At 45.7% G+C, this 71,778-nt stretch overlaps 2 protein-coding genes across 2 annotated transcripts in view; both read right to left on the reverse strand.

Annotated features, from left to right (window-relative positions):
* Positions 1-1,681: 1,681 nt before the first annotated feature.
* LOC116837349 (bMERB domain-containing protein 1-like) lies at positions 1,682-53,851 on the reverse strand. The gene is made up of 7 exons (XM_032801684.2): positions 53,694-53,851; positions 35,277-35,394; positions 13,170-13,243; positions 9,545-9,659; positions 4,211-4,284; positions 3,255-3,413; positions 1,682-1,764 (listed from the first exon to the last, which is right to left on the reverse strand). Exons 1-6 carry the CDS (start codon positions 53,770-53,772, stop codon positions 3,295-3,297), a joined length of 579 nt encoding a protein of 192 aa, XP_032657575.1. The 5' UTR covers positions 53,773-53,851; the 3' UTR covers positions 1,682-1,764; positions 3,255-3,294.
* A 14,826-nt stretch (positions 53,852-68,677) lies between these two features.
* Positions 68,678-71,778, reverse strand: part of MFSD6L (major facilitator superfamily domain containing 6 like) — a 5,482-nt gene continuing 2,381 nt past the window's right edge. The window contains exon 4 of the mRNA XM_032801681.2: positions 68,678-70,983. Coding sequence (XP_032657572.1) covers positions 68,989-70,953 — 1,965 coding nt within the window. The 5' untranslated portion in view covers positions 70,954-70,983 and the 3' untranslated portion in view covers positions 68,678-68,988. The remainder of the gene's footprint in view (positions 70,984-71,778) is intronic.

Genomic DNA, 71,778 nt, shown 5'->3' on the forward strand with positions numbered 1-71,778 from the left:
GGTGCTATATCTGGACCAAATTCTCTTCTCAGTCACCCCACTGATTCCCATAGGGCTGTGCCAGTGTAGCAGAGGGCAGCAGCTGAGCCACTGTACTGAGGGTGTCAGTAGGAATTTCTTGCTGTGCCTTTCCCATCCCTCTCTCCACTCAGGCGCTTTCTATTTGTTTTTCACTCTGCTCTTTGCCCTGTTTTTCTCTCCTCCCTCTCTGTTCCGTGACCTTTTCTCCTCCTTGGATCACAGACCCAGTAACACTGGGGTTGAGACAGAACCCACAGTGCTCCACTGAGTTTGAAACCAGTTTGCACCACCTCCATTTGAACACAGCGGGGCTGTACTCAGGACGCAAGCTGTTGAGAACGTGGGTGGTGTGGCATAGTAGACAAAGCAGCGCACCGGGAGTCCGGACACCTGGTTTCTCTTCCCAGCTCTATTGCTGTGTCTCCTTGCCCAAGTCACTTCCTGCCTCAGCTTCCCCACCTCTAAAATGGGGTGAATGGTTCTGACCTCCTTTTAAAGCACTGAGAGCTGCTGAGGAAAAGCTCTGTACAAAAGCTAGGTATTATTATATTATCATTCAAACCCATATGGACATCCCTCCTGGACTTGGACTCTGACCTTTCTCAGAACATTACCCAAAACCAGGCCTACGGGTTTGGCATGGTGGGAACAATGTCCCAGATACCAAGATCTGAGTCCATGACTTACCTTTGTGTCTGTGGTTTTAATAAACTCACCCCACAGCAGCAGCTCCTGCCCTGTGGGGCTGGGCCTGGCTCTCTGCTCAGAGTGTTGTGACCAGGCTCATGGGTTGCAGCACTGCTCAGGTTTGGCCCGGCTGCCTCGCCATTCTCATGATGGAGGTATGGCCGGATCAAACCTGAGCAACTCTGAGACCACGTGCACCAAGTCTCAATGTCCAGCATGGGGAGCAAGGCCCAGCCCAATGGGACAGGAGCCACCACTGATTGAGGGATAAAGGTGGAGTGGGCTCACTCTCCATCCTAAGGTGACCAGAAGTCCCATTTTTATAGGGAAAGTCCCATTTCTGGGGATTTTTTCTTATATAGGCGCCTATTACCCCCCACCCCCTGTCCCATTTTTTCACAGTTACTATCTGGTCACCCTACTCCATCCCCAGCTCCACCTGGGACCCCTCCTCCTCATTTGTCATGGCAATTTTTATCAAAAATCACAAACCAGTTACTTTTACAAATTTACCCTGCCTGATTTGTGATTGATGATCAAAGATGCCGTGACAAACATGCAGCCCTACCCATAACCACAAAGCCTGTGACAATAAAACAGAGCGCAGTTATATTTAAAATCTGGGCGTTCCTAGAACATGTCCTTTGGAGGCAGCCCATAGAGCAAAAGAGCCAGGAAGGGGTATGAAGCTAGAGCATGCTTGACACCCAGCCGCAGCATCACAGCATTTCAGGTGGGTGGAGAGGGGCCCGATGGTCACTGAATGTAAACTTTCCAAGGTCTTTTTTGATCCTGTTCAGTTAAGAAAAACAAACAAACCCATGTCAGTTGCACCTGATCTGCTGCCGTAAAAGCCCCATCCATGCTGAGATCAAATAGAATTTGTTTTAATGTCATGAAGGCGACTCCCACTTAAGTGGCATCAAGAAAAAAAGCCAATGTCCAAGTTTGCACCTGCCCATTTGGAAATGTCCTTCCGTCTTTGTACTGCTGTGGGAAGCATGAGCAATGAAGGGAGGTTGAAGCTGTCAGGAGCTGCAGACTCTTCCTGAAGGCCTGCTGGGAAAGGAGCAGAGAGAGCAAATGGATGTGACACAGGAATCAAACCACCGCCTGCACAACCGGCTCTAGAGCTGTACGCATGTGCTTTCCCTGGCTCAATGACTGGTCATCATTCACAGTGGCAATTCGTAGTCATTCATAAGGACAGCGACTAGTCATTGGGCCAGGGAATGCATGTGAGAATGACGGAACAGCCTGGTGTCCAGGGATCGATGTGACATGGGAGTGGCTCAGACTAGCTATCCGAGTCCAAGCCCATCCAGCCCCCTGGGTCTGACTCGGGTGGCTAGCCCGAGGGCCCCGATCCTGATCAGAGCTTCTGGGCACTTCCTAAACACAAATTATCAAAGTTTGAAGGTATGGTGTTCGGACAGGGCTAGTCTCCTTGGTATATCAATCTCTTGACAGCATCCGTAGGAATTATGCATATACATACCCTGGGATAGAGCAGTGTTACAGAGCATTGCCTTTATTCTGTCCTTAAGAAACTCTGTTTGTTTGCAAAATAAGGGCTCTACTATCTTATGGTAGTGCACTGTTGTTGCCAATGCTAGGTAACTTCTGCAGATCTTAGTGGTTTATATGTAACCTGCTAATGGGAGCAAGCTGGGAGGGATGGGACTAGAGTGGTATTTGGGCTGGACAGAAAGATTTACTGGATAGAAAGTCTGGCTGATTTCTCAAGCTTTTAGCGTGTAGGTGAAAAAGACAGAGGGCCAGATACCTCTGTGCTGTAATGCCAACAACATCAGTTACACCAGGCACAAGATGAGTTTAGATCCTTGCTTTCATAGGTGCTGGATCTAGCACCTCCTGGCTTGAAGTAGTTTCTATTATCTCCAGTGTTTACAGTTTGGTTCAGTGGGTCTCAGTGCCCCCACTATACAAATTGTTCCAGCACCCAAGCTTTCTTTACATGCAAATAATTCTAGTGGCATCTAAGCAGTGGGGGGTGGGACTGTACTGAATAGGAATGGTCAGACCAGCACACGCCTTCCCTTGTTTAGCTGGTCAGGGACTTTTCCATCAGAAATGGCCAAGTCATCAACACCACAACTTTTTGTGAGACAGTTTTGATGAAGTTTTTCAATCTGAAAATTTGGGGGAGGGGGATTTGGAAATTGTTGAAACATTTCATTTCAAAACTGTAAAACTCTGGTTGGTGTTTAAAAATGCAAGTTAAAAAAATCTTTTCATTCTGAAATTTTAAGCTAATTATAGTTTTTTAAAAAATAGAAACGTTTTGATCGATCCAAATGGGGCTTTTCCCCCACACTTTTGGTTTGCAAAAAATTTAGAGATTTCGCTTTTTGGTTCCTGATTCAGGACAGGAATATTGTTGATCTCTCAAAATATTTCAGCAGGTAGGAAACCCATTTCCTGCCCTATGGTGCTCCCCAGAGAATGATGGTAAGGGCGGGACCATGAGGAAATCTTGCTTGCCTCGTGGTTAACTTCTCTGAGAGCAGGGAGGTCTACGTTACCCATGATCTTGTCCTGTGCAGAGGAGGCCTGGGAGAGAGTCTACATAATGGAACAGGTGAAACCGCAGCATTCCTTGAGCAGGGTGAGGCCTGTCTTGGTCATGTATGGTGTGGAGGTTTGCTGCCCTCTGGACATCATCTTCCTCTCTTTGACAGGGGCTGTTAAAAAGTTCTTGTTATCGTAATGGTCAACCACAAAAGAGCAGAAGGAGGGCTACTGTCAGTGTCACCTCTTAGGGCTTCCCTCACCAGATGGGACCTGGGTCCCAAGAGGTCAGGTCTGGGATGTACCTCCCAAATGACCAGAGCTGAGACATATGTCCCTAGGAGTCATGAGACATGTCCCATGTGATCTCAGGTGCGGCTGAGTGGGCCCAGACTGGACTTGCCTCCCAAACAGTTGTGGATGGAGCATGCCTTTATTATTGCCAAAGATGTGCACATCTCACTTGGTCAATGATCTGCCTCCTTTGTGGCTAAGGAAGGGCCCAAGAAGGTTGAGGTATGCTCCGAATGACCACGGATGGAACATGGGGGACGGGCTATGATAAGTGTTTTGAGTAGGGTGACCATGTTTAGATAACAAGGTGATAGGGGTCACATAAGTAGCTGGGTGGAATAGCAAACACAGTAAATATCTGAACGACAGAGGGGGCAGCCACCCCAACCAGCCCCCAAACCATCCTTGTGGAAAAGCCAGGCAAGAAGCAGAACCATGACATGTATATCAACCTGTCATCTTCCTGGAATATGACACTTAGCCATCAGAGACAGGCAATAGCCCCTCTGTTGAGTTGCCACTCCTCTCCCCCTCTTTCTTCTGGTGGCATATGGTCCCAGTGTGAAAATCACTGGTCTGTTTATAGCAATTAATTCTTGAGACTAGCCAGCTTTGTAAACAAGAGAAAGTGCCAAAGAGACGTCTGTGCGATAAATAATACGAATCAGGCACCTACTTGCTTTCTGGAGGCAGCTTTTGGAAAGCTTTGTTTGCAGGAATTCCGCCATTTCCTTGTCTTCTTCTTTTTCTCTATGACAGGTGGAAATTGGTTCTTGCTTAGTAAATGGGCCAGTGAACCACTCAGGTACACAGCAAAATAACCCTGCGGCAGCGAGTCCCAGACCCTGGATCAACTGACATGGGCTTGAGCAGTTTGTGCTACTGGGCTGGAAGCAGCAGTGTCACCGTTCCCTCTCAGGCTGGAGGCTGGCTTTGAGCCCCTCCCCTAGCTGGGCTTCAGAGCCTGGGCTCCTGCCTGCGCGGGGATGTCTACACTGCTATTTTTGAGTGCAAGCCCAAGTCAATTGACCTGGGCTCTGAGATTCACTGCCGGGGGTGTGTTTTTTTCCATGTAGACGTACCCACAGATGCTCATTTTGAGTAGGGTGACCATATTTCCCAAAGGGAAAATGGGACACCACGTGGGGCTAGCCCGCCCCCACCCCTGCCCCTGTGAGGGACTGGCCTGCGCCACTTTCCCAAGCCACTGCCTCCCCTCTCCGCACAGGGCTGGCTTGAGCCTCTAGCCCGAGCGCTGCCTGCCCTGGGTCACTGCCCAAGCCTGCCTGCCTCCTTCCTGAGCCCTGCCTCCCCCCTGCCATGTGCAGCTGGCATCACCGTTCATCCACCCACACCTTCCTCCACACCCCACTTTTTTGACAAAAGTGGGCATTTTGTCCCATTTGCACTTGCCAACTGATGAAGTTGACAAGTGCAAATGGGACAAATGTCCATTTTTGCCAAAGAAGTCGGGACGGGACTGTCCCAGCCAAAACAGGATGTACAGTCTCCCCAGTTCTGAGACAGAGAGGCATTGTCTGATTGGAGCACAGGACTGGGAGCCAGGAGATTTCGAGTTTTGATCCCATCTCACCAACTGATTTCCTTTGCAATCACAGGCAAGTCTTTTTTCTTCTCTGTGGAGCAGGTGTATGAGAGCAGGGGACGGATTACAATTACTATCTGTGACATTCAGTGGGGATTGGCACCTAAATCCCCTAGGTGCCTTTGAAAATCCCATGTTTTTGTGACAGCTGCCATCTTGGCCAGTGCACTGAGGATCGAACTAGGGACCTCCAGAGCGAAAAGCATCAGCTGCCATACAGCTTGAGCTAAAGCCTGTGTGGATCAGCTCAGAGGGGCACCAGTGACTCCCATGACCAGTGGATTTATACTTTGAAGATGGAGACTGTCCTCCCAGTTCTAAGAGCTATTGTTTTCCCAATGTATCATAAACCCTCTTCTGTTGACCCAGCATGAACCTAAGTGGTAAGTCATCTAGCCTCTGTTGTCTCCAGGTGACCCCCTTTTCGTGTGAGATACTGGTGTCAACACATTAGAATTAGCCACGTTACTTTCACATCTTCAGTTGGTTTCTTTTCTCACGAACAGTGTGTCCAACAGTGCAGGGTTCTCTGCCTGGCTGGCGTTTCAGGGTGGGACCTGGCCCAGCAGAACTGGAGCTTTAGGATTTGCCTGTCCATGTAGGGGTGGGGGTTAGTGGCTGGATCTCCACTTAGCTGTGATAGATCGGCAATGCTCCTAGCAGCGCACAGAGGAGGGAATTGGATGCTAAAGCTCAGAACTCTGCTCTGCACCTACATGAGTGTGAGGACATGGGCAGAAGTGATGACCTGCCAGGCCCAATTCACACTCAGACCTGAATATGCATCAAATTCTTTGTCTGCTAAACCTCAAAAGCAAGGTCCTTGTGTGGAGGGGGTGTCTCGTGCTTCCCTGGGTTGGCCTCTTGCAATCCTTCATTTAGGCGTAGTGCTTAGACACTTCCACATTCCCCAACCTCCAATGTTTCCTAGCTGAAGTCTCAGACATTCCCCCTCTGAAAACCAGTCTGCAGTGTGACCCCTCTGGACTCTTGGGGTGTCATTCTCCCTCTCCCACTTCTCAGCCATCCACCCACTCTGATAATAATCCAACAGCATCCCAGCCCTGGATCCCTTTCCACTTGGCAGGGAGCTCTTCAAAGCTGAGCCCAGTGTTCATATCTGTGTATAGTCCCGGTGGATAGAGCACTCGGTTGGGACTCAGGAGACCAGGTTCTGTTCCTGGCTGACAGGTTGTATGACCATAAAGAAGTCACTTCACCTCTCCTTGCTTCTATTTCCCTTCCCACTCTTTGTTTCATCTAGCTAGACTGATGGCTCTTTGGGGCGGGGCCTGTCTCTCCCAATGTTTGTATAGGTCCTAGCACCATGTGCCCCTGAGTTTGGTTAGGGCACCTCTGCTCTACTATTATACAAATACTAAACCAACCGCATGCATCCCACCTGCAGTAAAAGGAAACACCTTCCTCTCAGAGTCTACCCATCAGCTCACCTCTTGCTGCAGGTCACCAGTGAAATCTGACCAGGTCACAGGCCCATGCTACACGTTGTGATCTGGTCAGATTTCACAAGCCAGGGAGAACTGGACCTGGTGAGCTCTTGGCTGAGAGCACTCCACAGGCCTGCCAGATATGATGTCAGCACAGTACCAGGCATCCTGGCTTACCAGACCTATTGCATGGGAATGTGGATTTCCACTGGCCCTGTACACTCTGGGACACGGCAGCTTAGAGTTCTTTAACCGCTAACTGACAGGGAGGCTAGAAGGGTGTGTTGGGGGAAGGGACAGACAGGCTGCTCCTAAAATACAGCCTGTAAAAGGTTTATAGGGAACTGGCCAGCTCCACAAAGACTGGGGGAAAATCAGCCCAGCAATCGGGCTCCTACTGGAAGAGATCAGCCTGGGTTTTAGTTAAGTGCTCAGTGCAAACCTCCCCTTTTCACAGAATCCTGCCTGCAGTAACTGAAGCTGAAGAATGACAATGAGGGAAGGGGACCCAGCAAAACAAAAGAACTCCCCTTCTCCCCACAAATATTTCTCCAGGCAAAAGCCCCAGCCCCTGTGACGGCACCAACTGAGGCCATGTCAGATTACATTGTGATGGTTAGCTTGGAAAATGAATTTGGTGCCGAGATACAGTGCCCAACACTATACATGTGGCAGACAGATAGACAGAGATACACTGCCTCGCAGAAGCATGGAGCGGGGAAAGCAGAAGGCACAGAGGTCATTTTATGATCTAAATCCCCAGGGAGGGAGATGGGGGAGGGGCGGTGTCAGCTGAACATTTCTGGATCTTTCAAAATGTTTGCTTCGCGGGGTGCGGTGGGGCATGGGGTCATTTCCTAACTGGTTCCCCTGTCCCTGACTATCACTCTGCAGATACTGTACCCCAGAGCAAAGGAGGCAGACCCACCACCAGCAGCATAACTCCTGCGGGTGCCACCTCCAGCGCTGTCTGTCCCCAGGAGTTACCTGTAGAGCTTTGCTGCTTTGCACACACACCTGAGCAACAATCTGACCCTCTCTTCATTTCTCACGGCCAGCCAGGTTAACTGAGGCCAGCAGTAACAACAAGCGACCACAGCCCCACAAGCCCTGGAGAACAGATCCAGCAGGGGTGCAGGCACCAGCCTGAGGAGGCATGCACAGCAGGTGGCAGAATTAAGGAGAAATCTTAATTTGCCCAACAGGTGGCACAGCACGGCTCAGCAGAGTGCAAGCAAGGGGCTGCAATGTGCTGTTTAGATGGCATGATGAACAGGAATGCCCCAGGCCCCCAGCACAACACCCATGCGACGGCAGAGCTAAAGTGACTGGTGTCTGCAAGCAGAGACGTCTTCCAAAAAATGTATTGCGCTCTGCTTGACCAAAGGATTGCAGGGGTGCTGTGCTTGCAGGGGAGAACACTGGGGAAAGCCAGAGGCACATGCTGCTTGCGCTTTGAATAGGCCTGAACGGTTTCATTCTGCAGCGGCTGACTGGGCCTGACTGACCTTGCTTCCTGCCTGCTGCAGCATGACCCCTAGTGCAGACAGACCTGACTTAGAGTTACCCCACCTTTTGCACTTCAGGACGTCCTCTAGCACAGACTCGGCATGTCATCGAATCATAGAAGATTAGGGTTGGAAGAGACCTCAGGAGATCATCTAGTCCAACCCCCTGCTCAACTCCCATAGCTAGCAGCTGGCCCTTTGCTTAAAGCCACGTCCTTGTCAGCCTGTTTGCCAGAAGCTGGGAATGGGCGACAGGGGATGGAGCACTTGATGATGACCTGTTCTGTTCATTCCCGCTGAAGCACCTGACATTGACCACTGTCGGAACACAGGATACTGGCCTAGATGGACCTTTGGTCTCACCCAATATGGCCGTTCTTATGTTCCTTCCATCACCACCACTGCATGTTGCCTTTCCCCTGCTTCTGCCCCATTCTGCACCTCCAGGGCTGGCTTATGGCATAAGCACTGCAGACCATATACCTGTGGTCCCAGTTCCTAGTCATGTGATTACATCGGAATCTCAGCTTTCATTTTAATAAAGAGTCTGAAGAAAAGCTGAAAAATGTGACTCAAGTGTAATCGATGCAGCATTGTTTGCCTGAGTCTGCAGACAGCCTGAAACAATAGCTCTGAGAGGCATGAACTGCTCCATACCAACTCAATGGGGTATTGACTCCAGGACCCACTGGCCTGGGGATCCCCTGCCAACACCTTGCCAATAGAAGACTCAGCATATAGCAAGAGGAGAAGAGTGCGGTGGGGCTGGCCCATTCAAACAGATACACCCGGCTGCTGGAGTGAGTCCTGGGGAGCTGGTTTACTGCCCCCCCTGCTGCTCTGGGGAAAGATAAGGGTATGCCACTATCCCTACCTCTCTGGGAGTTGTCCCCTTGACAGCCAGTCCGGCCACGTCTAGACTGCGCGCCGTATCAGCGCGTTAAAATCCATTGCTTGGGGATTGATATATCTTATCTAATCTAGACGGGATATATCGATCCCTGAGCGCGCTTATATCGATTCCGGAACACCACCAACCCCAACAGAGTTCCGGAATCGACATGGCGAGCTGCGGACATCGATCCCGTGCGGTGAGGACGGGTAAGTAAATCGATTTTAGATATTCGACTTCAGCTACGTTATTTACGTAGCTGAAATTACGTATCTAAAATCGATTTTACCCCGTAGTGTAGACCAGCCCTCCATGTGGGGGGTGGAGCCACAGTGTGCGGAAGCAGGGCTGTGCATGTAGTCCCCTGGGGGGGGAAGTGTTACGGTGTGTCTAGTGTCCCAGTCTGCCTTGATCCAACCCTGCACAGCTCCCTAGCCGCTGAGCTGTTCTGTGCATTTCCTGCCCCCGGTGCAGATGCCGAGAGTTCGACATGCTGGATCTCTGCCAACTCCTGCAAGTTTCAGACACACACACTCAAGTTGGCTCATCCAGCTACCTCAGTCTTTCAAATTCCACATCGTCCACCAGGAAATCCCGGGTTTCAACCAGCTTGTGTATCTGCTGCACCAGTTCCTCTTCTCTCTGCTTCTCCTCATTGGACTTCTCTTTCTCTGTAACATGGAAAACACAAAGCAGATTGTTCTAATGCACTGAAATATAGAAACCTGACATTCTACCTGTGCTGCAGGCAGGGATGGTTTCTTAGGGTACGTCTGCCCTGCAATGAGAGGTGTGACTGCAACATATGATGTGGACACCCAAACCGGCTTTGCTCTAGCTAGCTTGACTAACAATAGCAGTGCAGCATCTCTTGTACAGCCTGGGCTGCCGCCTATGCTGCACAATTCCCACTGACTTTCAGTGAAAATCCATAGATTTAAAGATATTAAGGCCAGAATGATCCATTATAACAACTAGTCTGGTCTCCTGCTGCATAACACAGGACATCAAATCTCTCTCAGTGATCCCTAATTTTCAGTGGTGCTAAGGGATCTGGGTATGTCCATCTCCCAGGCAGTTTTCAAAGTCTTAGCTAAAATCCTCACTGAAATCCCAAAGGGTGGCCTGACCTTCAGCACCCTGGCTAACCACCTGCGTCCCTTTTCACTGTGCACAAAATCTGGGCAACCTTCAAGTCCCATGTATAGAAAACACTGGTAAATACACAGAAATGTGGAGATGATTTATGCAGCATTGAACATAAATTACTGAAAGACTGAGATTGGCTGTATGCAGCTATGTTTCTTAAGACCACCCCAGAGTTCAGGCAACCACTTCCAAACACAATCCAGTACCACATGGCTTTCCATTGGCAGTCCTCCTCCAGCTAAGCAAATACGAAGTGCAATCTGCGATGTGCAGCAAACCTGTAGACTGGATCCCAGTGGCGTCTAAACTGGGTATTCACTTGCAGTTTAAAGCCTTCTATATATCAACCTGAGACACCGCTGCTAGGGCCTGAATGAGAGAAATTGTCATCATTATTCTAAAGTGTTAGCAGCCTCTGTAGAGCACATAAGTTTCTCCTATATCTTGGGTGAAATTTACCCATCAGCACAGGCCTCTCTTACATCCTACTTCAGTTCAAAGGGTAAACCACAAACGTGTGTCCAGGAGGAAATATATGTTGGGTTTCCAGATGAACATGTCTCTACAGAGAAAGGGTTCTCCAGTGTGTAGCCTGGGTATTGGGAGGCCTCCATTCAACTCTCCACTGTGCCACAGACTTCTTGTATGAGCTTGAGCAAGTCACTTAGTCTCTGTGCCTTAGTTCCCCAGCTGTACAATGGAGTTAAAAGCACTGCCCTACTTCACAGGGACGTTGTGTGCATACATGATTCGAGTTTGTAAGATGCTCAGATAATCCAGTAATGGGGACTATATTAGTACTGTGGATAGAAGTCCAAACATGTTAGCTAATCTGAGTTAATTGACAGTCAATTAACCTGAGTTAAAAGCGCTAGTGAGGCATATTCACTTTTAAAAATATGCGTCTTGCTTGTAGTTCAAACTTTGCTGGCTTCAGATTCCAGCTTAACCTTGATATGCCTTTGTATGTCAAAGATATCCTGGCCATGTGAGCTTTCTAGCCTAGAGAGGTTTGGCTAAGCCCTGGGCAAGCACCGATACGTTTGGGGTTCTTATCTGAACCTAACCTCTACTGGATCTGTCTTTTGAAGCTCTACTGGGAGTCTCACAAGTTCGGTGTTTCTCATGAGATTTGCAGCAAGTCCTGAGCTGACTCGCTGGATCCAAATTTTGCAAATGGCTCCTACCTTCATAATGGGCAAACCCAATATCCTCCGGCCCCAGTCTGAACATCCCTCAGTTACAGCATCAGGTTCAAAATCTGAATCGGGACCTACATTTTGTGGATTGAGCCCACTTCTAACCTGAATCAATCTGCATGTTCCTGGTTTATAGCCAGACCTGGAGCAGCAGCGCTAGGACAGTAGAAAGACTCTGGCTTCAAGTCATCCTTGATCTTGAGATGCCCTCCAGGCAGAGAACAGAGTCTTGTAAATGAGCTGAGATGTTGTTCTAGGAGACGAATGTACAGACCTTTCCTGCTTCAGGGATTCAGCCATCAAGCACTGCACTCTCTAATGCTCCACTGCAGCTCCTGGGTCTTCTCAGATCTGCAGAGTGAGACTTGAGGCTGGAACAAACTTAAACCCAGACCCTACTGGTTGTGGCCCCAATACAGGGAAACACTTCAGCATGCATTAGGCCCATTCCCATCCAGGAAAGCATATGATGAAGTGGTTTCCTTAATTGGGGCCTGAATTAGGAACTCCTGGCAGGAGCCATTTCCTTAATGACAGTGACGTGACTGGCTCTGCGATGAAGTTATTCTCACTCATTATTATTTAAGCACTCACAGCACACTGCTACTGTTTGTAGCCTAGAAGATCTGGCTCCTGTCTGAAGAGGATTCAGTCTAAAGAGATGGGCAACACACTGGGAGATGCAGGGGAAGGTCCTGCCTTTGGGCCTAATTCCCATTTACTTCAATGGGCTTTGGAGATGCCCTTTAGAGAGTGGGTTGTGGCTTTGTCTTGCTTTGTTTCTCCCTCAGTGCTCTCTTTTCCTCTGTGGGAGGATGGTGCATCTGCCAGAGGTCAAAGTTTTGAGGAAGGATTTGAAAGGGGGAAATCTGGGCACCTGGGGGTTGGATAAGGAGTTCCAGATGGCAGGGCAGAAAGCTTGAAGACCAGAGTGAGAGAAGGGGTGAAGCGTGACTTAGCAGAGTGATGGGGACAGGGAAAAGACACTGTTTTAAGGTGCTGCATGATATAGGGAGCAAAGGGCAGAATTTTCTTTCTGAGGAAGTTTTGATTTTCTCTTTTTCTCTTCTCCAAAGGGCACCTGAATGTTGGGTATGTCCACACCGGGGCTCTTACCACACTGTCTGGACTGGATCTTCATGCATGTTAAGGCCCTGGTACTGCACTCTGCTAGTGTAAACAGGCCTTAGTGTAAATGAATATAAGGCCCTCTTCTTCCAGCAGATGCACTTATGCCAGTTACCCAGTGAGATGCTTTCTGAAATTGTCAAGCTATGAATATGGATCTGTTAGATGTAACCCTTATTTACAAGTAGACTAGGTAGATTCCCAGTACATACCTGCCACAAGATGGGGCTCTGATGGTTCTGTTATTTCCGCCTCTCTGAGCTTGGGCTGAACCAGAGGTTTTAGGTGTTGAACTATCTATCTCATAGAGCTGGAAGGGACCCTGAAAGGTCATTGAGTCCAGTCCTCTGCCTTCACTAGCAGGACCAAATGCTGATTTTGCCCCAGAGGAAGAGGCAAAGAGCCACAGAAAGAGATGATCTGGGGACAATTCCAACCTAGCCAGGAAAAGAAAGTCCCAGCAACATTGCAAGAAGGGCTGCTTTTGTGAAAGAGCCCCAGGCCAACTCTGCAGACTCAAGAGGTTCAGAGTTGAATCCAAATGTCTGGTTATTCATCTGACTTGATCGCCTGAACCTTTGGAGTCCTGCCTGTTACCTAGTAGGAGCACATCCAGGAATAAAGGGCCTGATCAAAAGCACTCCCATCGACTTCAAGGGCTTTGGAATCAAGCCGCAGAAGCTTTCCAAAGTATCTGGACCTCACCTGGGAGTGCGATGAGTTTCTGGAGCTCCTTTTTCAGCCGACTGATTTCTTTGCAAAGCTGAATGTCATCCATCCTGCAGAGACACAAACGAAACCACTTATGGCTGGTCTACACTACACAGGTCAACGTAAGGCAGCTTATGTCAACCTAATTATGTCAGTGCAGAGACGCTGGAACACTTTTTCACTGAAACAGCACTGGGATATTTCGTGCTGTCCAGCCCGAGGGCCAAATGATCTAATTGATTACTTATTGTTTCAATGATTTTTCTCACACACAGATGCATAGATTAGGCAGCCAGAAGGGACCATTGTGATCATCTAGTCTGACCTCCTGTATCACACAGGCCAGAGGACTTCCCTGAATTAATTCCAGTTTCAACTAGAGCAGATATTTTAGAAAAACATCCCATCTTGTTTTTAAAATGTCCCGTGGTGGAGAACTCATCACACCCCCTGGTGAGTTGTTCCAGTGGTTAGTTATGGTCACAGTTAAACACATACTCATTATTTCTAGTTTCAACTTCCAGACATTGACTCTTGTTATACCTCCGTCTGCTGGACTGAGAAGAGCCCTTTATTATCACACATTTGTGCCCCATGTAGGTCCTTATGGACTATGAGCAAGTCACCCCTTAACCTTCTCTTTGTTTAGCTGAACAGATTGAGCTCCCTGAGTCTATCCTTATAAGGCCTGCTTGTATTCGATTCACCTCTTTAGACTCTCCTGCAGAAAGGGCTAAGGCTCAGCATCTATCAACTGTGGAGGTGTCTTAACAGCCTTCAAGGCTATATTTGCTGCGACCTCTAGAATTGAAACTGCAGAACATAGGCACTAACTTTCCAATGTGCCAGGGGATGCTTCCCTCCCCCCACTTCACCCCTTCTCCCAATGCCTGCTCCCCGCTCCACCTCTTTCTCTGCCTCTTCCCGTACCCTCCCCCCAGCACACCACACCCTTGGTCCTCCCCGTCCCTCCCAAAGTCTCCTGCATGCCACAAAACAGCTGATTGCGACGGGTGGGAGGCGCAAGGAAGGGAGGTGAGGTGCTGATCAGCAGGGCTGCCGGTGGGCAGCAAACACTGGGAGAAAGTGGGAAGCTAATGGGGGGCTGCTGGTGGGTGCTCAACACCCACCATTTTTTTCCCCTGGGTGCTTCAGCCCTGGAGCACCCACAGAGTCAGCGCCTATGCTGCAGAAGAATGGCCTTTAGCCAACTGAGTCACTCTCTGTGTGTTGGGAAATGCACAGCCACCATGGGGGAAGGCCCCCTGAGAGAGTCCTCTCCTAAAGCACCTTTTCTGGGCCCTCTATAGAGCTGTGCTTCTGTTGTGTCTCCCACACATAAGAGAACCCCATATATTCTGTCACTAGAACTCTTATTTCAAATTAAGGAAAACAACAAAGAAAGAACAAACAAGGTTGTTATAAAATTGAAAGATAGAGACATCACAGCAACTCACTGTGTGACATTCTGAACCACAAACGCCAGCTGCCTCACAGCTGTCCCTGCAGCAGGTAGACTCCTCTGCTGTGCAAGGTGCAGTGCACAGAAGCCAGAAAGGTAACACATCTTTTCAGTTGCCTAGCTACACACAGTTCTCAGTTCTCAGGCTCTTCATTTAATAGCTATAAAACAAACTAAACAAAGCAATAACCGCTAATGAAGAATCGATAACCAAGCATTGGCTAGAAATAAAAAGTTTCAGCTGCTTCTTGAAGAACAGCAGTAGGTCAGATCCTAAGCCTCATGCTGGACTCAGGAAGTGGGGATCCCAGCATCCAGCAGGAGCCAAATGACTTTGTGGAGAAGGGGGCTGGAGGTCGCAGGGGAAAGCCAGTGCTCCTGTAGCTCTGCACTGTAAGTGTGTGCAGGATGGAAGTGGGGCTGCTCTGTAATAATTTATAAATGCTCTATGTGCTGTATGAGTGTCAAGATTGTTGTATGGGATGGTACCTGGATGAGTGTATTGTGTTAAATCAATAGGACTCTTGGGAAGCAAACAGGAAGGCAAAACAAAGACTTGAGATGAGCCGTCCCCTCCCAGCAAAGACTGAGGGGGGTGATGCGAAATGATGGGGAAGCAATTGGCCTGGAGAAGGCTGGCTCGAGCTCCCATGGAACTCATCAAGCTGGCTTTGGGCAGCAAGGCCTCAGCCCAGGCAACTGACAGTGGAAGGACTTCGGGCTGGATAAGAAGAGACTCATGCTATAGGGTCGGGGGAGCTATTCAGGGCACTAGACTGACCCACATAGATGGGGTGTCTGAAGAAGTCAGGCCTTGCTAGGCTTCTGGCCAGAGAATGGGAAGCCATTAGGTAAGACAGACATGCATGTAGATCTTTTGCTGTTTTAAAACCTGTCTTCTCTTATGTTATGCTTTGTTCCTACTGTTAAGAGTAAACAATATGGTGGTGTAAGCAGGCTGACCGGTCACCGGATTCACCACTGGTCACAGACTCCCTAAGAGAAGAACCACAGATGCAAAACCCAGCTGGATTTGCTGACTAAGAATGGCTGATCCACAGGGTCTCCTAGCACAGGGCCTGGTTTGAGACTGGGAGAATCGCATGGTTCCAGCCCAGAGAGGTAAAGTCCCAATGTCTGATACCTGTGGGGGTGCACTCAGAGACCAGTGAGAGGACAGAGATGCAGCTAGACTTGTAACCGTGACCCTGTGTGTTGTACTGGTTTGAAGGGCCAAAAGAGTTAAAGGTGTTTCTAAACTCTTTCACTGTCGAACAGTGATACGGAGGCTTTGGTTTTTCTCAGTTCTTTGGCAAACACCCAAAAGCATTCATTGTGAAATTGAAAAATTATGGATCAACCACAAGAAAGAACAAGAAATTAAAATGAGAATTTATATTAAAACTGATACTGAATGATTGTTTGTTTTGCACAATCAAAATCTGTCAAGTGTTTCTCCTCTTGGAGGCAAAATATCAGCGTCTTTTATTTTCAGAACCATCTTCATTTGTTGAAAAGGAAAGTGGGTTAATTTTAGATTCAGTCCTGACGGGTGAAAGGTATTTACTTCTCCTGTATCTAACAGAGACACTCACGCAGAAGGTGAAGGAGAGGTAGGATAGAAAATGTGGGGGAAAATACAGCTTTTGTTGATGTCTTTGGACCACTGGATGGCAGGTCAGGCACGAATGGATGCTTTGGCTGGCAGATCAACCGCAGCACCTGTTGCTTGGTCCCTGGCTCCCCTTCAGGTCAGGGATGTCATCCCATTGGGTATTTTTTCTCCTTAGCCAAGGCAGGATTATGGTCGTCTCATCTTGCTGTGCTGGTGCAATACGGCTGATTTCAGGATTGGATGGAAAGGCGAGAGAATGAGAGACAGGATAGGAGGAAGAAAGGAGCATGAAAAGCAGCCTAAAAGCAAGGCAACAGAACCGGCTCTTACATGACTCTGCAGTGCTGGCAATTAGGTATCCCCACTGATGGGCTAAGAACAGGATGTCATGATGATGTGTTGATTTTCAGAACTTGTGAACAAAAAACATCCCCTGTCAGAGAAAGAAAGCCTTTCAGTCCGCTCTGTTCCTTCTAGCCTGGGCTCAGAGAAGATGAGCGGAAATGCCAGCTGGGACGGGAGATAGGAGATGAAAATGTGGTTTTTTTTCAGGATCTTTTCAGGAAAACCAGAAAAGGGAAAAGTGGACAGCCCCTCAGTATTTTGTCCATCATGCCAATTTTGGTCCATTAACTTCTGGTTCCGCATCTTCTGCTTTTATCAAGCATGATTTCAACAGTTCTTGAACGATATTGGCAGGCCCTTTTCGTTTGCATTAATCCAGCTTCTCTGTTTGTCTCTTGCATTGTTCATAATATCCATTTATTAAAACCAGCCTGACCATATTTTCCATGGCTGATTTCCAAACAAGCAAAAAGTTTTAGACTATTGGGATATCTTATGAACTTGCACACATTTTTTACATTTAAGCTTACAATTGGGGTGAATTTTAAAGTCCAATAATCACAACAGTGTTCCTCCAGTGCTCCCAGCTTCTGCTTTCTCAAGACTACATCTCTTCATTGCCATATCCACAGCCCACAGAAATCAATGGGAGTCTTTTCATTTATTTCCATTGGCCCTTGTATCAGGCCCTATCTGTCCCAATGGTATTTCTAAGGCACCTTCTTTTCTTGGCATCTAAGCTCCATGGCATCTAAGACCATGAGTTGGAGACTTTCACTGTACATTTATCTGTATGGATTTTTCAAATCTGCAACTATAGATCTATGCTGGAAAATGTGAATCCTTCTTGCAGTGCTTTCAAATGACAGGGCAGTGACTCTTCTGATGGGCATGTGACTCGTGTTTCGGGGTCGGCACACAGGCCTGGGAGTCAGGTGTCTTGATTTTGTATCCTAGGTCTGTGACTGGCAGTTTGTTACCTTGGCCCAATCACTTAGCTTCTCTGTACCTCAGTTTCCACACCTGAGGCGTCAAAACCAAGCAGCATCTCATTTCCTCAATGATTTGCATGTAAAGTGCTGTCCCAAACAGTACAATGTGTTTTTCATTGTTATAATAACAAATTAAGGAATAGCAAGTTACGGTTCATTTGGAGCCCAGCTCCCCTGGGAATTTCCTTGGCCAAGCAGCAGTGATGCTGGCTGCATATATATTTGGCTGGGTTTCCATGCCGATAGGAAGATGTGCCTCCAAAGACTTTTCCCTTTAATTAAGAGCTAGTTGATGGACTTTGACAACTAGAGGGTTAGTTCTAATTCCGCACTGAACTCTTGCTGAATGACAGTGGAATTCCCCAGGGTTGGTTAGCTCCATATTCACAGACCATCAGGCCTGATTTTCCATCAAAGCAGCTGGCAGGTTTTTTCTTGCATAGCTCCATCTACCATATGATCAGTTCTTTCTCTGAGGCCAGTATCAGAGGCAGTGATTGCAGAGGAATGGGAGATCTGTGGAACAAGTGTCACAACACACATGCACACCAGGGACTGGATTGTGCATCTTGTTCCTAGGGTGCATCAAGGAGCAGGTCCCTTCCCCCACAGGCCACTGCATAGCTTGGTTCTTGTGCTCTTGATGCATGTGGCCCCGAGCAGTCCTGTGCTGATGAAGGGACTAGAAAGCCCACTACAGGCAGGGAGGGGTTGCTCAAACTTTGAGCAGAGAACAACTCCGTCGGCAGAAGAAATGCAGTCCTGTGTGCTGGGTGGCCCCAGGACCAGATATGGTTCTACTCTAACAGAAGCCGTCACTGTATATCCCCCCAGAGCTCCCAGCCTCGCCAGCCAGGCAGTTGCTCATAGCCACAATCTATCACTATGGCCAGATGGCCAGTTTGGTTAGCAGAAGAGGTGACTCAGACACAGGGCTGGCTCTAGGCACCAGCACTCCAAGCATGTGCTTGGGGTGGCACTTTTCAAGGGGCAGCACTCCGGCTCTATTTTTTTTTTGCTTGGGGTGCAAAAAGCCGGGAACTGGCCCTGAACAGAGGTGAACTGCAGCAATGGGGGGAGCAGGGAGGGCTGCAGGAAATAACCCTGGGGGACGGCAGGGGAACTGCTCCTCCCAGCTCGCATCCACTCCACTGCCGCATGTTCCCCCGAATGCGCTGCCGCTCCGCTTCTCCACCCTGCCTGGGTGGGAGGGGTAGGAGGGGACATGTGGCATGCCCGGGGGCGGGGCCAGGGCTTTGGGGAAGGGGTTGGAATGGGGCGGGGAAGGGGTGGAGTTGGGGCAGGGCTGGGGGGGGCACAGGAAAATATTTTTGCTTGGGGTGGCAAAAAGCTTGGAGCCGGCCCTGCTCAGACATTCACCTGGGAGGTGAATGGAGCTGAGCTGCCTCCGCACTGGGGTTGGGGGTTTTCGCTTGTTTGGAATATTTTAAAAAATTATATCCATGTCCCTGCACTACGTCCTCACTTCATGCAGGACAAGAAATGAACATATCCAGGTGTAATGGTGATGCTTCTCTTGGTGTACCCAGAACTGTAAGCCACTGTCTTACCCCTCTCAGCCTCCGCAAGGAAGAGCTTTGCTTAGTTATTAAGTACATAGTACACACACCAGCCTATTAGGTTAGCCGAGAACTCACTCTCCAGTTTATACATTTTGTAATAAAACAAGAATCGGTCTATTCGGAAAGAAGAGAGAGGTAAAGAATAATAGATACGGGTGAAAGAGAGAGAGATGGTTACAAGTCAAACAAAACACGTTTTCTAGTGACTAAAACAATTTCAGCAAGTTACAGTCTCTGTCTAAGCAGGTTTCTCATTTATAGTCCGTTTACAGATACTTTTGCCTCCCAGGCCAACAGGATCCACTTTTCATGAACTCAAAGGGGGCTGCTCCCCTTTGTACCATAGGTGATGGATGACTCAAATGTCTCTTTGCCCCCCTTAATATTACTCCAAAGTTCACTGTTTCTGTTTCAAGAGCCAGGAAGGCTTCCTGGGGGTGCAGACTCCATCCCCTGTTGAGGCTGTTAAGCATTCATCTCCCCCATTTTCTAGCTTGATGGCTGTGTTTACCTCATATGTCCTCTGAGCTCAGGCTGCTCAGATAAGTAAACAGCCATTCCTTTGTCTAGGTCAGGCTGGGCTTTATATGCTGCTTGCCAAACACCTTTTAAGAACATCTGTAACTCTTTGTACACAACCCCCCCATACATATGTCATGCAAGTGTGTTACAAGTGCATAGGATACTTTACATAAGAGCTTTTACATACAGATTATGAGAACAGTGAGTTGGGACCCTGAATATGTCAGGCCTGATGTGAGTTACGGTCTGGTGTGCCCTCTGCCAGTTGGCACTGAGGGGCTCCCGGGGACACAATGAACGACCTGGTATTGCTGACCTGGCCAGCGTTTGGAATAACTGCTAGTAATAGTATGATGTAGCTGGTGTTCTGCTGCTATTATTTCTACTGCGCTGTTGGTACGCCTGGCATTTCACTGTCACTTGAAGAGTAGACACAAGCCCAAACTAAAACTCATGATCTGAAGACACACAGCCTTTGGGCAACTTTTAGAGGTCAGACTAGATGATCACAATGGTCCCTTCTGGCCTAGCAGTCTCTGAATCCAGGTCTAAAGTTTGTACCTTGTGCCTATCTGTAAGAAAGCAGTCCTTGCAAGGTTCATGTCCCAAGAAGCATACAATTTAAGGGCCTTATCCTCAGAAGTGCTAAGCACCTGCAATTCCTGTTCATTTAACAAGACCACTATCACCTCAGAGACACTTGTCATCAGGGTCCATCTCTGCCTCAGAGACACCTGAGGCCTGGGCCCACCTCTACATCAAAGTCCCCTTGCACTGGGGCCCACCTCAGAGACCATCATGACTGGGGCCCACCTCTTCTGCAGCTACACCCAGGTCAGGGCCAGAGCCCACCTCATAAATACCTGAGTTGGGGACCCAACTTGACACAGAGGAACCTGAACCTGGGACTCGCCCCCTCCTCCACGGCTTTGCTCAAACTGGGCAGATGATGTGTGTTAGAAAACATGTTAACTAAAATATTTTAATTAGCAGGATGTTAACCAACACCTAGGATAGCCAATCCAGTCCAAGTAGTTGCCTTTGTCTGCACTACAAAGGTGAGTGATGTTAAACAGTGCTAATAAAAGGGTGTGAGCTGACACATTTACCAACACAGCTCGTTTTCCCAGTCTAGACAAAACTTGAGCATTGTACATTTTGCAATACCCTACTGATGCCGTAGAATGCTGTCATGGTTTGGACTCACTGGGATATGCTCAAGCCCATTAGATGTTTTGCAAGTCCTCCAGAAAAGCCTTTAATCTGTGAGAATGCTGTTGGCATTTCTAGGTATTCAGTCCCAGTGCTCTGACTGACAAGCAGCTGTATAGATTCCGCTACTTATTAGCTTGTGCTGCCTTCAACTGATATGTCTTGAGTTCACTTTAAAGTGTGGGTTGCTAAGCATCCATTCTGCAGTTCAAACAACCCTGTCGGCTGTGATTCACCATCCTTCACCCCTTTGGGAATAAATCGTGTTTGGACAGAACTGCCTGAAGCTGCAGCATTGTCAGCAGAGCGGAGAACACCAAAATATTAATTAGGGAAGGGAAAAGCAATAAATAGAAAGGAGAAGAGCATTAGTGGTGCTGCTACAGTGACAGGGAGCTGTATGGCTCTGCTGTACAAGCAAAATATACCAGCTGCAGGAAATATATATATTTCCTCTGGACTCCATCATCTTCTGCGGAGTCCAGCAGCTCGTTGATTTCTTTGGATGGCAACAAGCTCAAAGCAAATAATGCAGAGTGGGGAGTTAAAAGCTTGTTTTAAAGAGTATTCTCCAGCTGCTGTGCTGGCCATTGACTAGCTGCAGAGGTGCTAATTTCAGAATTGTGCATAGGTTGAGCAGGAAGCCAGCTCTCTAGCATCTCTCCATCTCATCCCACTCATTTACGTACTAGCTAACCATAGAATTCAGGTTGCATGAAAAAACCTTTGCATTGCCATTACTGCTTAATGATGACAGGTGCCTTCAAAGTACTATCAATAGATCAAAACGCACAAAACAGAATAGCTGCTAGGCTAGGGAAAAACAAAGAAACAAACCACTAGAGATGGGAGTGGGAAGGAGGACATTGCACAGAGCTACCTCAACATAGGAACTGCCAGAATGGATCAGATCTGGGGTCCATCTAGCCCAGCAGCCTGTCTCCAACACAGAACAGAACCAGATGCTTCAGAGGCAGGTGCAAAGTAGTAGGCAGATACAGGATAACCTGCCTCCAGGGAAAATTTATTCCGGCTCCCTTAGAAATTAGCTTGTGCCCTGAATCTGGTGTGTATATACCCCTTCTAAAATTCTTGTTTTTATTATTCCTTACTACCAAAACCCAGGATGTTCTCACTATTTATATACATTTCTGTGTTTGAATCTTGCTAAGCTAAGGCCTGGTCTGCACTAGGAAATTAGGTTGGTATAACTGCGTCACTCAGGGGTGTGAAAAATCCAAGCGACATAGTTAAGCCAACTCTAACCCCCAGTGTAGACAGCACTAGGTCAACAGGAGAATTCTCTCATCGGCCTAGCTTCTGCCTCTCAGGGAGGTGAAGTAGCTACGCTGACAGGAGAAGCCCTCCGGTTGGCATAAGTAGCATCTTCAGTGAAGTGCTACAGTGGCACCACAGCAGCATTTTAAGTGTAGACAAGCTCTATGTACGCTCATAACCTTATTTCTCTATCCCTCGCCCTCTTTTCCTGTATTTCCCCAGGCCTCATTGTCTGCTTTCCACTTCTTGTCACATTGTAACTTTTATTTAGGTTGCAAGCTGTGGTGCCAGCTGGCAAAAGGGGTCACTGTTCTTTACAAGCAACTTTTAGCTCAGAGCCAACAAACTCACTACAACTAATACACCATTTGTGTGGTATTTATCCACAAACGGTAGCATGTGAGGGCTCTGCTAAACGCTATTTTGTCATTGCAAAACAGGATGAAAAGCTGAAATTTCAAGTTTCCTTGGTACAGAAATTCTGAGGTATTTTGATTCAGAAATGTCAAAATGTGTCATTCCAACATTTTCAACATAAATGTAACATTTTGACATTGCAAGAATCAAGGTGTTTCATTTGGGTTTGTTGAAACAACCCAAAAGGTTTCATTTTCAGTCATGTAAAGATTAAACTCTATCTTCATATGGTGATGCATCATGGGAGTCACATGAGTCTGGAGACTTATGGGAGCTGTCAGGACTCCAATGCTTCCAGTTTCCCGGATGGGCCAGCCCCCAGTCAGACTACAAATCCCATAATGCACCCAGAGTCATGTGATACCAATGATTCACCACACACGTCTGTAAGAATGAAATCAGCACATAGCCCTATGGGAGATGTAGCCCTCCAGCGAGCCTGGCCCACAGGAGAGAATGGGGGCCAGAATTACAACTCCCATAAGACGATGTACCATAAACAGTAAAATGCAATTTAAAGTTTTGTTAAACTTGATTAGAAACTAAATGTTTCGGGTCCGTTCAAAAAATGAAATATTCTGATTTGGGTCAAACCAACCCAAAATGAAAAAATTAATTTGGATTTCATAATTTCAGCAAAATCAAAATTTTTCTGTAGAATATTTTGACTTTGCAGAAATTGGGTTCTCCACCAGAAAATCATTCTATCAGAAAAGTCCCACCAGCTCTAGTTACACAAGCACTGTAGTGCGGTCCTGCTGAACGTCCCACAGGAAATTCTGTGTCTGAGCCAGAAACAGAGCCTAGCTCTTCTAGGGCCCAGTCCAGTGCCTTAAACACAGCGAACAGCTGTTGGCTTCTTGCAGCCCTCTGACTCATTCACTGACCATCCTGTGCCATGAATGAATAAGGACTCCTGTAGAATAAATAGCAACCAGTCATGCAATGAAAGACCTTAGGTAGGATTCAAAAAAACCTTAAGTGACTCGAGAGCTGAAGTTCCATTAACTTGCCATGAGAGTTGTGCTTCTAAGTCACTTATGTACTTTTGAAAAGCCAACCTTATATCATAACACACAAGGACAAATAAGTCAAATGAACAGGTTGAACAGGCAACCTTCATTCTGGCACTCCCTAACTTTGGAGTGTTTGAGGTTACAATCTTAACATGCTTTAATGGAGTTTTTTTGTTTGTAATTTCCTATGTTTTTAAAAAAGAAAACTGAAAAAAAACCCAGAGGGTGGCATTGTCAAAAGCACTAGGGGATTTAGGTATCTGTCTTCCACTGAAAGCCAATGGGAGTTGGACACTTAATTTCCTTAGATGCTTTTGAATATCTCATCCTGAAATTCCATTTTGTGGAATTGTGCCAAACGCCCTGCATAGACCATCAGCTCAGCTAAAACCCCAAGCCTTTAGATCCACAGCAAAGCCCTCTATCACTTGAGATAAAGGATTTATTTGTGAAGCAATAGGTTGTTTCCTCCATGTGTACCAGTCACTAGAGGGAGACATGACACATGCTTTGCCAGTGGCTTACACAACTAATTGCTAGATAGCAGAGCAGTGTTGGAACTCAGGAATCCTGGGTGTTACTGTCCTATTCTTGCCTCCACAGGGCAGTGTCCAGTAGTTACCCATAGCAAGCCAATCACGTAGATTTGGCACATTGGTTCTGATAAGCAGTGTGGCTGAGAGGATGAGATTTGCCCTCTGAGGGCACTCAGATGAACTAATTAAAGCTGGGAAGTTAATGCACATAAATTCAGGTGCACAAACTCCTTCCGTCACCCATGTGACACTAAAGTAGCCTTAGTTTGCTGTAGCCATTCTAGTCCTCTGAGTCAGTGTGAAGCAATAAGAACAGCTGAGACCCCTTTTTGTTCAGAATATCACCACGTTCAGGCATCACTGGGCTTCACATTCTCTTACCAACCAATTTTTTAAGTCCTCCGCCACTTGGGGCTGCATGACTTTATGAATTACACCCATGTGCCAGCACAGGCTTTCAGCTCCTAGATCATTTTAACTTTTCTGAGCATCCCTGTGTACAAATGCCCATAAGATCTAAGGTCAATACCCAGCTCTGTCAGAAGTGACCTTGTCAAACCTCTCATCCCTTCGTAGAAGGGATGAATGATACCTGCAGGGCTGGGACAGGCACACCTTTATTAATACTAGTCAGCTGAGGAGCTGCGACTTGAAATCACAGTTTCCTATTGAATTCCAATACAGTGTTGGCTACTGCTGGTACATGATCCCATCTGGGGCTCTCGTGCCATGCCGACCATGTGTGAGGCTCTGTGGGGCTCAGATTCCTGCCCTTGATCTTCCACAAAACTTATAGGAAACCCTAAAGGACATCCGCACAAACCATGGCATATGTGGCTACTTGATGCACCAATGGAAAATTAAAAACTCTCCAGTGCTCCACTGTGGTCACTCAGAACAGACTGTGGAACATATAACGACTTATGCCTTATTCACAAATAGGAAGGAGCATTACACTCCGCTACTCCTAATGCAATTATCTGGCTTACCCACCTGAACGTAAAATTATAGTTGTTGCTCTAAATTTCCATCATCCAGAAGAAGAAGAAGAAGTGGGGGCAGGATCTGGGGCTGGAGCATGCTCAGTGGAGTCTTTTTAATTTTTAGAACCATGTATTTACAGTGGGAGGGAGCTATAGACATTTATCGTACCCCATAAATGAATCCTTCCAGCGCTTTAAACATCTCCCTTGCTCTTTTCTCAGTTCTTTTTTATTAGTTTATATATTTCTAGTGAAGAGGACCCAGATCCCCAAATGAATGGGCCAGGCACTGAAATACCTCTGAGGATCTGTTTGTTGCTGAAGATGGTTTACCTGGCGCAGTCTCAACAGAGTTAAACAGATTGATGCTATTTCCTCCTTCTTCCATGATTCTGTGTTTAGCACACATGGCCCAATTTCATACTGGCATTTTTATGATCTTTAAGCAGGTTTCCTATAGCCCACACGCTGTTCCCAGTTTCTGTGCCACACCGGTAGAGGTGACCTTGGATTCTTAACCTTACTGTAGCAAAATTAAGTCGAAGAGAGGATGACTATTGATGGAAATTCTCCCATGTTCTGCATCGCTGTATTTAGTCCTTTAGAATCAGGAAGGTAAGTGCTCAGCGAGATTATTTCTGTACGTAATGTGGCATTAAGGAGATTCAATTACTTTTCTCACAAAAGGAATGATTGTTGTTTTGTACCATTCGCTGACCCCTAAAGGAACATGAAGGCCGAAGAACTAATGCTACTCTGAGAGCACAATGAAGGGAAAAGCGCTTTTATGTTTTATATTCAATAAATAACGAAGGAATGGCTCAGTGCATAATGTATAATTGTAGGCACAGGTTCTGAGACTGTGCAGGAAGATCAGACCCCCAAAGCTCTTTTCAACACATCTATGAAAAATGTTCTACTGTCATTCTAGGTACCAGCAGATATCAACTTATTTTTTGATCGGTGATACATTCACCCTTTTAGTTCTGCAGGATGTAAATGGGCATGGCCAGGAAATGTTCTCCCATCCCAACCCTGACAAACATGACTGGAATTTAAGAAGTCCTTGTGCTGCGTGCTCCCTCTGCCCTAGCCGGTGCCAGGTCTTCAGAAAGCCCGGAGCCCTCCCGGCAGGCAGTGCAGCGATCGGGGCCATGTGGCGAGTACCCTGCTGAACCTCTGGCCAGCTCTCCCCTCACTCCCTTCCCCTCCCTCCGCTAGCCAGGGCACATCTGCAGCGCAAGGAGTCCCCCTGCACCCCAGCTTCGACTGCCCCGCAGGTTTTTTTTCCCCTGCTTTGCCGCTCCAGTTGCGCCGCAGGGTTTTTTTTTTTTGCTTTGCTGTTCTGGCCACCCCCCCTTTTTTTTTTTTTTTTGCTTGAGGTGGCAAAAAAAGCCAGAGCCAGCCCTGAGAATAGGCAAAGGTGAAGCTTCTCTCTTAAGGTATGTCTGTACTGCAATCACAAGGTGTGATTACGCCTTGAGCAGTCACACTCAAGATACCTTTAATGGAGCAGTAAACCTGCTGCAGCACTTGCTTCAGCACAGTCTAGTCCAGCCAGTAATTGCCCAGGGTTTCACTGGGTTTGTACAACTTGTGCTGAAGTGCGCGCTGCCACAGCTTCACTGGCCTGGGACCTGACCTCACTCTATTAAAGCTAGTGCGGGTACATCTACATGAGCTGTGATCACATCCTGTCATTGCGTATAGACATATTCTATGCAGAACGGAGGTCTATTCAAATGCATTGAAACAAATATTAGCAGGTTTTCATGATAACAAAGTCCACAAGAAGCAGTGATATCACTGCCTAACCCTGCTCTGTATGGAGTGCTCCAGTGTAACTGTCGATAGGGGAATTTCTGCAAAAATTTAGGTAAATCTCTAGGTCCTTTAAATGAAAAATTAAGACATCCATTGGTGCATTAGTACCATATATTCATTGCTGGAATCTTCTGTCATTTCAGAATTGTCCAGTTAAACAAAGAGCACTGTCACTGTTGGTATAGCTGAGCCAAAAGTCCTTGGGTAAAATTTTCAAAAGCACCTCGGTGGTTTAAGATCTCAAGTCGCATTTTCAAAAGTGATTTAGTCACTTAGGCCCAGATTTTTAAAGGTATTTAGGTGTTGCTCTGCTCAGCATTGCATGGCCTAAATGACTTGGACAGCTAAGTCCCATTTTCAAAAGTGAGTATACACTTAGGCCCAGATCCCAAGACATATTTAAGTGCCTAACTACCATTGAAATAGGCACTGTCCGGTTTGGCCAATGCACGTAAAAGAATAAATGGACAGAAATCAGATGTCAAGAATTATAACATTCAAAACCAGCCAGAGAACACTTCAATCTCCCTGGTAACTCGATTACAGACCTAAAAGTCGCAATATTACAACAAAAAAACTTCAAAAACAGACTCCAACGAGAGACTGTTGAATTGGAATTAATTTGCAAAATGTACACCATTAAATTAGGCTGGAATAAAGACTGGGAGTGGATGGGTCATTACACAAAGTAAAACTATTTCCCCATGTTTATTCCCACCCCTCGCCACTGTTCCTCTCAACTTCTTGTCAACTGCTGTAGATGGACCATTTTGATTACCACTACAAAAAGTTTTTTCTCTCCTGCTGGTAATAGCTCACCTTAACTGATTACTCTCCTTAGAGCGTGTCTATGGTAACACCCATTGTTTCATGTTCTCTGGGTATATATATATATACACATATATCTTCCTACTGTATTTTCCACAGCATGCATCCGATGAAGTGGGTTGTAGCCCACGAAAGCTTATGCTCAAATACATTTGTTAGTCTCTAAGGTGCCACAAGTACTTCTGTTCTTTTTGAGGTATTACTGTGGCTCTTTGGCAATGTACATAGGTAAATTCTGGCTCCTTCTCAGATGCAGGTTGACCACCTCAGCACTAGGCTTCTGGCTCTGGCCTGCTACAGCCTGACTCCAGGAGAGGGTTTCTGGCTGTGAATCCCAAGCAGAGGGAGGTGCCTCCCTTCAGCCCAGACATAGGCACCCAGCTACTTCTGAGGGGCAGGGCTTAGGCCACTCCTCTTTCCTTGGCTCTTCACTCCTGGATAATTTACCCCCCCACAAACCCCACTTGCCAGCTTCTGTGAACCCCATTCCTAGTGACTGTCTCCCCAGGCACTGTATGGGGACCTGGGGGCCTAACTCGGGGCTACAGATTCCACTGGGCAGCAGGGATCGTGCCCTGGAGCCCCACTTTCCATTGGTCCCTGCTGCTTTAGAGTGTAGCCAATGAAAGCTGCTGAGATGCCACACTCTGTCTCCCAGGTAATCTCTGATTTTAGCAGCAATTGTCTGTGCTGAAATTAACAACAGAAATAGAGACACCGGGAGAAAGGCCCATTCTCTGGCTGCTTTTTCCTTCCTTCCTCACTCACAGGCCAATTAGCATTGCAATAACCTGCTCCCACTCACCCTGGCTTTTGTGAAACAAGGGCTGTCAGCTCTGCTTTGGGTCACAGGCGTACGTGCAAAGGAAACCTCCTGGGCTGAGTAGAAGAAAAGTTTCATCGCCTCTTCGCTTAGGGTGGAGATGAGGGATGCTGCAACGGCAGCCTCATGCAACCAACTCCATGGGTGCTTTGGGGCTCAAGCACCCATGGGAAAAAAATAGAGTGTGCTCAGCACCCACCAGCCAGACTGGTTCCAGGCCCAGGGCTGGCGGCTGATCAGCTGTTTGGGGTGCAGAGAGGAGAGAGTGGCAGGTGGGTAGGGGGGTGCCTCGGGGGAGGAGCAGGGGTGAGAAGGGGTGGAGCATCCACCGGGGAAAAATGCATGTCAGGGCCTGTGACGCCTTCCCTCACTGCACTGCCAAAATCCATCTGCACACAGAATTAGGACTGCAACAGCATAAAGTCTTGGAGGTTGTACCAATACAAGCGTGGTCATGTCCTTCATTTGGCACATCCTGTTGATGGCGGGTGCCTGTCAGGCACCTTCAGCGCTTTGTTTAATGAGCTTGTCCACAGAGTATAGAACAAATTCCAAGTCAGGTGGCTTTCAGGCAGCCAAAGAAACAGCAGCTCCTCTGCTCCTGCCTGAAGCACTCAACTAGAGACTAGTGTAAGCTGCAAAGTGGCTGTAGGGTGCACTGTGTAACGTGATTCGTATTGCTGATAGATCGCACCATTAAACGGGGTCCTCATGAGCTGAGCGGCAGGTGTTTGCAATGAGGATTCTGAGTTTACCTCTTAGTCTAGTCAAATTGCAGGGCAGTTTTTAAACACAGAGGGAGGGATGTGATGTCCAGATCCCACATAAAGATGCTGATGCCACCAGTGGCACTTACACGCCCAGGTGCCCATTGGAACACCCCAGGGTGGGATCCGGGCTGTCATGTCAGCTCCAAGTCATGTAGGGTTAGTTCATTACTTGGGAATGTGTCTGAACGAGCCCTTGGTGCTCAGCTGGGACTGCCTGGCCATCTGCGGAAGTCCAGCTGCTGCTGCTGCTTTGGAATCCCCTAGTGGAACTGGTACAAGTGTGTGACACAGTGTGAACGCGGGACGCAGCATGGAGTTCTGAAGCTATCACATAAAAATAGGGGAATACAGCATTCAAACACGGGCTGCTGCATTATATACCTAAATGGGTGGTGTCTGCGCCCCTAGGACCCTGGCTCACACGGGCACATAAGCAAATAAAGTCACAATGAAACGACCTCCCTCCCATTCATAGCCATGTACCATTCATAGCTGTTACTTCAGCTATGAAAATAACATAACAAAATAACATAAGGTTATTTTCTACTGGATCTAGGGCCCAATGCTGCAATCTTCCACTAGCAGGATGAGCCAGTCTGTTAGCATTTGGATAGCGAGTAACTCTCAAACCAAATCAAATGAACTCAGACCTATCTATGCTTCTGAGATAGCAGAGAAGCCACACAGGAGATGCCACTGTTTCTTGGGGAGCTAGTTCAAGTTTTAAAACCCACTGAGGAAGGGAGTATGTTTACTGGTTAGAGCAGAGGCCTTGTATCTAGGACTCACTCAAGTTCATTTCTGACTGTCACAGACATGCAGGTGACCTGGGGCAAGTCACATCACCTCTCTGTGACTCAATGTCCCCATCTGTAAGATAGGGAGAATTATACCTATCCTACAGAAGAGTGTAGGACGGCATAACTAGATTGATCATTTGTAATGATGTCGTTTGTAGAGTGCTTTGAGATCCTTGGATGAAATGTGCCAAGAAAACAAAAGCAAAGCTAAACTACAGTGAAATAACCAGCTTTGACACGAGGCATCAAAACCTGAGTGGTTCAGACTGAGGGGCTGGTATCCTTCCGTGACTCCAAATTGTGCTTACTCAGTTCCTGTGCTTGGGGCAGAGATGGAGTTAAGGTGGGTGGGTTAAGGTGGCTTCAAACCACTTTTGTGTTCCCCATATCCTGGGGCCATGCTCAGCCTTTGATATAAGTTAGAACAGCCTAAAGGCTCCTCTAACATATAGTCTATTTTCCATGGTCCTCTATGAGTGGGGAATAAACGCAGGGCAGCACAAACCAACTACACCCCCTCCCTAACCCTGCTCATTGCCTCCCACTTCCCACCTCCAATACCCATTCTGTGTGAGCTGTGGGGAGCAGGGCCGACACAGAGCCAATATACCAGCTCTAGAGTAGCTGGGGAGGACTTTTTCTTAGGGAACGGTTTCTGACCTCTGTAAGGCCCCTGTACGCTGCTCAGATCAAGATGGAGCATTGCATGCTGGGACCTGCAGTTTGCATAGACTACGCTTCCCTATTAAAGATGTGGGCAGCTACCTCATGTGCTACAGAACTCTGTGCATTGCAGTTCGGCTGTCTCAGTCAGGACATGACTCAGGATTTTGTTCTAACAAAGGCTGTTGAGTCCAGCAGTGAAATCAGTCCCAGGGCAAATCCCTTTCCTTGGCTTCTGGCTGCAAAGGCTGCAGAAGCAGTCACTGTGTTGAGTCAGGGAGGAAAAGGCGATGGTGCAGGCGGGGATCAGGCACTGATGCTAATCAAGCCTTTCATGTGCAGTGTTTCCCCTTTGTTTTGATTTGATCAGAGAGGATTCCCCAAGGAGGCCCTGGGAAGGGGAAGCATAGGAGAGTTTTAGGAAGAGGCTTTACAGTGACGCTACAGGTCAGTGCAGAAACAGCTATGTCTGAGACATGCAGCTATTTGAGAGCAACATGTAGACAGACACAGATATCTGGGAGTGCCTCTTTCTTGCGGACAAGTAATGCTCTGCGCTAGATTCAGGTTCCTGTCCCAAGCCCCAGCTCATGCTCCCCAAATGACAACAGCCAGGGTCAGTGTGGACATGCCAACAGGGTGGGGGCATTTTGTCCCTCATCACTGGCCAATTCAGAATATCCTTCTGCATCGCACAGGGCCTCATGGAAAGCTCCTCCTCTGGGGAAGGACTTGAAGAAAGGGGAAATTATACTCTGAAGCACTGAAGGGACCAATGGAGAGGGAAGAAAGAGGAAATACCAAATATACTTACCTACCTTTTTACATGTCCCCATGACCCATTGCTGCTGTAAAGGACCAAGCACCCCAGTAAGGTGTTAAGGCCTGTTTGCATGAGAAAGTTAACTGAAATATCATGAACTGGCCTTTAAACTGATAGTGTTAAGCCAAAGGCTGTATGTGCACTCTTATGTTAGTGTAAGAATGGCTTATAGTGGTTTAATTAAACTTGTTGCAAATCAACTTAAACTGAATAGAATCCCCTCTTACAGCAAAATGGGTAGTTTGTGGGAAAAAAATTCAGTCTGAAAATGCAGTTTGTCAAAATCAAAACATTTTGCAAGAACATGTCAAATTTCACTGAAATTTTCAAAGGGAACAATTTTGACTTTCTTGTTTTGTTTCAGTCATGTCAACCATGTCATTCTGATAAAGTGAAAATGGTTTGTTTCAGCGTTTATTACAGTAAAACCTTTGTTTTAATAATACATTTCATACCCCACATAATCTATTCGATGTAATGTTTCAGTATAACATAAAAGTCTAAATTCAATTTTCTGACATTACTGAAATAAAACATTTCAGTGATACCAAATGGAAATCTTTGTTTTTTTTGTTTTTTATTCCATGGGAAATTTCAAGATTTTGGCTTTTTGTTCCAATTTGAAATTACATTTTTTAAATTTCAGAATTTCCCATGGAATGGAAATTCTGCCTTCTGACAAGCTCGAGAAATAAGTATGTCTCCTCAGCTTTTTGCACAGCTTTAACTATATTGGTTTAAATTCTCAACTCACGCTATAGAATGCAACATTCTTGTGTAGTTAAGATCCTGCCATGTGAGTCATGCTGCTGAAGCAAAGGGTAGGCTCATCCCTGCTGTTAGCCAAGTCAGAGCTCAACTTCCAGCTGTTCTATCTCCGATACAGGCAGTTTAAATTCCCCCTTTAGTGGTCGGACACCAAACGATTGCATGAGTCATAGTTACAAATAAAGTTGTGGGGAATCTCAGCAAATCTTCCCATGACCTTGGGCTAGGTAGTGGGTTCATTGTCATATCAGGTTCTGAAAAAAAAACTTCTCGTTGCTCTAGTCACAGCCTGCCAGGTTCAGTGGGATCATTGAGTATCAAGGCCTTGGGGCCCTCAGCAGAACCAGCCTTAGCATTTTGAGAGGCTGGCCTGAAAAATTGTGCTGTTTACCATCCTGCACCTCCCCAATCAAAACTGATTCCTGGCCACCTTGATCACATTGCTCTGCACAGGCCTGGAGTCAAGGTTCTGGGCCTGGTTACCCCACATTTAGCTGACTCCATTTACATATGAACCATGTGTGTGAATATGTCACTCCCCACACCAGCCTCCTGCTGCAGAGATAGAGCCCAGCTGCTTGTTCCTTTCAGTCTTAGTGACTGGTCCACATTGCTTTGTGTCAATGACACACTGAAGGGTCATCACAAGGGGAAGGGCTACAAACTTATGTAAGCAGAGTCTGAATGAGCTCTCCCCTGACATCTAGTGGTGAGCTGTGGAAAAGGACTTCAGGAGGTGCTCTCGTTTGCGTGGACACACCCACCCTGCCTAGGGATCAGCATAATAGGACTACCTGCCCAAATGACAACTTGTGGCTGGTGTTGGATCCCCAGTCTCCTTGTTATTGGGGAAGGAGTAATAAAAGGTTGTTATCCTTGTTGTGTGAACCGAGGGTAGCAGAACTGTACCTGGCATAGCCTGATGGAGGGACTCACCCTCAACTTAATGGCAGTCGCTAGGCAGGGGACATGGGTTCTAAAGCCCAATAAATTGGCGGGGGGGGGGGGGATAGTTATACTTGTTGGAGTGGGTCCTGTTTAGGGTCTTCAACATCATCTGACCCTTTCTCTTTCCACAGTAAACTAAAAAAGTTAATTTAAGATCAGTTGAGAGCCTTGTTACATGCTGCATAGCTGAAATCACTGACACTTAGGTCTAAATTTTAGATCTACTTCAGGACACTGCCTCTATTTCAAGAAACTGCCCAGTGTGCACCAGCAATGAGGCTGTCCCATGAACAGCTGAAATCACTGACAGCTGTGTTAAGTGGGGGGGCCCTGAAGAGTGAGTGGCCAGCTGGGCAGCTGGTGAAGAGGCACAGTCTGCAGGGCAGTTGGTGGAAAGAAGTGGCAAGCAGGATGGCTGGCAGAGAGGGCCAGAGCAAAGCCCCACAGAGATGCATGGCAATTGGCTGTGCCCGAGCAGCAGAACGTGTAAGGTGCCTCCTTACCCCCCATTCCACCCAGGGTGGAAGGTGAACTCTATGGATGAACTTCTGAGCTCTGGGGCTGCACTGGCCAAGGACAGCAACTGTGAGTGGGGTGCAGAGAGGGGACGGGCAAGTTAAAGGAATTTTTGGGTTGCTGGACTTAAGAACTTGAGGTAAAAAGGACATTGCCCAGCTTACTTGGGGGTAGGTCTTTTGCTCAAGGTTTATGTTTATGAACCCTAGTGGCAGTGTTTTCCTAAATTAATGCAGAGTTACTTCCCTCCTTTTAATAAAAGTTTTTGCTACACTCAGACTCTGAGCTTGTGAAAGGGGAAGTATTGCCTCTCAGAGGCACCCAGGGGGTGGTATGTAATTGTCCCATGTCACTGAGTGGCAGCTTGAGTCAGTTTTGTGTTGTATTGTTGAAAAGGAACCCATAGATACTGAACCCAGCCCTTGTTGCTGCTGGCTCCACCTGGCAGAAGGGTTACACTTAAAAACGAAAGATGAAACTCCCTTTTACATTCCTTGCTCCTGCAAATCATGGGGACCCAATGAATAGCTCTAGCCACCAATACTGTGATGTATGAGTTGTGACAGAAACTAAAGCACCCAAAACACAAAATGTCTAGTCTCATGGGGATCCTAGAGTTTGTGGCCGGATGCCAAAATTCACCCCTAAATTGCCAGTTTGGATGGCCTATGGTGGATGCACTCCCTCAGTCAAGGGGCTGATATGACCTCAGCCTTCTCCTCTGGCTGCTTTCCCCCAACCCACCACCATCACTTCACCAGGGATGTGGTGTTTTCTCCACGAGTTGACATCTTTAAAGCAAGGTTGGGTTTCTCTTTCTAAAAGATGTGCTCCACCTCAACATGAAGTGGTGGCCCTGATGCCTGGATTACTAGGTAAAATTCTACAGTCTGAGTCACGCAGGAGGTCGGACTAATTTACCATAATGGCCTCTTCTGGCTTAAATCTATGAAAACCTTAGTCAGATCTGGATTGAGCTCCAGACACCTTGCTTTCACTCCTGCCCCAGTGTGCACCAGGCACTGACTATGGCACTGAACCAGTCACACGAGACACAGGTGGGAGAATTTCTCAGTGATATTTTTCACCAACTCCGCTGGATGTTTTTCACAATGCAGGAATCTTGTCAATTTTGACAAAATGGCTGGTTTTGTAACAAAACCTGTTCAGATGGGATTGCTCACAAATGATGAATGTCAAGCCAGATTCGCTCCCAGACAGGCTCCTTTTCAAGTGGGGAAAAATCCCCTGAGCTGTGACTCATTCTGCAGTTCCCTGGGGATGCTTTTCACTCTAATGGCTGATGCACCATCCAGGGGCCAGAAGAATTCACAGGAAAATCCAAAGGAGGAGACAGGAAGCTGGCAACCTACTCACATGTATCTCAGTTCTGACTCTCTTCTCACCAGGACCTCTCTGATTCTCTCGATCTTAAAGAGCTCCCCTTCTATGTCACCCATGGTTGTAGTCGAATCAGCCATGGAAACAATTTCTTCTGCAAATGAAACATGAAATGAATTGGGTTAGAAAGCAGGAGACAAGAAATAAAAGTGACTTGTTGATCTAGGGGTTTGATTCTTGCTTTGGACGCACAAGGGTTTCTTGTTCAAATCTCAGAAAAGCCCTTGCAAAGACACGGAGAAAGTTAAGGGGCCACTTGATCACAGTCTGTAAGTACCTGCATGGGGAAGAAATATTTGAAAATGGGCTCTTCAATTTAGCAGACAAAGGTAAAATCAGATCCAGTGGCTGAAAGCTGAAGTGAGACAAATTCAAACTGGAAATGAGGTGCATTTTTTTTACAGTGAGGGTAATTAACCTTTGGAATAACTTACTGAGGGCCGTGGCAGAGTCTCCATCACTTGCAAGTTTTAAATCCAGATTGGCTGTGTTGCTAAAAGGTCTGCTCTAGTTCAAACAGGAATTAATTTGGGGAAGTTCTCTGGCCTGTGCTACACAGGAGGTCAGACTAGATGATCACAATGGTCCCTTCTGGCTGTATCGTCTGTGAACCTATGGATCTATGAAAACAACTCATGGAGAGACTGGGTCAGATGCTGATCCCAGGACACCCAAGTACAAGCTCGATTCTGCAAAGTGCAGCATACTCTTGCCCAAGCCAGCAAAGCACACGTACGCACATGCTGAGTTCAAGCTCAATTGGCCTGATTCTCATTGACGCTAAGGGCCTTTTGCAACGTTCTGTGATGTCAATAGACTATATTGCCATGAGAAGCCCCCTTTACCCTGGCAGAGTGTTGCAAAGAAGACCAACCCTGGCTTTGCACCAGTTTTTAAAAGGTGAAGTGACATTCAGTTAACTTGACCCCAGTGCAGTGGAAGGCACAGAGGTAAACAGCCCAGCCAGTCCTGGCCTCATGCAAAGCAGTGTGGGATAGCAGTTGGAGGATTGCCAACCGAGCATGAACAAGCAGTGGATGCAAACAAACATGAGTCTGCACTAACTCAGCACACAATGAATTTTCTACACTTTTAAAGTGAACTAAAGAAGGCCAGTTAGTGCACAATAAACCCCCTGTGTAGACAAGCTCTTAGTATAACTGAGAATCTGGCCCATTTCTTTAGGTGGAGCTCTTCGTGGCTTCAGGTTCGTTGCTGGATTGAGGCAAGAGAGTTCTGCAGCTTGCAAGCTGGAGTCCTAAATCTGGTGCTACTTCAGTGGTGCCACTCTAGATCGTGATCAGCTTCAGGATCAATGTGGAAAGCTGGATTTCTCCTTTATTTTTATTTCCTGGACTTTGCCTGATGTGCCCCTCATCAGAAAGGTTCTGCTCAGCACCTGCATTACCATCAAGGCTGGCTCAGGTAGTTATTCTCTCCTCCTTACTAGCATGCAATATGCATGAAGGGCCCACTGTGACAGAATGCTTCTGAAGCAGGCAAGCCAGAGAGGCAAGCATTAAGTAAGCTCTGTCATTTCCCCTTCTTTCATTAGATTTGCTAATTAGTCTTTCAAAGCCAATGAGTCACCAGACTTTACTCTGACAATAAATTTAAAAGTTTATTAGAAAATATTTAAATAACGATGATACAAAGAGTTACGTGTCAGTCATTAGTCATCAGGGACAACATACAGAGTATGGGGGGACGCTGGTATTTGGTTATGGTTGAGCATATAATACATAGTCTGTAATGTCCCCAGTGCGGGGTGTACGGTGGGTGGGGTCAGGAAATGGTAGGGGAGCAGTGAGGGTACATCGCTCATATACTGGGTTGCACATAGCCAGGATTAGAGTAAGCGGGCCGGGTAATGGGGACAGGGTGACCCTCACGTGGTGGAATCCAGCTCAGTGGGTTCAGGACTTAGGGGATATAGTTTAGTAGGGGGCTTGTAGGGGTTTCCCCCTCACCCCCGTGGGTGTGTGGAGCCACAACGGCTCACTCCTGGTATTGGCGGTGGCCGGTGATGTGTTCAGTGTAAATGTCCCTAGACCACCGGATAGTGTCCGAGACCATCAAGCGTCTCATGAGTCACGCATAGCGACAGCCCACCCCACAGACCCTAAGACAATAAATACTAGAAACACCAGAGACCTTGTCCTCCATAAAGCAGCAAGAGAATAAATGAGACAAAAACTGCTGGAGGGGAAAATGAATCTGCATCTCTGAGTCTTCTGATAATTCTAAGGTGCTTGTGTTTTGCCTGCTGGAGATGAGGCAGGCACATAGACCATGTTTTTTGCCATGAAACATGGTACGAGCAGGGGCACACCCCACCTTCAGTTATCCTTACATCACTGTTAGGGCATGAGGCACGTCTGAGCAACTGTATACGCAACATAAAGTGAGGGACAACATGAAGAGTTGCCTGGCACTTACTGTTCCAAGGACTAACCCTACGAGCCAAGGTAGAAAACATCTGAACATTGCAAGACCCTCCCTCCAGTTTAAAGGACTACATCAATTGTCCATTGTTTGTTATGTACATGTCGTTAATCAAGTTCTATTCAACACGCTGTTTTTACATGGGAACATAGGGACTGTCAGATTGGATCAGAACCACAGTCCAGTGAATCCAGTGACTGACAGTGGCCAGCACCAGATGCCTCAGTGATGTGCCCTGCCCAAGAGCCTAGTTCCAACCTCTCCCCACATCCCAGCACCGCTTCCTTCTGGACTTTGCTACCGTTGTGAGCTAGGCCTGAACTCCACATTTTGGGCCCATCTTTAGTGGCAAGTGGTCTCCTAAGGCCAGAGTGGGGATATGGTGAAGAGTCACCACAGGTTTCACTGTTGCAGCATTGCTCAGCTCCAGAGCACAGATCTGAGCCCTGGCTGGGTCTCCTCATTTCCAGCTGTCAAGCACCTTGAGACCCCTCTAAGAAAACCAAAAACCCTTTCTGTCTATTTGTCTCCAAAGTGCTCAGCCCCCGGGTGGAGACCTGAAAGGCTTTTACCTGCCAGGATCTGACCAGAATCAGTTGGTGCCATTGCTAACCCTCAGCCCCCAGTGCAGGGTGCTGCTTCCTCCCTCACAGAGAGGAATCCACACTGATAAAGCTTTCCCCCACCCTACCACCATTTTGTGCTCTGGCTGGAGAGGGGCCTGGGCCTGCCAATAGGGATGCTTACATAACTCAGCCTCCCACTGTGTTCTTCCAGTCAGGCTCCTAACAGTGCCCCGCTGAGGGTGCAGCTAGCTGGAATCTGCCATTCCAGGACGGGAGGGCCATCGGGTGCCTGGTGGGGACTCCCTCCCAGCCATCTTGCAGGCCCCGACCTGTTGGACAATTTATATTCTGCATAAATAAAAAATCTCTGTTTCTCCCTGGGGACCTCACTGAACAGGGGATGCAGAAATGGTGTGGCTATGGGCCAACACCACTGCTAGCTTCTCAAGCCAAAGAGGAGATGTGCCCTGCTCTCCCTGCTCAGGCTGAATGCAGTGGCCTAGGGGAAGAGACACTCCCTGTCACCAGCCTGGCTAGCTGGGCTTGGCGAAGCACTGGGGGGAAGGGCGCATCCTAGTATCCCCTTTCTGAGGGTGAGGGGGCAGCAGGAGGACCAGCATAGCAGTGGTTCCCCTGCCCTGCTCTCACTGAGCCCAGTACACTGGTGCAAGAGGAGACAACAAGGGACAGAGCTATGTGTAGTGGTCAGAACATAGGAGTGGAGAGTGAGGGAAGATGGGAGCAGAGCGACTGCCTGCTGACTCCCTCAGTGCTTGGGAGGGAGCCTGTTGCGGATCCTTATTAAGGGCACAAGAGTAGCCTCTGCCTGGGCAAGTACATCTGCACCCCTTCCCCCACAGATTTAGGCTATTGAGTGGAGCTGGGGAAAAAATTTTGGACTGAGGTTTATTTTTTCACCGAAAAATGCAGATTTGGGTCACCCGAAACATTTTGCAAATTCATGTCAAATTTGCCGTTTGTTTCAGGTGTGTGTGGGAAGGGTGGGGGGTTAAAATGTTTCAAGTTTTTGACTCAAAGGGACTTTTGGTTTCAAGTTTCACTTTGATTTTTTTTTTAAATCCCCAAATTGTTTTGTTTGACCCAACAGAATTTATTTTTGAATTTTTGGTTCAGCTACCAAACAGAAATATTGGTTATTTCCATAGCTCTGCTTAGGCAGACCATGTGATGAGGTGTGGGGGAGAGCATGGGAGGGTTGGAAGGACCACAGTGGACAGGTAGGGGTCCACAGGAGCAGCTCTGTGCTGTAGGAGAATGCAAAGTGCAGAGGGAAGGAAGCACAGGTTCCCCCTTGTGCCTGCAACCTATGGTCTTGCTGTGGTTTTAAGCAGTAAAGCTTTATACTTGCTGTATGAAGTACTCCTGGGGGAATTCTGCACCACTTCACACATCCAGAATGCATGTCCCCTGCAGAATTTTTTTTTCTCTGCAGAAAATACATTCTGCCAGAGAGGTGCTGCAGTTACACTTTTTTCCCACTAGAGGCTGCTGTGGTGCCAGAACAGAGGGAACCTGGGTGGGAGCAGTAAGCTGCAGATAGGGAGGAGGAGAGCTATGTACCCCACAGCGCCCTGTCCATGGGGCAAGTGAAGAGGAACAGGATATTGGCGGGGGGGACAACATGGTGCACACAGGGCTTCTGGGGGGAACACAGACTGTGGTTCAGAAGGGTTAGTGGGGTGGGGACAGACTGGAGCAGGGGCTGAATGGGAGTGGGGGTGCAGGGAAACATGGGGATGGGGAGAGGAGGTGTTGCTGAGTGGGGCTGCAGGGACATATGGGATGCGAGATGAAGGTGGCTGAGTGGGTGTGCAGGGCCACATGGAGACAGGGGCAGATGTGCCTGACTGAATGGGAGAAGCTAGAGGATCAGCCAGTGTCTGCATGGGGAAGGCTCCCCACTCCTCAACAATCCCTCCTCCTCTCAAAAACAAACAAAAAAACTGTTCCATACTTCTCCCATCCACACCCAACAACCCCCCAGGTTCACTTCCAGCCTGCTTCCCAGCAATTACTTCCCTCTCCCTCAGCTCCTCTGTTACCCCTGACTTCCCCAATTCTTTGCACTGCTTCTGTATTGCAGTTTAAATTAATTATTTCTCAAAGTTCTGTATTAATTCCTAATAAGGAATCTATTAATCAAAAACATTTTCTGAATCTTTTTTGGGGGGAGGGGGTCTGTATTGTTACAGACAGACTCGCCAATGGGCATTTTGAAACAAAATACCAAAATAATTGAAACTGGCTTGATTATATTGTGTTATTTTGACAAATAAACTACAGAATTTTAAAATACTGTGCGCAGAATTTTTAACCTTTTGATGCAGAATTCCCCCAGGAGTAACAAAGAAAGCTGGAGTGGATCTGCCCTAGCAATATTCCTGCAGAACAGGTTAGTAACTTTCATTATCTAACATTTATCAACTAAATCCTGGTGCTGTGCATGAGATTGCACCCGGGGGGTGAGGGGGTGTCCATTAAAGCTGGCTTGCACTCTCTCCCCATCTGTTTATTTTGCTACAAAGTGGCAAAAAAACAACCAATCATCCCACCAGAGCCAACCCCCTTTGATGAAGTTTTGATTCACTGTGTTCGAGAACCATAATTCAGAGACCAGAATCTCGGCAGTGCACAGTGCACAAGATAAAATATATCAAGGGTTCAGGCAGGGTCAGAACAGCAAAGCTACAGTGTCTTGACTTTGTAAGTGAGAATGAGTGTAGTTGCCCTCTGGTGTCTGAGGCAGACATACTAAAGCATCTGTTTCTATAGGCAGCTCAAGGAGCACTGGCATGGGAAAGGCTTGATTTGTCAGAGCTTCAGGACACTGGTTCTAGTCTCACATCCTCAGGTATGTGAGCTCTGTGGTGATAGGTCTGTTGCCTGCAACACTGGGTACATATCCACTGCAATGAAAGACCCATGGCACAGCTGCGTCTGGCCTCGGTCAGCTGACTAGGGTTTGGGCTGCAGGGCTAAAAGTTGCAGTGTAGATGTTGAAGTCCAGGCTCTGAGACCCTGTGAAGTGGGGTGGTCTCAAAGAGTCCAAACAGTGACACTGCAATTTTTAGCCTGAGTCAGCTGAGCTGGGCTCTGAAACTCAGTGCTGTGGGGTTTTATTGCAGTGAAGATAGACCCACTGAGATCAGCCGGTCCCCTGGTTCTTCAAAGTTTTCTCACAGCCCTAATATATCAGCTGCCTCATTATAATTCACCTTTATCAGAAAATCTAAATGAGACTGACGAGCGGCTAGCAAACAGCTGTCTACTCCTAGGACGAAAGGGCACCAACACGATGCTAGCTCTCCCTTGGGGACCTCTGAAATGAATCCTTATTTGAATTTCTGGAGTGACTAGCAGCCCCAGTCAGAGCGCCATTGTGCTAGGTGCTGTACAAACATAACAGAAAGACCATCCCTTCCCTGAAAAGCTTATAATCTGATACTTCATACGGTTCATCCAAGGATCTCAAAACACTTTATAAACATTCATTGAGCCTCACGGCGCTTCTCTGGGATATGTGCATTTTATTATTCCCATTTCCCGGCGGGTGAAGTGCCTTCCTCAGCCATTCGGTGACAGAACTAGGATCAGAATCCAGCAATCCTGGCTTCCACTTGTCTGCTGTACTCACTAGACACCACCTCCTCCCTGCCACTTTACCTGGAAAACATCTCATCCATTTGGGCTGTGAAACAGAGCCTCAATCTCTTACCATGGCAGACACTTCCAATCCATTTTTTTATGCGGCGTCAAAGTTTTCTGTTCCAGTCCCAGTTCCTATAACCTTCCACTTCAAAGCTCTCTTTAGTTATCAGATGTACATCACTTTTGCTCACTATCAATGATACACAGTGACAAATTTATGGCAGGTTCAATAATCCATCTTTCCGACAATGTACAAACAGTGGGAGAAGTGCCAGGAGCTCATGAGTGATAGCAAGGCCAGACTATATAAGAAATGTTTAAAAAGCATCAAGTGGCAGGGACAAATTCTGCTTTCCAATCATCCACGGGCACATCCCAACTCTGATACCCTGCTCGCCCTACTCTCTCTGGGAACTCTGTCCATGCAAAGAGAGCAGAAAATGAAGCTACAATCCACAGGCCAGATCAGAGGGTAGAATTTTGCTCTAGAAATAATTTTACAGGGCATCTGCACTAACTGCCGGTGAGGCTTAAAGATGGATTATTGAGCACACAATTAGCATTAGCAAAACACTGAGAGATCCTCAGGCGGAAAGTGCTTAGTATTATCATCTATGTGACCTCAGCAGCTCTGCTATTGGGAGGGATGCACCTGCCTTTTTTTTTAATTTCAAACCCATTGAACAGGAGCTGAATGGATAAAATGTCGTGAAGAATGGATCATCGAGTTTCCTCCTTGTCTCACGTCCCACAATCACCTGCCAGCAGTTGAGGATTTTCTCAGTCCTCCTTGTGTATTCACAATTATTCCGTGACTAACCTAGAAGGATAATTCTTGGGGTGTGGACCAGCAGCTGGCAGGGCTGGATATCTGCAACGTGATCAACCTGGGTCGGTCTGAGTGGACACATGGCTCACAAGCTGTTGTCCCTGTTCCCTGGGACCATTCCAAATCCCAGTCACATTAATGGGAGTCTTTCTACTGGCTTCAGTGGTCTTTGGATAAGGTCTTAATGGAGAATGACCCTTATTCTTCAGCTCTGAGATGTGTGTGCAGAGGGCAACAGTGCTGCTGCATTGAGAATGAGTGTCTAGACATGGGCCTTGCCAGAACCAAAACCCGCTCAACCCCATGGAAGGCTTTCCATTGACTCCAACGGGTTCTGGGTCACGACCTGGGTCTGGAGTGTTATGATGAGGGTGGGCTAAAACCTGGAGACCGGCATTGTATGGGCTGCAAATGCTGCCTTGTGATTTCCTGGCCTTTTACCGCCTGGGTGGCTGTGGGGAAGTACACGAGAGCAGCCTCAGGTGTAAGTTAACAAAGGGTTTGGTGTGGGTGTCTGCAGCACAGTCTGCAGAGGTTTCGCCTCTATTCTCACTCCTGATTCATACATACGAAGTGCCACAGGAGAGCCCCACGCAGTGTGGAAAGGAGCTGGTTTGTGAGACAGCATGGGCTAAAGTCCACCTGTACCAACAGGAGACCTCATCTCTAGTTCCCCTGTTCCTCCTTAGTCACCTGCAGACTCTGGTCTGTCACACAACTGACTGCTAACATCACCTTCCTACGAGTTGATTGCTCAGTCCTGGGATTGCTGCACAAACAGGTTTATTTCTCTGGTTCCTCTACTGTGTTTTGGCTTTGCTAATAGTGTAAAATGAGCTACAGCCATAACAGTCTTTCCCTGCACTGTGTTTCAGGGGTGCTGGCCCTAGGCATGCCTCTCAAAGGCACATTACCACAGCAATGGATTTCAGAGCCCGGGATGTGGGTGGTCATCCCTAGTGGTTAGTGCAGGAGCCAGGCCCAGTGGTTAGCACACAAGTCAGGAATAGGAGCCCAGGGTCAGAGTCAGGTTACCTGGAGTGAGTCAAGGCAGGAGCAGGGTTGGGGCCAAGGCAGGCAATATCACAGACATGAGCAAACACTCTGAGCATTCACCAAACCACTGCTGGTGCTGCTGAGTTTAAGAGCCGGTCTGCTGACTCTTCCCACCAATCAGGCTGTGTAGCCATGCAGGCAGCCTTCTACAAGCTAGCTGTGCTCATTAGGTTGCTCAGAGGCTGGCTCTGCTGCTGGTCATGATTCCTGCCAATGGGCAGACCCATCAGCCCTAGGTATCTGGGCAAAGAGGAGATTATCTGTAATCCCGCTACATTTCACCAGCAACTGGGCACAGGATTCCCCATCACTTCCTGTCTCAACGTGCAGCTCAGCGCTGTTAGTGTATAATGACTGCTACATTCCCCCTTAGAGATAGTGTCCCAATGTACTACAAGGAATTGGCTAGTGTGTCTGTGAGCCATTTTCCTCTACTGGGTGGAATCAGAAATGCTCCGCTGTGTGAGACGGGCCCTCTACCACCAGTTCCGAAGGGAGATCTTCCTTTAGCTCTGTTGCTAGGGGCCCTCTGCCCATGGTGTTAGGATTACTGACCACCTCAAAGTGATAAGTGACTACCGATTTGTTACAATGCAGTACACATGCACACCCAGTCACCTTGGGGTCTTGTTTTTTGCAGTACATGTGCTATCCAAATGTAATTACTCTTATTATGATGCTCCGGCCGAGCCCACAGCTAATTTGCTCCACTTTCACCAAATGTGTTTCACTGCACTGCCAGATAATGGGGCGAGTAATGAAAATAATAGTATGAACGGCTTATCCACTTTGACTGTCATTCACTCGTATTATAGATTTTAAATGCAACCCTGAAATCCTGCATTTATTTAAGCGTCACTTCTGGCACCAGACTAAAAGGACAAGGCTGATGGTTTTACAGCTGTTCTAATAAGTAACAACTTGGACTTAATGCAGGTTTCATTAGCTGAGGACACAAGTGTCATGGCCAGAAAATGGAGCTACTTCTAGACCGTAAAGTTTCAAGCTCCAAAGTCCATAAAGTCCATGGAAGCTAGGCTCCAAAGTCACTTGGGTGCTTTTGAAAATATTACCTATGGTCTGTTGATCTGAGCAGAGCACTGGAAGGCATAAATTCCTGGAAAAATTCCCTGCTCTAATGAAAACTCCCTCTGTAACTTTGGGAAAGTCCCACTGATTTCAATGGGAGACAGATGCCTAAATAGCTTTGAGGACCTGGCCCTTAGCCACCAGTTTTCCAAACTGGCCTCTGCTTTGGTTGAAAAGTTACAGTTGTCTGGCTGTTGTGGTAATGGATGGGTGGGTGAGGTGTTCCATGTAGTTGTACGGGTTTTTCCTGATTGTTGTGGTTTAGTTGGGCATTATTTGTCTTTAGCAACCTCCACTGCATTTAAGAATGTACACAGTGCCCTATGGGTCTGAAAGTAGCAGAAATTTCACATCCAGCAACATAGCCTGGCTGGCAGGTGCATGATTTTCTTAGTACATTTCATTTTGTTCCTATATGGTGCTTTGTTCGCCCTCTGATTCTCTGTTATTTACTGTACCTGGAAAATACAGAGGTGACATTCACTAGCAATGACATATGGAGGAACGGAGCTGCTTCATGAACCTCAGAACCTTCTGATCTCATCTGAAAACACTTTGCTTTAAAAATTGCTCCAGTCAGCCCCCAACCTGTCGCTCCTGACTCCTGTGAGTGTTAGATAAGGACTAAGGGATTATAAGTCCCCGTTGAGTTGTGCCAGTGCTCTTTGGACAATAAGGGGCACAGAAAAAATAATTGTGCAGCAAGGTTGAATGTCTGTTACACGGAATTGCAAGCGAAGAATTTCCTTTTGGCTCCGAATGATGGGAAGGCCCATCCTAGGGGAGTAGAGAGTAGAGCTGTGGATGAGAGGACACAGACCCCCGTTATTTCACAAAAGTCTCCTTGTGCTGTTTAATTCTGATTCAGTCAGGAGAAGCCAGTGAATAAGCACGGAGGTTTAAAATAGCGGAGTTAGTCCTGGCCGTAGTCTAGGCCAGGACACTGGACTGGAGGGACCCCGGTCTGATCCCGCTGGGCAGTTCCTGTGTTCCATTTCTGATGGCCCCATCAGCGGGCCTGTGATCACACCATTCTGCTCAGACAGCCAGGCATCCCAAGGCACTTTGCACATGACAACGCTAGACAGCAAGATCAATAACATATTACTGGAGCAAAATGACCTCTCAACAGGCCCCATTTCAACCATGCAACCCAAAGAAGAGAACAAGTGTTGATTTAAACCCAGAGACAATCTGATCATCACACACTGTCTGGGGAAGAGAGCATCACTAATGAGGAGTGTAATAGCTACAGACTTTCACTGCATAAAGCTTTGATGGAAACATTTAGACAGCCGCCAGCCAGCTGGGTATGACTCACAACAGCGCTGGGAGCAGGTCTGTATTTCTCGTAAGCTACATCATAGAATCATAGGACTGGAAGGGACCTTGAGAGGTCATCTAGTCCAGTCCCCTGCACTCATGGCAGGACTAAGTATTATCTAGCCCATCCCTGGCAGGAGTCTGTCTAATGTGCTCTTAAAAATCTCAAATAATGGAGATTCTGCAACCTCCCTAGGCAATTTATTCCAATGTTTAACCTCCCTGACAGGAAGTTTTTCCTAATGTCCAACCTAAACCTCCCTTGCTGCAATTTAAGCCCATTACTTCTTGTCTCCCTAATGCTTGTAACAACCTTTTATGTACTTGAAAACTGTTACCATGTCCCCTCTCAGTCTTCTCTCCTCCATACTAAACAAACTCAGTTTTTTCAATCTTCTCTCATAGGTCGTGTTTTCTAGACCTTTAATCATTTTTTATGCTCTTCTCTGGACTTTCTCAGTTTGTCCACATCGTTCTGAAATATTATGCCAGAACTGACCATACTCCAACTAGCCTATATCACATGGTAGAGAGAAAAATACTTCTGTCCTGTTAATACATGCCAGATCATTGCTTTTTGTCACCAGCGTTTACATGTTAATCATATTTAGCTTCCGATCCCTGTAACCCCCGATCCACTTTCCGCATACTCCTTCCTAGGCAGCATTTCCTTGTGTATGTGTTAACTGATTGTGGAGACTTTGCATTTGTCCTTATTGAATTTCATCTTTTCTGAGACCTTTCTCCAACTTTGACAAGATCCTTTTGAATTTAATCCTATCCCTCCAAAGCACTTGACAACCCCTTTCCTAACGATACTAAGTTAATGTTTCTTCACCTGTTAAGCGGTTAACAAGGGGAACCAACACACTGACCAGGGACCAATCAGAGAACCGGATTTTTTAAAGCTCAGAGAGGAAGGTTTGGGTGTGTTCCCTTGTCTGCTCTCTCCTGTTCTCCGGTCTGTCTCTCAACATGAGGTTTCTTCTATCTTCAGCTTCTATTCTTCTGTTTCCCAGTTGTAAGTTACAGTATAAGACTAGCTTTATTGGGTTTGTGTTGTATTTACATATGTGTAGTCTGGAATTGTTAATTGGATTCTTTTATTATAAGGCTGTTATCATGTTCTTTCTTAAGTATTGACCGTGTATTGTCAACCTGATACAATGAAGCATTTGTATGTTCTTTTCTGCCTCTTTTTCATAAGCTTTCTTTTACAAACTGTTTTAGTTTCTGGTTAGGCTAAGAACGAAGAAGGAGGAATCTCTTTGTTGTTAGCTTGACTAGGTATGAATCTGCTGCTCTTGAGGTGGGGAGAGATCTTAATCTCTCTGGGGTTGTGTTTCAAGGAATTGAGCGGGAAATCTGGGGAAGTAAGAGGGGGAAGGGAAGTGGGTTATTTCCCTTTGTTGTAGACTCAAGGCATCTGAGTCTTGGGGGTTCCCCAGGGAAGGTTTTGGGGAGACCAGAGTGAGCCAAACACTGGAAATTTTGGCTGGTGGCAGCGATATCAGATCTAAGCTGATAATTAAGCTTAGAGGGTTCGTGCTAGCTTCTCAGGTTATGAACGCTAAGGTTCAAATCTGAGTAGGAAGCTACGACACCCCTTCCCAGCTTGGTATGGTCCACAAAATTTATAAGTGTACTCTTTATGCCAGGGGTAGGCAACCTATGGCATGTGTGCCAAAGGCAGCACGCAAACTGATTTTCAGTGGCACTCACACTGCCCAGGTCCTGCCACCAGTCAAGGGGCTCTGCATTTTAATTTAATTTTAAATGAAGCTTCTTAAACATTTAAAAAACCTTATTTACTTTACATATAACAATAGTTTAGTTATGTATTATAGACTTACAGAAAGAGACCTTGTAAAAATGTTAAAATGCATTACTGGCACGTGAAACCTTAAATTAGAGTGAATAAATGAAGACTCGGCACACCACTTCTGAAAGGCTGCTGACCCCTGCTCTATGCCACTATCTAAATCACTGATGAAGATATTGAACAGAACCAGACCCAGAACTGATCCCTGTGGGACCCCACTTGATATGCCCATCCAGCTTGACTATGAACCAATGATAACTACTCTCTGAGAATAGTTTTCCCACCAGTTATGAACCCACCTTATGGTAGGCTGTGTTTCTCTAGTTTGTTTATGAGAAGATCATGTGAGACATTGTTAATAGCCTTACTAAAGTCAAGATATACCGCATCTACTGCTTCCTGCCATCCACAAGCCTTGTTACCCTGCCAAAGAAAACTACTGGTTTGGCTCGACACGATTTGTTCTTGATAAATCCATGCTGACAGTTACTGCTACTGGGGTCATGATAAAAGACGTCTGATTGATTGGCAATCCCAGGGACTGAGGTTCTCTTTACACTGTGAGCTGCCAAGAGTTGCTGAGTGCTTTCAATTCCCATTGCAATCAGTAGGAGCGGAGACCTGGCAGAATCAGCCCTTTATCCACATCCACAGGGAACATAAGCAGCATACATTCCCCTTCCCCTATAGTGTTGTGCCACAGCCTTACCACAGAGGAACCATGGGTAGGAATGGGGAGGGGTGGGGAGAGGGTGTCAGGCAGCCACTGAGAGGTCACTGCATGCATCCCTAGCTGGATGGCCTTGTGGTTTTGGCAGTGGATTTGGATACAGGTGACTCCAGTTCAGCCACAATTTCCCTGTCTGACCTTGGGCAGGTCATTGCCTTGTTCTGTGCTTCAGTTTCCCCAATTGTAATATGGGGATAATGATGCTTCTTTTTGTCTATTTCATCTGTAAGCTCTTCATGGCAGGGTCCATTGCTCCCTATGTGTTTGTACAGCACCTAGCACAGCTGACTCTGATCTCTGTTGGGGCTTCTAAGAACTGCTGTAATATAAATAATCATAAGGGAGAAGGGGTGATGTACCTCAGTCACAATCCTACCACTTAACCATGAGAAGAGAATGAGAAACCCATAGGACCCAAGTGTGCTCAGCGCATCACAGATTTGGCCTCATAGAGACCTCCTGGCATGAGGAGGCCCATCACTAAGGAGCACAGGTGGAACAACCCAGTTGTCCAGTCATCTACCAGTGACAGCTGTTTGATTTCTGTGGTTCTATGGAATCACTTCACCCTCTGCTACCATGCCACAACTCCTGGGGTGCAACCCATCTCCCACCTTGGATCTGTCACACTGCTCCTATTGAAACCCCAGGGAGAGACCATGGAGGCTGAAGGCAGCAACCAGGGAATCATTGTTCACAACCAAATGCTTGCAGCAAAGGCCAGTGGATGCTTAAGGATCAAAAATGATCAGGGGCAAAGTTTTACCTCTCATCCTTTGGTAGCACAGTGCCCCCTAGCACCTTGCAGGGACATTACCTCCAGGTCTGATTCAGCACTCTGAGTTTTCCTTAGAGGCCTCCTACCTAACAACAGATCTACAGCCCAAGCTGGACACTCCCACACATTGATGCAGGAACTCCTCACACCTCTACTTAAAACAGCCCTGGTGACATGTGGCTAAACCTACACCACTGTCCCAGGAGGTCACACATTCTATCGAGGGTGGAATCAATTGCAAAAGCTGAGCCAAATTCTCCAGAAGTCTTAAGAGCTGCCAAATGTTATCATTTTTGTTGCTCGGCCAAAAATCTCTTTGCCAGAGCCAGTGGTTTGTCAGGGAGGGTGAGCGTGTGTATGCTGGGGGGCTGGTGCCATGGCACTGAGCCAACAGGAGCCCTCAGAGCAGTCTGAAATGCTGGCACAGTCTAAGCAGACATTACTGCTACCCCAAAGCTACTGTGATTACATATGACTGGAAATATGGAACCCCAAAGGGCTAATGTGATTCTTGGATGCATAAATGGAAATCTCAAATAGAAGTAGAGAGGATATTACCTCTGTATTGTGCACTGGTGTGATCGCTGCTGGAGTGTTGCGTCCAGGTCTGGTGCCCACAATTCAAGAGGGATGTTGATAAATTGAAGAGGTTCAAGAAGAGCCACGAGAATGAATAAAGGATTAGAAAATATGACATAGTGATAGACTTAGCTTAACAAAGAGAAGGTTAAGGGATGACTTGATCACATAAGAATATAAGAATGGCCATACTGGGTCAGACCAATGGGTGGCATTTGGGGGGCTGAAAGTGGTCGGGGTTGGGGTTTATTAGGAAGAAGAAAGGTAAGTGTTTGAGTTTGGTGCAGAAAGGGGTCATATTTGGAGTTTAAGTGTTGAGGGAGTAACAGTGTTGGGAGAATTCAGGGGAGAAGGGGGTCAGTTTGGGGAATTTGAGGGAAGTAAAAGAGGTCAGTGTTGGGTTTTGGGGGTAGAATGGAGGTCATGTTTGGTGTTTGGAGTAGAATGGGGTCAGTGTTTGGGGCTTATTGGGTAGACGGGAAGTCAGATATGAGGTTCATTGGATAGAAGGAGCTCAGCAATGGAGTGTGTATATAGAAGGAGGGTCAATGTTGGGGTGTATTGGATCAAAGGGAGGGTCAGTGTTGAGCAGAAGGGGGGTCAGTGTTGGGGTGTGAGGTGTAAGGGGGTCAGTGTTGAAGGCAATGGAGTGTGGCTATAGAAGGAGGGTCAATGTTGGGGTGTATTGGATCAAAGGGGGGGTCAGTGTTGAGTTGAAGGGGGGTCAGTGTTGGGGTGTGGGGTGTAAAGGGGTCAGTGTTGAAGGTTGGGGTGTAAGGGAAAGTCAGTGTTGGGTGGAAGGGGGTTAGTGTTGAGCTTTGGGGGTGTATGGGAAGGTCAGTGTTGAGGTGTGGGGTGGAAGGGGGTCAGTGTGGAAGGCTGAGGTGTAAGGAATGGTCAGTGTTGGGTGGAAAAGAGTCAGTGTTGGGGTATGGGGTGGAAATGGGGTCAGTATTGAGGTTTGGGGGGAAAGAAAGGTCAGTGTTGGGGTTTGAGGGTGGAAGGGAATATCTGTATGTGAGTGTTAGTCTCACAGTGCAAAGACTTTGTTGAAGAGGAAGGTTTTGCAGCGTTTTCTGAAGTCAGCCAACCTCTGGATTCATATGATCTCCGTAGCACAGCTGGATCCTATGGTCTCTGCGACAGAGTGCTAGCTGTAGAACCCTGGTCACTTGTGTAACAGAGAAGATATACTGGCTTAATTAGGAGAAATTAACCTATTATGGCGGAGATTGTTGACCCTTGGGTTCAATGGCTGGGCTAAGGAAGTAATTAGTTCAATAAGGGAAGATATGTAATTGGCAGAAGGTGGAAGTGGGGAGCTCAGAGAATGGCTGGATGGAAGGCTCCAGAGAAAGGAGGAGAGTGTGAGCCAGGTGTGATGTCAGGATTGTGAGAGGGAAAGTTAAGATGAAACTGGAGTCAGTCAGGAATTTTGCAGAGATACATTTTTTGTTGGAAAATGTCGATTCATCAAACCAAAACTTTTCAAGGAACGTACTTCATGTAGGAAGGGAAAATCAAATGCACAACTACAAAATGGGGAATAACTGCTAAGTGGTAGAACTGTTGAAAAGGGTCTGGGGGGTCATAGTGAATCACACACTGAATATGAGTCAATGTGATGCCGTTGCAAAAGAGGTTCATGTCATTCTGGGATGTATTAACGGGAGTGTTGTGTGTAAGACATGGGAGGTAATTGTCCCATTCTACTGAGCACTAGTAAGGCCTCAGCTGGAGTACTGTGTCCCAGTTCCAGCTGCCATGCTTTAGGAAAGATGTGGACAAACTGGAGAGTGTGCAGAGGAGAGCAACAATGATAAAATATTTAGAAAACGTGACCTATAGAAAAGGTTAAAAGAACTCGGTATGTTTGGTCATGAGAAGGGAAGAGCTCATAACAGCCTTCAGATATGTTAAGGGCTGTTATAAAGAGGCCAGTGATCAGTTGTTCTCCACATCTACTGAAGGTAGGACAAGAAGTAATGGGCTTAATATGCAGTATACAGACTTAGGTTAGATATTAGGAAAAACTTTCTAACTCTATGGGTAGTTAAGCTCTGAAACAGGCTCCCAAGGGAGGTTGTGGAATCCCCATCATTGGAGGTTTTTAAGAACAGGTTGGACAAACACCTGTCAGGATGGTCTGGGTTTACTTGGTCCTGCCGCAGTGCAAGGGGCCAGCCTTGATGACCTCTTGAGGTCCCTTTCAGCCCTACAGTTCTGTGATCATCCCCATTTCACAGGGGGAGAAACAGATACAGAGTGGGTAAATGAGGTTCCTGAGAAAACAGCAAATGAGCAGCTGCAACTGGAAGAAAACCTTGGACTCCTGCCCCCTTCCCTTGGTTCACTGCTCTAACCACTAGCCCACACTCCCCACACTGTTATGTAGCAGCCGATAAAAGAGCTGCTGCTGTGTATCCAAAGCCCAGCTACCTCTCCGAGGATGTAGATTTCTGTGGTGGCATTGATCATATGGTTGCGTATTTGAATAAATAGACATCATCTACTTGGCATAAATATTCTGGATAAATGGATAACCATCAATCTCCCCAGCACAGCTGTTGCCAGAACCACCAGTCCTGAGATGCTCACTTGGGGAACTGTAAAGCAGAAGCTAATAATATTTAGCAGCATCGTGAACGTGTAAATCCCTGAATCTTGCCCTCATCTTCATTATTCACCATGATGTTCTCAAGAATCAAATTAACAATGAGCCATTGGAGCCAGGAGGGGATCATTTTTCAAAGGCAATCACAGCTCTGGGGGGCTCTGGGGACTGATGTGTTATCTTTTAATACTTTCTCCACCCAGAGAGACAAGCTAGGATATTTCTCATTTATTCTAACCTCGTCATCCACCCCTTCCCTCAGTTGCGTCCCCACAGGCGCTGAAGTTTTGCCACCTCTGTGCTCTCGCAGCACAAACTCCGGCCTGGAAGAGCTGGTGTGAGCTGATTTTGTGAATGAACAGAGAACTCTTGGTTCCCAGCCAGGTTTTCCTACTCATGAGCACGATCACCTGCTTCCTCCAGTGCCTGCCACTATTACAGCCCTGTGGCTGAGCAGAAAAGGACTGCTTTGAAAATGTCTATTGCCTTCACCCTGCCAATGAGCTATGCAGGTACCCCAAGACCCTCCCCCCATGCCACCAACAACCCCCTAGCCCTAGGGAGGGAGGATGGGAAAGTCCCTGACTTACCCTTGTGAAACTTTCAAGGTGATGAGAAAACCTGTCAGAGGCACCCAACATTTTTAAACACCCATCCCCCTCTGATTGCAATGTACCTCCTTCACAGTCACTAGCAGGGGTGGGCGTAGAGAAGGGAGCTAGGAGACCAGTCCAGCTGAGGTCCAGCTCAGACAGGGTGTTATCCATCAGCAGACTCTGCAGGCATTGAGTGCGGATTTGAGTCCATTGCCTGAAGAGGTAGCTGAGCTCTCTCATCGGGCAGGGATCTCAGAGGATGCCTGGCTGCTCCACATGCATGCAAAGCACTCTCACCTTTGGCTGAATCTGCAGCTGTCCACTTGGTTGACTCCAGTGATCCATACCTGGTAGGCGTCCTGCTCTCCTTTTCCATCCTAACACCTTTCTTATTTGTAATAAAACCCTAAGAAAAGGTGGTGCTTTTTAAAAAAGCAAATCCTCCTGAGCCCAGAATTCCTCAGGCAGATGCACTTCTAAGGAGCCAGTTCCAGAGGGAAGCCAGAGCCCACCCTTTGAAAAGAAATGTATTAAAAGAGAGAAAGAAGAGAGAGAGAGATCAAATCAAAAAAGAAAAGAGAAGCCTGACACCTGCCTAGCAGCTGCTGTCTGATGATTAGCCTTTGAGATGCTTTCGCAAAGCTGCAGGAATATGAAATAGACCAGAAACAGCAGGAGGGGAGATATAAGTGTTCATTATTGGACAGAGGGGCTCCCTCTGGTGGAAACAAAGACAAGAAGCTTTCCTGAGCACTGTTAGTCCTTTCTATACGTATAGGAGTCCTGTTACTATAATGCTGCACCTCACAATCTTTAAGGTACCTGTCCTCACAACATCCCTGTGAAGTTGGGCAGTGCTATTATCCCATACTTTACAGAATGAGAACTGAGGCACAGAGAGACAAAGAGGGAGATTTTTCAAAGGCATAAATGGCACTTGCCTCCCATTGAAAGTCAATGGGAATTTAGTATCAGAGGGGTAGAAGTGTTTGTTTTTGTGAATACAGACTATGAGGAGCCCGGTGGTACCTTAAAGACTAACAGATTTATTTGGGCATAAGCTTTTGTGGGTTAAAAAACCAAAAGAAGTAGGGTTTTTTACCCAAAAAGCTTATGCCCAAATAAATCTGTTAGTCTTTAAGGTACCACCGGACTCCTCATTGCTTTAATGGGAATTTCATTCTTAAGTGACTTTGAAAATCTTCCTCCTACCTGGCTTTCCCAAGGTCGCACAGGAACCCTGTAGAAGAGCAAGGACTTGAAGCCAGGTCTCCTAATATGCCAGCTAACCTAACCACTGGGCCATCCTGTGCTCCTACACTTCTACCACTCACCTCAAGACACATCCAACAGAGGCCAAGTTGAAGCAGTAACCATTCTGCTATCAACTCCAGAGTTATCTCCTCCCTGGACAAGACCACAGTAGATATGGGAAAGTCACTCAAGCTGTCTGTCTGTCTCTCTGACCAGAAATTCCATCCCAACTTGAGGAAACTTTTATCAAAACTGGTATGACAAATCAGCACCTTCCAGCCACACACACAAAAAAAGTTTTGTCTAAGAATTCCCAACCAGCTCTACCCACGACGCAATAGCAAACGTGCTTGGTTCTTAGTCTAGTGCTGATGTGCAGGCAAGCCAGGCAGTTTTGTGCAGAGTCAGGCTGACACACAAACAGGAATTTTTTTAAAGGACAGAAGGAAACCAGAAAAATCCCACCACTAAATCATCTGTTTCCTGTTGCTGTACAGTAACTCTCCCATCAGAGATGGGTTCACTTGCCCTGCCCATCACCATTAAGGTCTCTCTGTGACTCTTCCCACCCCAACTGTTCCTCACAGCGCGGCAACCTTCATTTATTGTTAATAATTAACAGGCACCTCAGCCACAGACCAACCTCATTGCACTAGGCGCTATACTGACACAAAACAGTCCCTGCCCTTTATTTGTGAAATTCCTGTATATCTGTTAAGTGCCCAGTGCCCCTCCTATACCCTCCCCCAAAGACCCTGAGTATCGAATACTCCAAGTGTGCTGGCTTTTGTACCCATGTCTGTTGACAGCTCCTTCCATCTGCAGCTCACAATCCTTCCAATCCAGCATTTCTGAATCTGGGGTCCCCAAGGGTACTCCAGGGGCCCGGCTGATCAACTCCTCCCACTCCCTCAACTCCTCCCAGCAAGTCCAGCGGCACAGCGGGGCTAAGGCAGGCTTCCTATCTGCCCTGGCTCCGCAACTGCTCCCAGAAACCGCTGGCACATTCCTGCGGCCCCGGGGGTGGGGGGAAGGGAGGGTGGCAGGGGGTCTCTGTACGCTGGCCCCATCCCGAGCACCAACTCCACATTGGCCAGGAACTGCAGGATGGCCTGTGACCTTCCTCCTGGAGCCTTTCTTCCTCCTTCATTCTCCTGGAGATCCAGTGGCTTCAGCAGATGACCAGCTTCTGGTGCCTCTCTGGCTTGCAGAGCACAAGACTCAGGCTAACTTAAAGGTCGACTGCCTCCCTGCAGATTCCTATTTAATTTGCTGGTCCCAGGCCAGATTCTTACACTTGTAAGTTTCCCAGCATATCCCCACAGATTTCCCTTTTGAGTTCTCTGGCCCCAGGCTTCCTGTTGCTTCCGAATGGGATCTCTAGGTACTGAGCCTGCTGCCCAGTTCCTCCCCATGCCTTTATGGCCAGGAAGGCTCGTGACATTTTCAGTCCCTCCCCTGAGCCCATCCTGTGTTTTGTGTAATAGAACTACGGGCCTATTAGGATTTTGGCACACCACATCTTTATAAACCTCCTCTAAGTCCTTAAACCCCACTGTGCCTGGGTCCTGTGGGACATGGTAGGCATTAGGGGCTACTAAAGGCACCTTTCCCAACAGAGTTAGAAAAACAGATCTTTTCACGCCACTATCTTCAACAGCATCTGCATGGAAAGACAGCAAAACTCTAGCCAGATTCTTCTTTTGCATTGAACTGGAGGCCCTTCCAAGTCACATAAGTGGCCATTTTACCATTTGTCTGCTTTTAAGTTCTCTTCTCAGAACACCAACACGAGGACTCTGGTTATGCTTTAACACGAAAGAAAGAAAGAAAGCCCTAATGTGTGGATCTCCTGTGACAGGTGCATCTGAACTGAAAACAAAATGGCAGCTGCCTTCTGAAGACAATGGATTCCTAGAACTGTAAAGGAGTGTTACACAGAAAACAAAGAAGCAACAAGTACATACCCCACTGCTTGGACCTCAGCCTTCTCTGTCTGGATGCCCTGTTGCTTCAAGCTACCACACATGTGAGCTAAGAAACTTCAGTGAGAGTCCCTGAGGACTTCAGTTCTCCTCTTATCATACACAAGGATAATCATCCTGGCTAGAGCTAGTGTGATGAACATCGGAGATATCTGTATTATATTTTATAAATATTGTATGTATTTCTGCCTCTGTGATTACTATTGTGCTGTCTGGTGCATTTGGGCAAAGAGTTAACTCAATTGTGGGTTGTTTTAGACCTCGCCAGTGTTATGACCACAGCATACACCTAGAGAAGTAAGAGAAGTTTGCAGCATAACTACTGGATTTTGTAAAATTGAGAACAACAAACATGAACCTCAAAACACAGAGAGAAAACAAGCTGCTCCCTAAGGCAGAGAGAGAGTTTAATTGATTTAAGCTAATTCTTTCCAGACTGATGCTGCTCACACACTTTGATACAGAACCACCTGGGCCTGCAAAGAGCAGGAAACCTCCCCACTCTTAAAGTGATAGCTTGCAATACACAACTGCAGATAGTGATTCTCTCTCAATTGCAGGTCTTAACAAACAAATCCATGGCTGGAAGGCTGCCTCTGATCCCCTTGGAGAGATGTGTAAATCAGATTGACTAAGTTCAGGGGTTCCAGGACAGGCAAAAGCATTTTGATATGGATCAAAAGACGGTGTTGGAACTCTGTGGGTGAGACACTGACAGAGAATCACACTGAGACCATGGCAGCAGCTGCAGGCGCACAGTCAGTCTTGCCCAGCTCCAGTGCTGTGGGTGCCTAGGACAAGTGGACCTACTGAAACTGGAAAAGGTTCAGATTTAGGTAAGATAATGTGTGTATAGGCCTCTTGTTGTTTTAACCCTTTCATCCCTATGTTCCTCTGGATAAATACATACTTTATTTTGAAGAGACTGCATTTTCATACTGTAGAAAGGAAGTCTGTAACAGAGCCCAAAACCCAGAGGACACAGCACTGGTGAATATGGGTACTGTGACTTAGGAACTCAGTCTAAAAGTGGGATGAATCATGGAATTCGACCCTGAAAGAAATACAGGTGTAGATCCTAGTCTCTTGGAAGGGTGCCCATGGACAGAGGGAATGAGTGTTCAACGGTAAAACTCATGCTGGAATCAGAACAGCTGGTCAAAAATTTTCCAGCAAAACTGTTTTTCCATGGAAAACGGGGCTTTCTACAAACCAAGTTTTTTGGAAAAAAGTACTGGCTTTCTGAAAAATTCTTTTGATTTTTTTTTGTAAAACTAAACAACTGATAACCAGAAAAATTTTGTTTTTTTGGCCCAAGCCCCAAATATTTTTATTCCACAATCCCACTGCAGTGCCTCATGGGAGTTGTAGTTCAGTTGCTTCATTCCCCCATTCTCTGTAGGCTGGACTCCCAAGCTGAACTCCACCTTCTATGATGCATGGCAGCCATGTCATGGGAATGATGCACTATCTCCCCTCACCAAAAGGGAAAACCATGATGTATCATGGGAAATGTAGGCCAAGTGGGGAGCCCAGTGTAAGGAGGAGAATGGGAACATGAGGTACCCAAACTACAACTCCCATGAGGCATCATAGCAGAATTTCAGAATCTACATATTTCAATTTTAGGCAAAAAGATGGTGTTTGATTTTTTTGCCCCAGATTTTTTTTCCACAAGGGGAAAAAAACCTTTTCAACCAGCTCTAATTCTGGTAAAGTTGTGTTCCTATACTTGCCGAAAGCAATGAGAAAGACCAATTTCCTGTGTAGACTAGTAGAGGCAGCCTGACATGTTGACAATTTAACTCTGGGTTTCTAGACTACAAAATGAAAGCCTGCACCTTGCATTGCCACGGCTGGGCTGGACTTTGTCTTGCAGAGGAATGGTTAGAAGTTAATTGTGATACAGGAAAGAGTTGATGAGATATGGATGTGACAGTCTGCACTCCTATGTTCACCCCTTTTGCAGGATATGATAAATTTTGTACAAAGTATGCCTTGTGAGGTATCATTTGAAAACTCGTAATTTGCTGACCATTATTGTCCTGGTAAAATACATGTGGAAACATTCCATGTAAAGTTATAAGATTCCTCTGTATGGTATTACTAAGACATGTTTCAAGTTTGGGAGAGCCGCCACAAAGCAGTTTGCCAGAAACAAAAGTCTAGCCAGTGATTCAGCCAGCTGTCAACAAAATGAAATGGACCATCACCCAATTAAGTGACCAATCTTTGCCTGGAAAGAGGATATGGGCAAAAATCTGCATCTTGACAAAGAAACAGCTGTGGGTTCCCGTTCACACAGACTTGCTGCCTCCTGAACCTCAGCTGGAGATGATTCTCAAACTATAAGAAGGGAGAGCAGACAACCCAAATTCTCTCTCCCTTTCTCTCTACCCATAGCATCAATAACACTTGAAGAATAAAGGAAGCAGCATTGGACTGGGGGAGGGATTCTGAAGGAAAGAAATTCGGCCAGTAAGACTGCTGAAACATGTAGCAAGAGAGATTTTTTCTTTTAATTCATTTAACTTGTTATGTTAGGTATCAGTTGTGCTTTATTTTTATTTTCTTGTAACCAGTTCTGACATTTATGCCTTATTACTTGTAGTCACTTAAAATCTTTCCTAGTTAATAAATTTGTTTTACTGTTTTTCTAAACCAATGTGTTTGGGAAACTCTATTTGGGATAATAGGATTTCTGCATACCGTTTTCTATTAATAAAATGACAGATTTTATATGAGCTTGTATTGTCCAGGAGAGAGCTGGGCAGTACAAGATGTACATTTCTGGGGAAAGTCTGGGACTGGGAATTTACTGGCGTTGCTCTGCAGTGTAATTCATGAGTGGCTGGCCGTAACACTCATACAACATAACTGGGAGTAACACACGTGCTGAAGGCCGTGTGAAAGCAAAGCAGTGTAAAAGGCACCCTAGGGTGGAGAACTGAGGGGGGGAAATGGTTCACTGCTCCAGATCATACCCTAGGTAATGCCACACTAGAAAGGATTTTTTCTTACACCAACTTAGAGTTTAGGAAAGACCCAGTATTCTGTTTGGACAATGAAGGACAGAGCAAAGCTGAGCCCAAAAGATGTATTTAAAATGAAGGCACTTTTATTATTATTATTAAAAACAGGAGACAAGGGAATTCTGCTTTTGTGTCCCAGCCAAGTTCAACAAGGGAGGCACTGTAATCAAATGCTGGAGTTAACATTTACAATGCTCTTCAAAGGCAGGTCTGTGTATGGGGAGTGTCAATAGGTAAGCTAGTGTTCTGGGAACCATTCCTTCCAGAGGCACATGACCCTCAGCACAGGAGACAGGGAGATGTGTAGAAAGAAAATGTGTCAGCGTTTTATAAATATTCTCTAATTTAAGAGTGAGGGAAAGATGATCTGGCACTGAGCTGGATCTCACAAGCCGTGGGTTTAATTCCAGGCTTTGCCAGAGACTCCTTGTGTGGCCTTGGTTTAATTGCTTCACCTCTGTGTGTCTCGTTTCCTCCCTGTAACGCACGGAGAATACTGACCTAGCTCTCAAGAATATTGTGAAACTAAATCCATTAGTGTTTAAGAGGACTCAGACAATAGTGAGGAGAGTGCCACAGAAAAGCTTGAGTGAATAAATGGGTAGATGTAGACAAGAAAACATCCATTACAGCTAAATTTCAGGCATTTAGTATCAAACTATTTTTTATTCCAAGAAATACTTTTGTTCAGTTGAATGTAAATTGAATTGTAATGGACAGTTTCATCTGCGGAAACCACTGGATGGGGGCTCTTGAGGAAAGTGACCTTCATTCTCTTAAGGGAGGCAGAGAAAGATGAACATGACAGCAACACATGTGCAAGTCAAGGGGAAAGAGAAGGCAGTGTGGTCTCCCCTCTGAAGCAGTGCTGCTGAAGGGGCTGCAGGTACTGCTGGGACACAAGATGATGAAATGATCTGTCCTACAGGTACAAGGTCCCATCATAGGAAAAGATCCAGATGCAGTATTACCAAGTTAGGACCAATATTTTCAAACCCAAGTGCCTAAAAGTCATGTACCTAAATACATATTTAGACACATGTAAGTGTCTACGTTCTCAGAGGTGCTGCACACCCATTCGTGCCAATAGGAGCTGCAAGGTTTTGAGACCTCTAGTTAGGTGCCTACATTTGAAAACATTGACCACAGTTGCCATTGGCTTCAGTGAGATTTTGAAGATGAGAGCTGTCATGGGCTGGGATTTTAAAAAGCATCATAAGTGACCTAGTCAACAGGACTAGTGTGCTTTTCACTTGACAATGAAAATCACGTAGGCACTTTTGATAATCCCACCCAGGGGCTGTATAGCTCAGTATGGGATGAAGTGGTACCCAATGCCACCACAGCACTGACACTCTGCTAAGCTGGAAAGATGGATTTTTTATTGATTTTAAACATTACTGTGTTGAATCCAAAATACCATGAGTGAACTTCACCCACAGAGAAAAAACAACCCTGTGGCTGCAATGATAACCATTAGGAGTCATGAGGTGGTCACAGGTCCCAAGGGCAGAAGTCATGAAAGTAAACCAGAAATACTAAGTCACCCATAACTAAGAGCAAAGAGAAACAGCCTAGTCCTGAGTGAGTCAAGGATTTTAAACACCACAACATTTCTGATTAATTAAAAGGTATTTATTCTGCTTGTAAACTCAGTGCAAACAGCGGTTGGCAGCAAAAATATACAGATGACAAATGAAGAGGTGTTTATGAAAGGCAGAGGATTCTGGAAATGTTGATTTCAAATTGAAAGACAGCAGCAGAACCCGGCATGGATGACCTGTGATTATTCACAGTAGTTGACGTGAATACCTTTTCCCTCTCTTAATAACCAATGATTTGCAAATACAGTACCATCACCTGCACTGTATTAATGCAGTAATTTAGCGCATTAAGGAATGCAATATCTGGCACTTGACGAGATTGTGGTTTTCGGAAAATATATAACCTCAGTATTTTCATGAGCTGTTCAGCCCCAAGAATATCTTGGGCTTCCTAGTTCATGCACTGCAAGTTTTTAGAAGTTGCACTGTACTTTTCAACTGTTGGTCAAATCATTTATTGTTAATGAGGCAAACAATCTCTGTGGAGGCAGGAAATGGCTCTTTCCTGTACAAGTACAAACACCTGTTAGTTTATTTATACTTCAATTTGTTTTTAAAATCAAGCAGCTTATTATTGTACCTCAATTACACATGTAAAATGTAAAAGAATCCAGCATCTGACTGTGACTCAGCTCATTAAATGAAGAGCATCTGCCATAAAACCCATTTGTGAGCTCTCAATGAAAATCACCTCAGATTTGTTTTCACTGCTCTGCATTGCAGGGAAAAACAACAGTGTAAACTGTTTAATCAACAGAAGAGTTGACTATTTACAGGATAGTCTCATCTTCAGGAGTGTAAAACGCTACTGGCCAAAATGAGAATGTTTTAAACATTTATATTGTGCTACTAAAAATACAGGAGTTAATCTAGCAACAGTTAAAGAATCACATGGCTGAGTTTATGATCCAATTAAAGCATGAAGGTCAGTTTGCTTCACAGTCGTCATCAAATAAAATCATTGCAAAACGGAAGGCAGAAGTAATTTCAAATGAAAAAGTTACATTCAGATGTGTTGGACGTTCCACATGGTAAGGTAGGAAGTCAAGTTGCAAGCAGGCCAGCACATTTATGTTCCAGTCAGCATGCCCTGTGCAAATCAATTCTCAAGTATAAATGTGTTAAATCTGACTACATGCACAGCCTCCCAAAGTCCTAGAATTCAAGGCTAAAAGTCTTTAATGGACCCTGTTCTAAAAAGATTTTTACATTAGGCTGCATAAAAACAGATTTACTAATAGCAAAACTTTCAGTGTAACTGAAGAATGTGTCTTAAAAGTCCAACAATTTCTCAGTACATAGTTATTTCTATAAAAAGCCAAAAGGTGCAAGTATATTGATATCCAGTAGAAAGGGTACATATATTAAAAGCTTAATATTAAAGTGCATTGCCTAATTCAAGAAAACAGCAACACAGTCTCTATGGTATTTGAGATATGCGGACAAATGCCAAAAATATTAAACGGCAGGTGGGAAAACATTAAGACAGATATGGTGATTTAGAGCTCTTTAAAAGGCAATTATTTGAGCAGACAATAAGAAATTTCATATAGCTCCAAGGCACATACTATAAAATACACAAGAATCAAAGCCTTCAGAAAATTTTCCATTAAGAAGCAAGGGCCATGTACTGTTAATCACCACATTGTTAAACTTCTGCCTATCATATTCAAATATATCACTGGGCAACATAAGGCAGCGATGGCTACCTGCAAAATCTAGGTTCCTATATCCAGATTTTAGCAGCTCTGTTCAGTTTGGTGAACCTGAAATCCTATTCTTGTGGAAGAACCATAAAATAAGTGTTTGGCTCCTCATGGCTTTACAAGTCATGTGATAATTCAGCTGTTTTCTATCGCTTAACTCAATAGGGATCAACAATAGGGAACTCTGGAATCATCATTAATAATTATATTGCATATGCAAACAACAGCAACATCATTAGCTCAGAAGTCAATTACGGATGTTTTTGAATTCATCCTATGTCCAATCAAATCACACATACAAAGTTCTGTTACCTGGCTGGCTGGGTCACATGACTATACTTTTTCACTAGCCATCTAACATTATCTCCCCAGTAGACTGCTGGCCCAAATAGAAGGGAGTAGTTTTAGTTACTAGAGTGATTGTCACTATAGACAACCTAGAGGAAGGATAGATGGAAAAAGCAAACTGTTACACTAGAAATCCACAGCCATAGTGGAAAATTTTCTAAATATTACAGATGAAGATATTAAGATTACATTTGTAAAGGTACCTCAATCTAGCTTCTATTTTTGGATTACAGACTACTAGCATTTTAGGTGTTTCTTTACCTAATTTGTATGCATCATTGACTTTGGGCACAATAACAGTATTTGTATTACAGTGTCCAGAGGTCCCAATGAGGATTGAGGCCAGTTAGGTTAAGCAATGTACACACACATAGGAAGACTTAGTCCCAGCCCCTGAACAAGTAGAAACTGGGTTGAGGCTTCTTTAAAAATGTGTCTATTTGAATGAATGTAGCAATACATACTGTATGCTGACTTCACGTTTAATAAGCTTCAAGAATTCTCAGGGTAAATATTGATATCCCTCTCAGCCAATATTTATCTCTTGGGGTAGTTCCCTACATGCTCACCTAACCAAGAGTCAATACCTGCTTAATAGCTCAGAAAGTGTGTACAAGGTATCTTCAATTATAAAGTCTATAGAAGGTACCATCTCGAGAATTTGCAACGTTAGCAATTCAATATCGAGTTCCAATCTTATTTCACTCTTCCAAGTGCTTAAATCGGATTTGGAGCACACCATTCACACAGCCCTCAGAACAGCGCATATTTCAGAGACAGGCAAAAAGAATGAGCAGCATTTTTACTGGTAAAGTAATATGGAAAGTCTTAGTGGTGTTTGATAGAGTGCACATGATGCCGGAAAGGCACCATATTCCATGATAAAAGAGGGCAGATTCAGGAGAGCTCCAGTTTTTAAGTTTTGGAACATGCAAATATTCCTATTTGTAATATAACATTGCTGAAAATATCTGACATTCTGGTGAAGTTACAGCTAACTGGGGCCACCTTAAGGAAATCGACTTGGAGATGTATTTGTTACAAGCAGAGCTGGGGAAAGTGTCTATTACAAAACCTGAAATCCTTTCTGGAAACTCACCTGGATTTATATTTCGTTACAAACTCAATAGTGAAAAAAAGCTTTGTGGAAAGGTCTGCTGAGTCTAATCAATCTTTTTGGAGCTCCCAGGACAATTCTTACAATTCTGAATCAAAAGCATGAAAAATTTACAATTTCACCCGAATTTTGCTTTGAGATTGTAGTTCTGTTGGATCCTGCAACTTTAAAGAAATCTCAGAGAATGTTAACCACACCATGAACAGAAACTAAAGGAAAAGTTTGCAACGTCACTGTGAAATGAAGCCACGCTGCTGCACACAGCTCTGGTTACAATGCTTGTATAGGACACAGAAGAAAAAGCTAGAACCTAGAATGTTGTAGAAGGTAGTTTTCTTAGGATTCAGTGATAAAAATCAAAATATAAGATGATGCAACCAGTTATTTAAATTCTGGCTATTTGAATCAGAGTTGTGTAGTGTTCTGCAGACTTTAAAGATTAGTTATGGTCAGCAAAGTGACTATGTTGGCACCTTCCTGCACAACCAATCAGCTAATTTTAGTGACTGAGGCTTTGCCTACTAAAAATCAATCTAATCTGCTCTTAAAACCTCAAAAAACGAGGATTCCATAACCTCCCTTGGCAGACTATTCCAGTGCTTAACTATGCTTATAGTTAGAATTTTTTTCTTAATATCTAACCAAAATCCCTCTTGCTGCAGATTAGGCCCATTACTTCCTGTCCTACCTTCAGTTGCCATGGACAACAATTGTTCACCATCCTTTTTATAACAACCTTTTACATATTTGAAGACTTAATCAGGTCCCCACAGCCCCCGCCCCCAAGTCTTCTTTTCTCAGGACTAAACACATCCAGTTTTATTAACCTTTCCCAGTACGTCAGGTTGTCTAAATAATTTATCATTTTTGTTGCTCTCCTCTGGACTCTCTCTAATTTGTCCAAATCTTTCTAAAAGTGTGGTGCCCCGAACTGGACATAGTACTGTGAGTGAGGCCTCTCCAGCGCCAAGTAGAGCGCAACAATTATAGCTCCCATATCTTACATTCGACACTCCTGTTAATACTGTAAATAATAATAAATGATAGTGCAACAGGAAAACATCCATGCAGGAATTTCATTAATACTTTGGGGCTATTAGTAGATGATCTAAGTACATGTTATTGGTGTGGGTGTATTTCTAAATCCACCCAGCGTAGCCATTCATCACTTATTTTACAAGAGATTGAATACCTACTCTACACAATGGCAGTTTAGTTGATATGGACTTGTTGTTTTTTTAGTCCTAATAGCATTAAAAGCCTTGACAAGATTCATAGTTGTTAAAAGAATGCTAAGGATATGACAGAAACCAACTAAAGCAAATGGAATTACAGCTAGAAAAACCAACTAAAAGGAGTTAAGTGAATGTCAAGGACAATTAAATTTTGCCCCTTGTTCTGCTGGGTAGAAGGGCCTGGGAATGCTGTCGAACCAGCAAGTTGAGCCTCTAAAGGGCAGGAGAATCGCCTATTATTCTGCACACAACCTCTCACTTTTCATTGCTGGGGCTGAGAGTACTGCAGAGATAGACCCAGCTTCAAGCAGAGAAAGGGGTGAGGAAGTGTCTGCACAAGGGTGTTGCACAGATTTAAGTAGACACATATGTAGTTAAGGTCTGTTGTAGAAGAGCACTGAGTCAGTTTCACTTCCAGAGTTTTTGTGCTGTAAAATCTAGAGTTTCAACCGCTGAAGGCGACTGTTCCTGATCAAAAAAACCTGTTTTCACTGGACTTTAAAAATGTACATTTCCATTGGTCTGAGGTTTTACAAAAGCTTGTTTTTACTAAATTTGAGGCCAAATTTAAGTTCTCTCACTTTTCTAAACATCCCTATGTATCAGAGTGTCTAACAGACACTGTCCCTTTAAATACTGCATTTGCAACTTCTTTATTTTACTTATGGTTGCTGTCAGATACCTTTTAACTTTTAAAAATAAGTAATTTGCGCTAAGTATTACTGATCACCACTTGTTGATGAGGTACTATGTGCTAATAGGGCTGAGATGCAAATTCTTTTGACACTAAAATTGTTCCCAGCTTGTTTGATTTGAATTCCTATGAGATAGTAACATGTTTTTCCCCTTCTGATGGACAAGATAAAATAAGTTTTGTAGCTGTTCTTGGCACTAGGACAACTCTCTATATAAAGCATTTCTAGTAGAGTATATTGCAAGGCAAAGTGGATTTGTGCCAGCAAGTTGCAGGCAGTTCTTTGGGCTGAAACCATCTGACATGCATATCTGTTATTATTGATGTGTAATTAGCAACAAAATACCATTCAATGGTATCCCCTTTCCTTGCTGGTCACTTCTGTACCACTTCCCACTGAATTAGGAAGGTATTAGGTCAAACATTCATTAAGCCAAGTGCATATCATTTTATTTACAGCTCTTTTATGAGCCCTGGTATATTGCATGTTAAATGTGCCAAAATATTTAGTTTGCTTGCAGCTACCACTCTCATGTTTGTAAAACTTTAAACCTGAACTAGCAAACACTAAGCATTAAACCCCATTCCTCTGCAAAGGAAGGATGTAAACTTTTGAAAGATGGTATTACTACACTGGCACACTCAATCTTAGCCTGAAGGGCAAAAAGACTCATGGCCCATTTTTAGTGAGGTCTAATATGGACCTTTTGGTGAGGTCAGCCAAATCATTTTTATTTTGTAGGTGCCTATGAAGAAAACTATGCTGGAATTTGCATGCGTTTGAGATTATAAATTGGACAAATCTTGGGAGCTCTTTAAAGTTACTCATTTACCAGCCCCTGAGAAGTGCAGATACATTCCTGTACAAATGCACTGAATAGTGTATTCTAAAAATACAGGTTGCCCAAACTTACCCCAATCAAAAGGGTGTAGAAAGTGCCATGTTTAACTTGCACAAAATAAAGCAGGTAGCAGCTATCTTTTGAAAGATATAAAAGACAGTGCTCTATCCATCTCTATCCTTAACATGGAGATGCAGTCTGCACAAGTCCAGGTAGAGGAGACAGCACTGTGGTTACAGCAGTGTCCTGGGAATTTGGAGATCTAGATTCAGCTCCGCCACAAACACCTTGTGTGACACTAGGCAAGTCATTCCATCTTTCTGTGCAGACGATGCTACTTCCCAACCTTACAAGGATGATCTACTAAGGTTTGTAATACTCCAGTGATGGGGACTGTATGGGTGGGATTTTCAAATGCACTCAGCCTGGGCCTAACTGTGCTCCCACAGAAGTAAATGATTTTATTGATTACAATGGAAGCCGTTCAGTCCAGTGCTAAGCATTTCTGTGAATACCATGCTACAAGTATACACACAGGTCACCTGCATGCATTACTGCATATTGATCCAAGCAGAGGCTACTCAGATCAAGATGAAATAGATGGTCCTCAGAGGCTCAAGGACGCACTATGTCAAAGATAAGCCACATGATGCTTTGTTGAATTCAGTGAGCCAACATTTGGGGGTATACTCCAGCCACCCTTTTAAAAATATTGATTATAAGGAAGCCTAGTTATTTGTCAACATTGTCTTCAGAGTCACCTAAACAATTATACCCCTAGCTAAACAACCACCATAAATACCTAGCTCTTATAGGGGTTTTAATCCATAGACTTCAAAGCCCTTTACAAAATATCATTTATGGATGGGGAAAACTGAGGTGCAGGAAGGGAAAGTGACTTGTCCAAAGTCACCCAGCAGGCCAGTGGCAGAGGAAGCCAAGTCTTCTGAGATCATCTAGTGCTCTATCCACTAGACTAGACTGCCATCATAAACATGTGCAGTCTATGGCTGTGTCTACATTATGGACGTTATGCCGGCACAGCCTCCTAACGTAGATGCCGCCTACGCCAACAAAAGGGGTTTTTCTGTCCATGTAGGGACAGCACTTCCCCAAATATATTAGCTAGATCAACAGAAGCACTTCTGGTGACATAGCTGCATCCACACCAGGGGTTGTGTCACCAGAGCTGTTTTTTCACACCCCTGACCGACGTAGCTATGCCAATATAATTTTTCACTGCTGACCAAGCCTACAGCAAGACTGATTTTAGAGGTCAAACTAAAGCCAACAGGGTGTTTCTTTCATTAATAATCCTTATTTGTTGAAAACTAAGCCTGGGAGGGATGGTTTCTTACTGACTTTAGTGCACTGTAAATATTTAAAAATTGATTAGACTGTGCTAAGATACAGCTCCCACTGTCAGCAGCTATAGCTCTGAAAAACGTGCATCCAAATTCTGCCTTTGGATTAAAAACTAAATTGCAATTATTTTAGCAAACGCACATCTCAAAAGGCCTTCCACATGGATTTGGGAAACGTAATGATTAAGTTAAAAAATGCTACAAATATTTACTATAAATTAATCTTAAGAAAATAAAATTTATAAAACATGGTCTTGATACACAGCTTTCCAAGCAAATATGTACACGGTCTATTCCATCACTTAGGAATTATTAGTCATTCCTGGGCAATTCTTTCCCTCCTGCCTAATAATTTCACCTTTGTACTCTGAATTTGTTCTACTGCAGAACAGCTGATCAAATATGATTATGTTACCAATTCCTACTGAAGTTCTCATCTTTCATAGCTTTCACTAGCCAGTCCCTTTCCTTCTCCTCGTCAGAGTCACTCTCATCACTAGGATCTGCAGCCAGGAGACGAGAATAATTAATTTTTTTCTGCCGAGGCAACTTAGACTGGACAATCAGGAACAAGATTAACCACAGTGCCAAACTTATAGAGCATGCCCTGTACAGAACTGCCAAGCCAAAGTGGCTCACAACAAATCCGCCTGCAAAGCTTCCCAGGCTAGCTCCACAACCATATGAGAGGCCCTGAAGGACGATGTGCAGAGCTCTCTCTGTCCCAGGACTGGCTACATCGTCAACCAACATATTAACTGCCCACCATAAGGCACCATTGCTGAAGGCACACAACATCTGAATAGGCAGTACTGACCACGCATTCCATAGGAACGAATAGTACAGAAGCTGTGCTGAAAGGCAGCTTAAACTCAGTGCAACAGTACCACTACTTGAGAGAGCCCTTAGTAACTTGCTTTTAAACACATAAAGCACAATTTCAGCAATCAGTCCAACAGCCACTGAGACACCCATGAATAATTCACTGCTGCCTTTGTCCTGCATTTGCCAGAAGAGAAAATTCTGCACAGTAGATCCAATGACTCCTGTAAGGAAGACGGTGACAGCAGAGAGAATTGTTCGGCCATCACTTCCAATGAGGTTCAGAGCTTTGACAGTTTTGTTCACATGTTCTGTTTTCTTGGAAACATGGATAGGAAGAAAGACACTGATGAGCAATGTGAGTGTGATCAGTACAGCATAGCCATAGAAGTGCACAGCGAGACGAGAGATTTTAGCACTGAGGAAGCAGTTCAACTGATCTACAAATATGGTGATACCACAGGCTCCTCCAGATGCACCCAAATAACTCCAAATCCAAAGCTTCCCATATCGGTCAGTTGCATCAACAAAGTCAAGATATTCATAAAGACTGTCATCAACCATCCATTCGAGAGGTGCAGCCAACAGCTCCCAAAACACAACAGCACCTAGCACCATGAGAAAAATCTGGTGCTCACGGTCCAGAAAGTTAATATCTTGTAGGAGCTCAAAGTTGACATCCTGAATTTTTTCCCAGTGACTCGACAGATTTTCAAAAACATAAACAGCTTGACCAGCAGGGTGAGGGTTTGTTTGAAGTAAAGAAAATTCAGTACTTCCACCAAGAGAAAGGTTTTTCTCAGGATTACTATTCACATTCAGCAGCCCAACCTCTGGAGTTTTGGTTTCCTTCTCAAGCCTATGGATTGGTGTTTCATTTGAAGTGAGTGTCTCAAGTTCTTGTATCATCTCGTTAATTGCATTCATAGAAGAGGCTATCTTCCCAGAAGGCCTCTTATTGTAATGGTCTGCAGTTATACCCACTTCATCAGTTATTTTACCATTCTTTTTCTGTGCATCTGTAAAGGTAAACAACTCTTGGAAAGCTGAACTTGTTAGCGGTGGCTTTCCACTCATCACTGAAATATCTGTAGCTGTTCTTAGTGTTTCTGCAGACACCATTTCTTTATTGGTAACTGTACTGGGATTTACAGTACTCAGATTGTTCAGACTCACGTCAGGCATCTCGACTGAATTCAATAAGCTACTTGATTGCTGGCTTATATTACAATATTTGTACATGACATTCTTGCTCAAAGGTGGGACAAGTGTAAGCAGCAAACCGGTTCCCACTGAACACAGCAATGATCCAGTAATGAGAACTTTCCTTTTCCTGTGGCTCTTTGCAAAGTAGGAGCATAGTGGAGCCCAGAGAGATGATATTAAGTGCTTAATTCCAATGATAATACCTACTAAAGGGGCAGTCAGCCCCAGCTGCCGGAAGTAAAGAGTTAAAAATGGAATCACACAGGCATTTCCTGCACTGGAAAGAAAATGGAAGAGGCTGGCAACAGCCAGCGCTTTGTTAACATCCCACTGTTTATTTGTACTCATGGCTTTGGTTGCATGCTTTCCGAAAAGGACCTGAAAATAAATAAGACACAAAAACAAACCCTTTTTGAGTATTTTGTAAATAACAGGTAAGAAGTTAGAAGAGAAACAGACTTTTCATCAAGTGTCAAATATTTCACTACTTATAAGCCTGGCCGTTCAAATGTCAAGCTCCGAATGTTTAAATTGAAAAGTTTAAAAATGAAGTGCACTCACAAAAAGAGATTAGACTCATAGACTTTAAGGACAGAAGGGACCATCGTGATCATCTAGCTCTAGGGTGACCAGACAGCAAGTATGAAAAATCAGGACCGGGGTGGGGGGGTAATAGAAGCCTATATAAGAAAGAACCAAAAATTGGGACTGTCCCTATAAAATCAGGACATCTGGTCCCCCTATCTAGCTCTAGTCTGACCTCCTGCACATTGCAGGCCACAGAACCTCCCCTCTCTCCTACTTAATAGACCCCTAGCCTCTGGATGAGTTACTGAAGCCCTGAAATCATAGTATAAAAACTTCAAGTTACAGACATTAGAGATATTAGTCCAAATGAAAAGCCTGAACATAAGAATGGTCATACTGGGTCCATCTAGCCTAGTATCCTGTCTTCCAACAATGGCCAATGCCAGGTGCTTCAGAGGTGAACAAATAGAACAGGCAATCACTGAGTGATCCATCCCCTTGTCCACTCTCTGCTTCTGGCAATCAGAGGCTAGGAACACCCAGAGCATGAGGTTGTATCCCTGAGCATCTTATCAAATAGCTGGACCCCACCAAATCCACGGCTGTGAAAAATGAGTCATGGACCGTGAAATCAAATCTCCTCCA

This window comes from Chelonoidis abingdonii, chromosome 13, assembly GCF_003597395.2.
Source record: "Chelonoidis abingdonii isolate Lonesome George chromosome 13, CheloAbing_2.0, whole genome shotgun sequence".
NCBI lineage: Eukaryota > Metazoa > Chordata > Testudines > Testudinidae > Chelonoidis > Chelonoidis abingdonii.

What these genes read in the sequence shown, in the direction of transcription:
- LOC116837349 (XM_032801684.2), bottom strand. Translation starts at nt 53,772, where the DNA reads ATGGAAAAGGAGAGCAGGACGCCTACCAGGTATGGATCACTGGAGTCA. An exon ending in AGCTGCAGATTCAGCCAAAG is followed by an intron (nt 35,395 to 53,693) that starts GTGAGAGTGCTT and finishes TTTCATTTGCAG; the next exon opens with AAGAAATTGTTTCCATGGCT. An exon ending in GAAACTCATCGCACTCCCAG is followed by an intron (nt 9,660 to 13,169) that starts GTGAGGTCCAGA and finishes TCCATGTTACAG; the next exon opens with AGAAAGAGAAGTCCAATGAG.